Genomic DNA, 72,089 nt, shown 5'->3' with positions numbered 1-72,089 from the left:
AGGACGCTCACTTCTCAGACGGGGTGGCTGCCGGGCGGAGGGGCTCCTCACTTCTCAGACGGGGCGGTTGCCAGGCAGAGGGTCTCCTCACTTCTCAGACAGGGCGGCCGGGCAGAGACGCTCCTCACATCCCGGACGGGGCGGCAGGGCAGAGGTGCTCCCCACATCTCAGACAATGGGCGGCCGGGCAGAGACACTCCTCACTTCCCAGATGTGATGGTGGCCGGGAAGAGGCGCTCCTCACTTCCTAGATGGGATGGCGGCCGGGCAGAGACGCTCCTCACTTTCCAGACTGGGCAGCCAGGCAGAGGGGCTCCTCACATCCCAGACGATGGGCGGTCAGGCGGAGACGCTCCTCACTTCCCAGACGGGGTGGCTGCCAGGCAGAGGCTGCAATCTCGGCACTTAGGGAGGCCAAGGCAGGCGGCTGGGAGGTGGTTGTAGCGAGCCGAGATCACGCCAGGGCACTCCAGCCTGGGCGCCATTGAGCACTGAGTTAACGAGACTCCGTCTGCAATCCCGGCACCTCGGGAGGCCGAGGCTGGCGGATCACTGGCGGTTAGGAGCTGGAGACCAGCCCAGCCGACACATCGAAACCCCGTCTCCACCAAAAAAATACGAAAACCAGTCAGGCGTGGCGGCGCGCGCCTGCAATCGCAGGCACTCGGCAGGCTGAGGCAGGAGAATCGGTCAGGGAGGTTGCAGTGAGCTGAGATGGCAGCAGTACCGTCCAGCTTCGGCTCGGCATCAGAGTGAGACCGTGGAAAGAGGGGAGAGGGGAGAGGGGGGAGGGGAGAGGGGAGAGGGGAGAGGGGAGAGGGAGCTCTATCTACCACACAGTCTTGGGTGCAAAGTCCTCGCTGAATCCTGAGTTCTATCACAAACAAGGTTTTTTAGATGTTTAGAATAGAGATTGTGAAGAAATAAATCAAAATGCTGACAGCGTTGTCTTTGGGTGGTACATTAAGGGCTACTAATTTTCTTTTACTTCTTTCTACTTTTCCACATTTTTAAATTTTCTATCATGAATATGTGTTACTCTTATAATAAGATATAAAAATGACTGTATTTTAAGAAAAGCTAACTGTAACTGCATAGTACTCTCACAATGACAAAGAAGTAGGCATTTTCACTGATTTTTATCCATTTTAAAGCAATAGTTTACAAAATGAAAACATAAGCCATCATTGTTGTTTACATTGCCAAGCTGATGAGGGAAATTTTCTCCTTATAGTAATGTTTCAGTCAATAAACAAAAAATGAATAACAGAATATCACCATTTTTCAAGTCCTAGTAATGGATCTAAGACAATGATCATCACTGGCGACCAGTCATTATGTGTTTCCTAATGAGAAAACACAACATAACCTGCAAGTTGTCTTAGCAAAAATATAACTTAAATTTGATCTGGAGCTTCTGGATCAAGCTACTTGTTCACAGGAAACACAGGAACTAGAAGAACACAGTAAATGATAGTACAGGAATGCAAAATCCAGAATGTGGAAAACTCTAGGACAAACAAAACAGTTCGCTAACAAATAAATAAAAGGGGAAAAAAAAGAGTAGGGAGGTAAGGAAGAATCCTATAGATTAAAATAAACATGAAACACATAGATTAATTGCAACAAATAGGCCTGCACTGTCCAACTCAGTAGCCACTACCCACATGTGGCTAGTCCAAATTGAAGTGTGCAAAATACACACCAGATTTCAAAGACTTAGTATGAAAAAATATATATAAAATATCTTATTAGAATATTTTAACTGATGTGTTGACATAATAATGATAATATTTTGGTACATTGGCTTAAAACAACAAATTAATTTCACTTTTACTTTTTAAATTAAAACTAAAAATTCACATGTGGCTTACATTGCATCTCTATGACAGTATTGCTATTAATATTATTTGGATTCTGATTTAAATACACAAATAATATATATATAAAATAGTTAATTACTTTAGGTTTGATAATGATATTCTGATTATGCTTTTAAAAAATTTTTAAATAGTCCTTATCTTTTATAGCTACATATGAAATATGTAGGGATGGAATGATATTATGAACAGGATTTGCTTTAAAATAATGTGATGGGGAAAAGTGGATAAGCATATAGATAAATAAGAGTGGTCATGAGGTGGTCATGTGGAAATAAATAGGAAATTCATTGTATTAGTCTCTCCACTTTTGCGTATGTTTGACATTTTCCATGATAAAAAGTTAGAAGGGAGTGGGTGAGGCTACAACTGTGGGCATACTTTTAAGAACCAGGAGCAAGACGGTAAGTAGTCTGCCACAGCAACAGACCCCAGACCTGGTATGCTTCACTGTAGACTCCTTATAGGCTACCCTATCCTTGATCTCAAACCCTTCTTCTGTGCTCAACCTCCTTTCTGTTATTTAGCTTTTACTTTGGAAATGCATCCTTGACTTAATTATCTTACCCCAGACCTTCTTTCTGGCTGATGGACCTTAACTCTGTGTGTATTATTTCTGGTAACAAATTCCCCCAAAACGTGGTGAATGAAAACAACAATCATTTTATTATTATTTCTTCTGATCCTGGGGGTTGACTAGGTTGAGCTGGGCAGTTCTCACTAGGAGTTTGTCATGTAGTTACAATCAGGAGGTGATTGAGGCTAGAGCCATCCAAAAGCTTCCTCACTCATAAGTCTGTCAGTTAATGCCAGCTGTTGGTTGGGATGTCAGTTCAGGCTGTCAGCCAGAACACCTATACATGGGTTTTCCGTGTGACACGGGCCTCCTCACCATATGGTGGCTAGGTTTCAAGAGCTCGCATCCCAATAGTAACCCAGGTAATAAGTCTATCACCTTTATGCCATAGTCTAGAAAACATCACTTCAACCATAGTCACCAACCCACCAACATTCAAGGGTAGAAAACATAGGTCCCACCTTTTGATGGAAGGAGTGCCAATATCACATTGGAGATGAGCGTGTGGAACAGAAATCTTGCTGCAGCCATCGTGGAAAATTCTGTCTGCCATACTTTGGATCCCCCTTGGTCTACACATTTATTTCTCTGGTTCTGACTAGTTTCCAATTATTAGGAAGCCAAACAGCACTTTTTCTGCTTAGGACTATCATCTATCTGATCCTGCTCAGCTTGCACATCATTCTAGCCACTGGTACTGCTTGCTCACAGACTTCTGCCTTTACCTCTTAACCCCCTCTATTCCTCCTTCATAATGTCTTGTCTGCTCCAAAATGTATAAGGACATAACATTAGAAAATAACATTGGCCATATACTCTTGAAAATACCCTACTTCTACAAACCTGACCCAAGAAATACAAACAGGCTGATATGAAATACAGTGAAAATAAACATGCTTAATTAAATTTTAAAACTAGTCAATGACTGTGCATTCTTAATGTTTGGTTTATGTCATTTATTATATAATGAACAATAAAAGTGTTCAATGTCAGTGCCCTGGATAAGGTCTTACTTTTAAGTACCAGGTAGAAAAAAAAATCATTCTACATAGAAGATCCCTATCACCAGAAACATTATGGCACCCTCTGCTGTCAGGAAACAACAGTTAAAGGTACCCTGTGTTCATTTTCCCTGCAGGATTCTCCAGCATCCTGTTCCCATAGGCTGCCAATCATCTTATCCAGATGTAAAAGCATAATTTGGAGAAGTACAGAAAAGAAGGGGCTTAATGCAGGCAAGATATTAAAGGTAAAGGTAAAAAATAAAAACACATCAGTGTATGTAGTTCAATGTAAATAAGTCTGAAAGAGGAAAAGAAGCTTTGTATAGAACCTCAAGAGGTAGCCCATCAAAAACATAATACAGCTATCCTTGTCTAAGCCCTTTATATAAGTAGTTAATCTTGACAAATTGCCCATGAAACATAGAAAGGTTAAATATAGCCCAAAGTCACACAGCAAGTAAATGGCAGAACCAAGATACAAACCCCAGAAATCTGTCTCTAGAGCCTGTATCTTTAACCACTCTGCTCTACTGCCTAATAAATAGCTATGACTACTAATGGGAAAAAAACTTCCTTAAGTATATCAAGAACTACTATTATCAAGAACTACTATTAGGTATTATTGCCATTACCTAAAATTGGCTGTCAGGAAAATTTTTTGCCCCGCGTAAAGCAGAGAAAAAGTAATCCAAGTCTCCCATCCACAATTAAGCCATTCTGAAGTTTAAGATTACTTTCCCTTCTAAATTTAGAAACAAATTTGTTCTTTGGAGAAATCAAAATGTATTACACTAACCTCAAAAGTAATTTCTCTCATCACAACCTCACTAAAATCTGTCAGCTGCTTTTACAGAGAATGGATTCCTCCTATAGCAGACTCAAAGCTTGCGCAAGCTGATTGTTTAATCCACCAACCAACTAGTCAACTGAGCAGTCACTCAGGATGTTCCAAATCCAAAGACTGGTTCACTAACCCAGTGAAACCTATAGTGGAGTAGGGAGCCTTTCCTAATGAAGGACAGAGCAACTAGTTATCTTCCTCCATAGAATAATGAGCCAAATAGTTCTGCACCAGAATGAGAGGGATGCTCAAAAGGTTGGAGAGCTCTGGGCTGCAGACTGAATGAAGCAGGACAAACTTCCTGGTATGGTGGTAGAAGAACATCACATTAGTGAGACTCTGTAGGCAGAGTAAGGATCAAGGCCATATCCACTCAAGGCCTTCTGTCCCTGGTCAGACTTCCAAGTCCCCCTTGCTCAGAAACCAGGTGATAACAGTAGGGCCTAGACTCTGTTCCAGTCACAGGAGACATGATGGAATTGGTACAGTACACTAGGAGCACACGTTGGAAACCACCTCAATGCTACAAACAGGAAGGGCATGAACCCTAATATCTATTGATGGTCCAGTCACTGTGCCACTGCAGGCACAGTCACTAGTGCTTCAGACTTTCCCTTATTTAAACCTCACAATTAAAAACCCCATGAGGCTGTGACCAATATCCCTATTTCACACAGAGGAAAGTGTCTAAGAAATTAAGAACTGACCCAAGGTTACACAGCAGTATGGACAGAATTTGAACTTCTGTCTCTTTCCATAGTCCAAGCCATTTCTATTATATCAAGCTGCCCATGCAACAATTAATGACATTGGGCAACTATGATAGTTGTTTCTGACTCCTCCCCTGAAATTTTAGACCGGCCTACAAGCCAAATGTTTGGACATAAAAATACACCTAGATTGTGATGCTATTGTAACACTAGGAAGTACAGCTTGGGAAGGATACCTCTCCTACTTACTCCAAGTTTTCTATTCTTCTCTCATATTCCTGTTTCCTGTTCCAATCCCAGATCATCTCTCTTGAGCTGTATGATTTGGGTAGGTGTTTCTCAAAGAAGACCACCCTACTTATGCCAGCCTCCAAGGTATTCATATACAGAACCTTAAAGGATAATGATACAGAAAATAAAGAGAAACTCTTCCTTTGCAGACCTTCTAAGAAAACTTGGACAAGTAAATTGAAGTTTGCTGGGCTTCAATTTGGCCAAGCAAAACCAGAGTGAGTTGGACTATATGATCTCTAATTCCCTTCCAGCTTTAGAGTCTGTAATTCTATTATTTTTAATTAAATCCACTAATCTTCACAATAAAATAACCACAAAGAAATATATCAACTTATAAAGAGGTCAAAAGAGACAGATTAATTCTGACAAATACTGCTTTGTGCCTAGGACATCAATGTGATTTTTTTTTAAGTGCACAGATTTACATTGGCTGGTATTATTTCATTCTTGAGATGACAGAGTGGAAGGCAGGCCTTGCCTGATGCCACAGCCAACTATCTCTGGAGGTCAGGTCAGTTTTAGAATCTATACCAGAAAGAGGTTATTTATCTCATGCTCCACAAGTTACCTTTGGCCCACAGGCTCTGATTACCTTCTATCCATAGGATGTCAGGGCAATACTAGGGCTGTCTCAGGGTCTTTGGAGTGAGGGATTTCTCCATTTTCTTGACTCAGCTAATTGAACAGAAAAGTCTTCCCCCTTTAGAAGTATTGGAAAGAAAGCCTCCCTCTTTCAGGGCTCCACCATTCATCCCACCCCATCAGACAAGAGAGTAACTTGGCAAGATTTGGGAGAAAAGGCATTGCATATGCATGGTCTAGGCCCCTTTCTAGGATCTAGCCTTTCCCCAGGCAGCTGCAGTGCTTAGACTCACTCCTCCCTTCCCCAGGGTAGATCCTACCCTGTGGGGAGGAAGGTCTTCAGTCAGCGACTATGTGGGTATGTTCAATTTAGAGCAAGGAAGAACAAACTCAGTTTGGCCTTGGTTCCAAGCCACAATCTCTTTTCCAGCTTTATCATCAATATCTGACTCTCATATCTACTTCACAATTGATTCAGAACTTGATTCAAAACTCCAGAAGAGGATTATACCCCTTTAAAACTTTAAGAGAAGGCACTGATCATATTGAGTTCAATTATCAGGCACTGTACTAAGTGCTCTAAAGTAATTCAGAATTCAACAAAGGAGATTAGTGTGTAAATAATCTAAGCAAGGCAGAATGTAATAAATCCCATCATAGATTCAAGCAGATGCTGCTGGGATGCCAAGTAGGAGGTGGGGAGAGAGGATGGGGAACAATAGTCCAGGACAATCAGGATAGGTTTCCAAAAGAAATTTTTTGATGTTGTAACCAGGCCCCGAGAGAAGACCCAGAACCGTACCTGCGTGTCAAGATTCTGCAGGCTCAGGCAGGCTCAGCTCCTCAGTGTCCCCATACATTTGTAAAATATGAAGTCAATGGCCAAGTCCCACCTAAGCCCATTCTACTGGCAATGGTTGGAATTACAGCAGCCTCTAGACAGGCTAAACTGTTTTTTGCCATTCTTAGCTCGTTCTGAATTCTCTGACTCTAGAAAAATAGAATATGTAAGATGAGGAAAAGGACAGAGTGAAAATGGGACAGAATAGTTGGAAGGAGGTGGGTGATTACAAGAAGTTTTGACTCCAATTTGAACATATGTTGTTTGCCTCAGGAAAAATAAAAGTGCAACCAGCCTGACACTTTGATTCTGATCAGAGGCTTACAAGATTAAACACTTGGCATGCCTAAAGGACAAAATCTGGTCAAGAACGATTGTATCACATATCACAGACTGGGCCTCTTTGCTAATTGACATCTACAGAAATTTAAGCTTGACCACTTATTCTAAAATACAGAATACATAAGTCACAGGTTTACACACCTCCCAAAGACTATACCTTTGCGGTAACTATGTGGCAGAACCAAGGCAAAAAGTTATCAACAGTCTATTTCTAAAAACCCCTTACTTATTGAGCCACTTAACATGGATGTTAGAAATCAGTCAATGCACTCCTCTAGCACTTTCTATCAGACACATCCACTTCTCCTAGTGCAGGAACAACTTGAGGTCACTCTATGTCTCATTTTTTAATTACCCAGCTCTGTACATAATTGGTGCAAAATAAATGTTTGTTAAATGAAATAAGGGAATCAAACAACCAGATTCCAGCATGACCTAATTAATCCCTGTGTGTCCTAGTTTTAGAAAGTGTGATACCATCACATTTCAATCAATATGTTCTAGATTAAACATTTCTGAATTTTTGTGCATGTGTGTACATACACTCACCCTTCTAATCACATCCTTACATATGGTGAAAACGTGGAACACATTATGCTTTATATCTCACTAGAAATTCAACAAATTCTTATTAGTATCTATAAAGCAAGGTACTACAAGAGATGAAGGCTCCATCACTGTCCTCAAAAAGTAATAGGCTCTTTTTCTCATCCCCACTCCCACTGGGTTAGTGTCCTTCCACAGCCCACCTTAGCTCTCATCACGCTGTTATCTCCTATGTTTGTCCTCCACAAGCCAACTGCCAGAGGGCTTTCAGGGTCACAACTGTAGCTCTGCCCTGCAGTTTTATCCAACGGTAAGCTTTATATAAATTGTTTTTATACATTGTTGAAATGAGGAGGGGAATGGCAAAAATTCAACCACAATAAAGGAAATGGTTAAGTCCTTTAAGACTGGTACAAAGTACTATAGAGTTTAGAAGAAAGAGAGGTTACAAAAGAATCTGGATATTAATTAACATTCATTATATAACATTCATTAACATTAACATTCCAAGCCACAGTCTCCTTTCACAATCAGGGATATAGGCCTGTAATTTTCTTTTCTTATAGTGTCCTTGTCTGGCTTCGGTATCAGGGTAATGTTGGCTTCATAAAATGAGTTTGGAAGTATTTCCTGTTCAACTTTTTGGAAGAGTTTGAGGATTGTTATTAGCTCTTCTTTAAATGTTTGGTAGAATTCCACTATGAAGTCATCTGTTCCTGGCTTTTCTTTGATGGGAGACTAATTAGATTCTATGTCCTTACTTGTTGGTCTGCTCAGATTTTCTATTTCTTCCTGATTCAGTCTTGAATCAAGACTTGGTAGGTTGTATGTTTCTAGGAATTTATCCATTCCTTCTAAGTTATCCAATTTGTAGGCACAGTTAGTAGTAGTTGATAGTAAAGAAAGTAAACCCTGAGCTGGTCCATGAAGAATAGGCAGGTTTCTGGCCAGGTGCGGTGGCTCATGCCTGTAATTCCAGCACTTTGGGAGGCTGAGGTGGGTGGATCACCTGAGGTCAGGAGTTCGAGACCAGCCTGGCCAACATGGTGAAACCCTGTCAAAAATACAAAAGTTAACCTGGTGTGGTGGCAGGTGCCTGTAATCTCAGCTACTCGCGAGTCTGAGACAGGACAATCACTTGAAATCGGAAGGCGGAGGTTGCAGTGAGCCGAGATTGCGCCACTGCACTCTAGCCTGTGCAATAGAGCAAAACTCTGTCTCAAAAAAAAAAAACACACACACACAAAGAATAGGCAGGTTTCTGACAACCTTTCCTTAAGAAAGGTTGCTCCATGAGGGAAACATATGTACCAAGGCAAGGTGCAAAAATTAAGAAGAGGCATGTTTAAGAAATATACACAAGGAAATAATGAAAAATAAAACTGAAAAGTTTGGAACAATATTTGTAAAAACTTAAAAATGAGGAATCTAGGCTTAGTCAGATACACAGCAGGGAAACTGTACATTATTTTGACCAAAACTGTAACACATTTAAGCTTAGGAAAAGTAATTTGGCAGGATGGATAATAAGGGAGAAAGTGAAGCTGAATGTAGGAAGACTAGGTTGGTATGAGAAAAAAAACAGATGTATAAGAACAAACAAAGGACAAAAGGCAGACCTGTCAATGTATTAACTGAACGTGAAGAAAACTTCACATGAAAATTACCATAGGAAAAAAGTTCACTTAGTAAGAAATAAATTCAGATGAATACAATGCAAACAGTAAACATTTTAAATACATTTAAACAGAGTTGATTACAGTAGCCCCTCTGTATCCATGGGTTCCGCATGTATGGATTCAACCAATCATGGATTAAAAAAAAACAACAACAAATCTACAAAGTTTCAAAAAGCAAAGCTTGAATTTACCATGTGCTAATACTATGTTAAATCCACACAAATGAAGTTATGTGTAGGCACTGTATTAGGTATTATAAGTAATCTAGAAATTATTTCAAGTATGCAGGAGGATGTCCATAGGTTATAGGCAAACACTACACCATTTTATATAAGAGACTTGAGCATTCACAGGTTTTGGTAACCTCAGAGGGTCCTGGAACCAATCCCCACAGATACCACAGGTCGACTGCATTTAAAGTGGCATAGGGTACTTTGAAAAATAAACAAAATTGATAAACCTTTATCCAGACTAAGAAAAAAAGAATGTTAAAATAAGTAAACTCAGAAATGAAAGTGGAGCCACTACAACTGATACTACAAAATGCCAAGGATCATAAGAGACTATTATTAAAAATTATACATCTACAAGTTGGATAACTCAGGAGAAACGGATAAATTCCTAGAAACAAACAATCTAGCAAGACTGAATCCAGAAGAAAACAGAAAACCTGAACAAAGAAGAAGATTGAATGAATAATAAAAATATCTCCCATCAAAGAGAAGCCCAAGATCAGATGGCTGCATGGCAGAATTCTACCAAACATTTAAAGAGGAACTAATACCAATCCTCAAACTCTTCCAAAATTTTGAAGGAGGAATACTTCCAAACTCACTTTATGAGACCAGAATTACCCTGAGATGAAAACCTAACAAGGACATTACAAAAAAAGAAAAATTACAGGCCAATATCCCTCATAAACATCAATGCAAAAATCTTCAACAAAATACCAGCAAACTAAATTCAACAGCATATTAAACAGATCATTCACCATGATCAAGTGGGATTTATCCCTGGGATGCAAGAATGGGCCAACATATGCAAATCAATAAATATAACATACCATATTAACAAGAGTGCAGCACAAAAACCATTTGATCATTTCAATAGATGCAGAAAAAGCATTTGAAAAATTCAACAGCATTTCACGGTAAAAACACTCAACAAATTAGGCATAGAGGGAACGTACCTCAACACAATTAAGGCCATATATGAAATGCCCACAGCTAACCTCATACTTAATAGTGAAAACCTGAAAGCTTATTTTTTTTTTTTGAGATGGAGTCTCGCTCTGTCACCCGGGCTAGAGTGCAATGGAGCAATCTTGGCTCACTGCAAGCTCCACCTCCCAGGTTCCGGCGATTCTCCTGCCTCAGCCTCCTGAGTAGCTGGGATTACAGGCGCCTGCCACCACGCCAGGCTAATTTTCGTATTTTTAGTAGAGACAGGGTTTCACCAAGTTGGCCAGGATGGTCTCGATCTCCTGACCTCATGATCCGCCCACCTCGGCCTCCCAAAGTGCTGGGATTACAGGCATGAGCCACAATGTCTGGCCCTAAAATTAGTAGCATTTATTTACACTGACAATGAACTATTGAAAAAGTAAGAAATCAATCTAATTCTCAATAGCATCAAAAAATACTTAGGAGTAAATTGAATCAAATAAGTGAAAGATCTGTATACTGAAAACTATAAAACACTGATGAAAGAAATAGTAGACAACACAAATAGATGTAAAGGTATCCTGTGTTCCTGGATTGGAAGAATATTGTTGTATTAGTCCTTTCTTGCATTGCTATAAAGAAATACCTGAAAATGGTTAATTTATAAAGAAAAAAGGTTTAATTGTCTCATGGTTCTGCAGGTTGTACAGGAAATATGATGCTGGCATCTGCTTCTTGGGAGACCTCAGGAAACTTTCAATCACAGCAGGAAGTGAAGGGGAGGCAAGCACATCTTACGTGGCTAGCACAGAAGGAGGGTGGGGAGGTGCCACACACTTTTAAATGACCAGATCTCGTGAGAGCTCTATCACAAGCACCAAAAGGGGAAATCCACCCCCATGATCCAATCACCTCCCACCAGGCCCAACCTCCACATTGAGGATTACAATAGAACATGAGATTTTGGTGGGGACACAGATCCGAACCATAGCCATTGTTAAAATGTCCATACTAGCCAAAACAATCTACAGGTTCAATCCAATCCCTGTAGTATGACAGGTCCCCCACAAGGTTGCTTAAGGGTGTATGTCCACTGCCCAAATCCTGAAGGCTGGGCGATGAGTCAACACCATGGTGTGGAGGCGAGGAGCACGTGTCCCTGAGAATCTAAATATTCTAGAGAGTATCTGAGAATGTACCAAGAAAAACAGTCTTATTGCTCAAACACAATAGGCAAAGAGCCAGGAAATTAGCTTAAAAGCAGTTTAGAGATGGGAGGTGGCACAGAGCTCTAGTGGTGTCCTGTTGCCATCCAAGACTCTCCTGTAATTAAGTCCTAATAAACTCATCTGCTCCTCAAGCTGGACTTGTCCCAGTCATTCTTTGGTCTCTCGGCTCCTTCCCACTTTGAGTTGGAACATTATAGTCCCAGGTTTTTCTCATAACAACCCCTATCAAAATTCCAACGTCATTTTTCACAAAAATAGAAATAACAATACCATAATTTGTATGGTACCAGAGAAGACCTGAATAGCCAAAGCAATCTTAAACATAAAGAACAAAGTTGGAGGCATCACACTACCTGACTTCAAAATCTATTATAAAACGATAGTAATCAAAACAGCATGATACTGGCATAAGAACAGATATGTTGACTAGTGGAACAGGAGAGCCCAGAAATAAACCAACACACCTATAGTCAATTGGCTTTCAATACATATGCCAACACTACACAATGAAGCCAGTCTCTTCAATAAATGGTGTTGGTAACACTGAATATACACATGCAGAAGAATGAAACTGGATCCTTATCTCACACCACATATAAAAATCAACTCAAAATGGTTTAAAGACTTAAACATAAGACCTGAAACTATAAAACTACATGAACAAAACATAGGGGAAATGCTCCATAACACTGGTATGGGCAAAGATTTCTCGGATATAACCCCAAGAACACAGACAACAAAAAATACATGGCGCTGCGTCAAACTAAAAAGCTTCTGCATAGTGAAGCGAATGATAGAATGAAGAGACAACCCATGAATTCGAAGAAAATATTTATAAATCATACATCTGTAAGGGGCTAATATCCAAAATACATAAGGTACTCAAGCCACTAATAAGAAAATGAACTCAATTAAAACATGGGCAAAGGATGTAAACAGATATTCCTAAAAAAGATACAAATGGCCAACAAATATATGAAAAGATGCTCATCATCACTAATCAGAAAAATGCAAATTAACACAAGGTATCACCTTACACCTGTTAGAATTACTATTATCAAAATGATAAAAGTGTTGACAGGGTGTGGAGAAAAGGGAACACTTGTGCACTGACATTGGGAATGTAAATTAAAACAGCCAGTATTAAAATCAGCATGGAGACAGAAAACTAAAAATAGAATTACCATATGATCCAGCAATCCCACTTCTGGACATATAGCTAAAGGAACTGAAGTCAGTGTGTCAAAGAGGTATCTGTACCACCACGTTCACTGCAGCATTATTCACAACAGCTAAGATATGGAAGCAATCTTAATGTCCATCATCATATGAATGAAAACAAAATGTGGCATATATACTCAATGGAATACTATTCAGCCCTATAAAAGAAAGAAATCCTGTCACTTGTGACAGGAACCTGGAAGACATTATACTAAATGAAATAACCCAGGCACAAAAAGGTAAATACTATGTGATCTCAGCTATCTGTGCAATCTAAAAAAAGGTGAATTCATAGAAGTAGAATGGTGGTTACCAGAGGCTGGGAGAGAGAAGTGGATGGGAAAAGGGGAGATGCTGATCAAAGGGTACAAAATATCAGTCAGACAAGAGGAATAAACTTTACTGATCTATTACACAGAATGGTGAGTATAATAAATAATGCATTGTACATTTCAAAAATATTAAGAGAGTAGATTTTAAGTGGTTTTTTAACCACAAAAAATGGTATGAGGCAATAAATTTATTACATTGATTTAATCATTCTACACTGTAAACATATATCAAAACATCACATTGTACTCCATATATATAATATACACAATCATCAATTAAAATTTTAATAACACAAAGGACAAAAGAAAAATAAAGTGGCATAGTTTTGAACAACTCCCATTTAAAATTAATTCATTTCAAATTAAACTATTCAACTAGTGAATACCTATTGCCAGGCACTTATAAAATAATGTTGGCTCTTTAGTACTTAGTAAATTTATTTTGATGCATAACCAAAATAAAAGGGAAATTTAACATGTATATCATATGAAAATAGGTTTTAGTGAAGAAATAAAAACTGAGTTTGATTTTAAAATCCATGACACTATAAACAAACTACTACTTCAAACATAAGCTAAAGTTAATTCATACAGAGTTCTATGTACTGGTTAAGAAGACCCCAGAAACTAAGAAATGAACAACTTGATATACACTCATTTTTTTTTGATACATACATCTTTAATGATAAAAGAAGCTGAGATGCTATGCACCAAAAAATTCATAAGAGTATTGTTATTTTACTTTTTTCAAAAATAATACAAATAAACTATAGACACAAATTCTGCGGCAGGGCAACCTAACTTATTTCAGGGACAGATAATTCTAGTGTACTTAAGATCTGTCTAAGTATTTAACATTCCTGTAAGCATTATAAAAAAGAATAGGAAAAGAATGAAGTTGTCTGTTAAAATGTTAACAGTAGTTCTCTCTGAAAGAAGGGATTGTTCAGAGTTTTTTACCTTCTTTCTTATAGAGGTATAACCTATACTTATGAAGTCAGAGAAAGAAAAAATATTTAAGGGTAAAGTTATGTATTTTAAGTTTTGCATACTGAATGGTAAGGGATGTGGATTTTATTCTGATTGTGAATGAGAATTGTTGAAGGATTTTAATCATCAAGTTGACGTGTCATGAACAAATACTTGAAGCAACCCTGGGTACCGAAGCCTAGAGACTTTAAGTACATTTGAAAATTGCTTTAAGTGCATGACTGGACAGCATAAACGAGTGATTGCATATGTACTCTGCATTATTTTGGACATGTTTGGATCCTAAGTTAAAGAAACAATCAGATTGTGAAATAAGACTTTCTAACTAGAGTCACCTAAAAAATGAAAGGTTAATCTATCAAATCATGAGCTCTTCAATGATATAGATGACTAGCTGTGAGGGGTATTTTAGCAAAATGGAAGTTTAGGTCAAAAGCAATGTGGTAAAAGTGGGTTTGGAGTCAGACTTGGATCTGATTCCCAACTCCAACATATAGTGTCTGTTATTTACCCCCAATGTGTCATTTTAACCTCTAAACCTCAGCTTTCTTGTCTATGAGGACAACACTTACCCCACAGAATCATTATAGTAATTAATGCTAATGCATGACCCAGCACAGATGTTGAAAACAGAAGAGCCTTATTATTATATACTCACTCCTATTTAAAGATCCAATGATTCAATGATTAAAAACAATAACATGATTGGTTTGGCAGAATAATACCAAACATAAAAAGTAATACATCTGGACCAAGCACAGTGGCTCATGCCTGTAATCCTAGCCCTTGGAAGGCTGAGGTAGGAGAAATGCTTGAGCCCAGGAGTTCAAGACCAGCCTGGACTTTGTTTCTACAAAACAATTAAAAATTAGCTGGGCATGGTGGCACACACCTGTAGTCCCAGCTACTCAGGAGGCTGAGGTGGAAGGATCAGTTCAGCCCAGGAAGTCAAGGCTGCAGTGAGCTACGATCACTTCACTACACTCTAGCCTAAATGACAGAGCAAAACCACTTCAAAAAAAAAGTATTAGATCTGGAAAACTAGTCTTTCCTTATCTGTATACTAATTGGTAATACCCAGGAACATCCTTTCCCAAATGAAGATCAGCACTGCTGCTCTGGCCAGGCCAAGGAAACAGATGAAGGGAAAGAACATAAGAAGAGTGGAATACAGAAGACAAGAAGGTGGGATAAAATAAAGATCTGAGTCCCAAACTGCTGCCTTTATCTAGGTGAATAAATTTCAACAAAAGAAGAAATAAATGTGCCAGAACTCTTAGGTTTTCTAGTTAAAAGGCTAACTTCCTTATTCAAAGAAGATTCAAATAGCTCAAAGTTGGAAATACAACTGGTGCTCAATAGGTACTTATCAACTGATAAATGTACATTTTACATCCTAGCCTAATGGTAAAGCTATTATGGAGATAATAGTGTCAAAGTCGGCTGGATCATCAAACATATTTGTTAACTTTGTTCCTGAAGTAAGAGGTATATTTAATTCCACTACATGAGCCCAAAAAAGTATTATGAAATCAGAGCTCTTGCCAGGAATATCCCATGCCCTTCCCACTCATCCATCCCCTATTTTCACACGCTTAGGGAAGAAATATTCTATTCATTTACAATAAGACATCCACTCCTTGCATAAAGAAAAATGAGGACATTGATCAAATATGATGAACACTAGAATGTACTGCTGTGAGGACAAGGACTTTTATCTTTATTGTTCACTGTTGTCTCTACAGCATCTAGAAACATATCTGCCACATAGCAGTTGCTCAATAAATACTTGCTAAATGAAGGAATGAATGACTCTTTGAAGAAATAATTTTGGGCAACCTAAAAAAAACTGTTTTCAATGTTGATGTTTTTATTAAGGCTTTGGAAGAGTCTTATTATTTTACATAATAATTTTCCCAACTACTTTTACGGAATACCTCAAAAGAAAGAAAATTTCTTTTACATTATAGAACTGATGATACTGCCCTAATTGAGCCAAACATAGAAAACTTTGGAAAAAACTTTCTATAAAACACTGTTTCAATATAATTTTATTAGCAGTTATTACATCAAAATTCACATTTAGAGGATCCAGAGGACTGTCTTAGAAAATTCTAAAGCATATTTAATTAGGTTTTAACAGTAAGGGAGAACTTAATATAACACAGCCCTTAAAAAGTCAAGACTACTACTGAAAATTAAGTGCAGTTCTATCAAGAACTAGAAATGAACTGCGTGCGTAGTGTCACTTAAAGCAAAGTTTCATGAAAATATAATACACTTCTATGAATGTATCAGTGGCAAACATCATTGGCTTCCAAAATACTGACACTAAAGGTATTTCCAATCAAAACACAAGCACAGTGGCTTTCATTCAATATAGAGCTATGATAAGTCTATCAAGAGACCCTGAATCCTTACGTACTTGCACTATGATTTTATGCTGTGACACTAGTACAAAACACATCAACTCTAATGCATAGATGACAACACATGATAACACGATACCAAGGAAAGCCTTTTTCTATATCAGAAAATGCCAAGTTCTCCAGTACTGCGTAGGCTCGTCATTGCTGATCCAGTGAAATTCTACGTCCTCCAGCTTGAGCAGTATTATAGGATTCACAAATCTTACATTTCATGCCTAATATATGAAACTGAACAGTGGATCGTCCATTACAGTCATTGCAGAGAATCTGAAAAGAGATTAATTCAAATTAAGTATTTTAAACCTTATAAATACAAGTAGCATTGTCTGCTCATAATCCCTTGAAAATCATATTAAAGATGTGAAAATACATACACAAGTCTAAAAATTTCCAAAAGTAGAAATTTCTTCTTATTTTTTCACTGAAAACTCTAAAAAGCTATTAAGGTGGCTCTGAATTCAGAAAATGAAAAGGCAGATTTGAGCAAAAAAAAAGCTTATTTTAAAATAGTTTCCAAATATTAAATAGTATAAATAGTACAAGCAAGAAAATTAACCTAGGCATAATCAGATGAATACCTGATACTTATAATTCAAAATAACAACATGATTTCATTATTTTTCAGTCAGAAATGTATCTCAATAAAACCAAAATTTTTACACAAATAATATTTTTGCTTATTTTTTAGGTTTAGTATACTGTTCCCTGTCTTCTCTGCCTTAGGAATGAATTAAATTCCAAAAAGAGTGTTCCTAAAATTGAGTAAACAGAGAGGCTCTTCGCTCATCCCTACAATAACAATAAGATGCCGTTTAAGAATTAATTTCTTCTAGTGCTAAGTAAGAACCTGAAAAATAACAAAGGTGTTAACCTGAAAATCAATAGATTACTATGCAAGAAAAGCACTAGTTTTTGAATAGTCACACTATAATAAGCAGAAAATTTCCAAATGTGCTCTACATTATAATTTGGAAAATAATTATTTAAAAAATATGATCTAAATGGAGAAAGTGGATTAGTGGTTGCCTAGGCCTGGGCGTTAGGGAATGACTGCTAATGGGTACGAGCGTTTCCTTTTTGGGATGATAAAAATGTTCTAAAATTGTGGTGATGTTTGCATAACTACATGAATATTTTAAAAAGCACCAAATTGTACAATTTAAATGAATGAACTGTATAATACGTGAATTGTATCTTAATGAAGCCATTATTTCAAAAAATTATCTACATGGAACATAGCACACTTCGGCCTCTAGTCAATCACATGATTATCGGTTAGTATTCCAAAAGTGATTTTTCATTGCCCTAACAATTATCCACATGAATTATGAAACACTCCAGTGTAAATAAAACAAAAAATAATTTTCATTTGGCTTTGCTACGTGGTTTTTATCCTCGTATGCTGAAGTATCTGAAGATGTTCAGAAAATGTGTAATATAACCAAAAATTATCTAGCCAGAAAACTAGGCTTTCCCATTCTAATCTAAAACTCAATACCATGTATGGCTGAGAAGAGACAGCAACACATCTTAATTAAAGGAAAAAAGATGATCACTCTTCATCAGCCAAAAGGCACAGAAACAACCTTTTATGCTTTAGGTTGCAAGCTAATTGCAACCAAATAAAGAAAGTCAAGACCCTCTGAATCTATTCTGGTTCAGGGCTGCCTGATTCACAAACTGTTTTATCAATTAAGTTCTGTTAAATTTAATTTGTGTAAGGTTTTGCTTCAAACAGCTGGCATCAGAAGTGGGATTTGAAGTACAGCTTTCAGTGACCACCAGGAGCACCAAGGGGACCCAGTAAGGTACCGTTAGGCCCTTTGTGTCCACTGCTCTCTTGCAGCCATTAGGAATCATGGTAAGTTCTCAGATTCTAAAGCTCTGCGTGTTTGTGTTTTGAGCTATCCAAGTTTCTTTGAACACATTTTCTATCTGAACTGAATTCAGAAGTTGCAACAAAAACTGGACTGGGTCCAGGATCCAACTGCCTTGGATCTAGCTGAAGACCTCTTATGCCTGACTGGGTCGGGCAGAAGCACAGTAAATGGCAAAACAGCAGGGGGTGGGGGTGCAAATTTTGGCTTTTGGAAATTCACAGGGTTTTTTGTGTCCTGCCCTCTTCAATTCTTCTTCTTGCACGTTTAAGTAGGGGAAAATCACTGGTTAAGTTTACCAAGGAAATATGAGAGCCAAAGCCAAGATTCAAGGTGAAAATGGGATCCTTAATTTCTGAAGAACTGAGCAATCTACCTTCTGGCTCTGCCTACATTTACAAGTGTAAGTATTAGGCCCCAGAAGCGGCACTTTTTAAACATTTTATAGAAGGATAAAATGCCATTTGCTTATAGAAATGGCAAAACCTTACTAAAGGTAATTTAAAATTATAATGGAACGTCCCAAATGAACACTTAAAACTACACTTTAAGAAGTGCATTTGATGATGGCCATAAGCTGTTAAAAACCAAACCAAAAAAAAAAGTGCATTTGAAAATGAGGGCTCCCAAATTAGACTCATCTAAGAATGCCTATTGAGTGAAGCTTCTAAAAATATTTCAATATTTTTATTGCCTTAAAAAAAAGATGTTTTAAAAGGCAAATAAAAAGCTTAACTAACTGATAAGAGAAATTAAATCTACTAGCCTTTTGGCTTAGTTACTATACTGCCCGGAAGGCTAAAAGAAAGCTAGCCTGGATAAAATGTTTATAAAATATAGGCCCTTAGGTAAAGCTGACTTGCCTCTTTTTCAGATCTATCCATACTGTGCCCAGGCATGGACGTGGACACTAAGATACTTCTGTTTAATTTCTGAGTAAACTGCAAACAATAAAAAAGAACGCTTTCTTTCCCCTACTGTCTTAGTGGGCTCCACCCTGAACTCAGTAATTTTAGCTAAGAAACAGTAGTTAAATTTTTAAAAACCATCTATGGAACTAAAGTATACCTTTCTGGCATTCAACTGGCTATATTGAAGGCTATCCTGAAACCCTTTTGGTAAAATCAATTTATATCTATAAAGGAAATTTCCATTTGTAAAGGTGTCTGTGTACATTAGGAACTCTTATCACTATTTTAAATTTATATAGTAAGTCATACCTTTGTTTAAGGTGACTGGCCATCTTGTCTTAACTTTTACTCACACCATTTTTTCCTTGGTTTGAGCAAATGATGGTACAATATTTATGTCTAAAGTCTTAGCTGTGTGCTTTTGAGATATACATTTTCTACCTTGTTTGACCTAAGAATTGGCCCTTTAGAAATGCATATTTAGGGCTGCCTAGCTAACAATTGCTTAGGGCAATGAAACAGGTTAATTGGTAAACTGATAGTCTGAATGGTGAATAGAAAAACTATTTAAAAGCCAGCAAATGAGAATCCTTTAGGAAAGCTCTAAGATCTGCTTCTGTCTGTGTCTGTATTCCTATAGGTGTTACGTGTATGTGATAACATTTGGTAAATAAAGCCAGTTTTTATATTGTTAGTAAATAGGAATGGCTTCAGAGGTGTCTGTTGAATATAATTCAACACTTGCTTGATTTGACTGTGAGCTTGTTTTGGGTTTTGAACCTCTAGATTCTCAAGTCTGGCTAGGTGAGACCTGGGTACATGTTCTCAGTGCCTAGACCTGTAGCTACAAAGCAGAATCAAGCCCACTAGAGCTTCTTCTTCCCTGTCTTAGCTTTGCCTCCTGGCTATTCTAGGAGGGGTTCCATCCTCCAAGCATCATCTTTACAGCTCTGTCTTCTGTTCAAAGCTCTGTAAGTGGTACGTAAATTCAGGACTCAGACAGGCTCTGCCCTTCATAGCCCTCCTGGTTGATAATGACTACTTGAGACTCAAGATGACTGAGAAAACATTCAGGAGGGTACATCTGTGTCCTAATTTCAAATTTTTTTTCAGCAATTTAAAACCTTATAGTCATATGTTTAAGTAAACAATCATAAAACTTTTAAGTCATTTATAAGTTAAAATGCTAAAACATTAATTATAAGTTTAAGTTTATATACTTTGGCATCTTATTTTTATATAGTATAGAAAAGCTAAATATATTTAGATATCTTAATAAATAATGATTTAAGGAAACATCCTTCCAAAAAATTAAAATGGCTTCCATCTATAAATACTGATACAAAACAGTTCAAAATTACTTCCTAGGGTTTTCACTGGAAATTAGGATTACTAAGAGTTAAAACTGTAGTTAATATATGTAATTAAAACTACTAGATGTAAGAAAAACAATTCCCTATATGGAGTGTAAAAACAAGCAAGATATACTTTTGGTAAGACAAGTTGCAAAGGCATGTGTTTAAAAAAATTCAGCTTTAGGAGGCCAAGGCGGATAGATCACAAGGTCAGGAGTTTGAGACCAGCCTGGCCAACACAGTGAAACCCCGTCTCTACTAAAAGTACAAAAATTAGCCAGGCGTAGTGGTGTGCGCTTGTAGTCCCAGCTACTCGGGAGGCTGAGGCAGAAGAATTGCTTAAACCCTGGAGGCAGAGGTTGCAGTGAGCCAAGATTGCTCCACTGCACTCCAGCCTGGGTGACAGAGAAAGACTCCGTCTAAAAAAAAAAAATTTTGGTCTAGTTTGAAGTTACTTAACGGTTGTTTCAAATTGAAGGAATAAAAAAGTGTAGATTAAAATACAGAACGTTCAAAAGAAAGAATTTTAAAAGTTTATAAGGGAATATAAAAGATTTATGGAAATCTTACGTGGTAAAAAACTGACAGATTGGATGGATTTGTTTACAAGGTCTTATTAAAATTAGCTTTAGTCCTAACAATACAAAAGTAAAATCTGGTTTTCTCTCTCGAACAAAGATTTCATGTAGTATTAATAGGACAGTTAAATATTTTTGTTTACTTTTTGGGTAAATTTCAAACAATAAAAAGAGGAGACAAGGGGAAACAGATTTTGTCTCACACTCTCTCAGGACTTTTGATTGTTTAGAAAACTGAGTTTCAAAGAGTAAAGGTTTTTGCTTTTTAAAACCTGTTAATTCTCATATTGGCTATATAAATGACTATATATAAAAATATATATATTTATATATATTTACATATATTTATATATATTTATATATAATTATATATTAATATGCGTATGTTAATATATAAATATATATATTAATATACGCATATTAATATATATGAATATATATTATATATTCATATATATAAATGTGATCCTATTTTGGTCAAGTATTTTAAATCTTCGACACACTTGACAAGCTTCCCAAAATCAAATTTCAACTTCAAAATTAAGTCTTTTTTTTTTACCTCTAACTTTGGCATGCTACAAAGGGCCCCTGCGATATTCAAAAGAGAAAAAAAGGATTATTTGATCTGTTAAATTACATAGGAAGCACTGTCAAATAAGAAATGATATTTAACCTTTGTGTTATATTTTTATTAAGATTTATTCCAAAATTATATGAGATTCTAAAATTCTTTATGTCGGGGTATGTGCTATCAGTCTTAATTATGGTTACTGTGTTATTGCAGGCCACAGAAATAACCAAATTTCCTTGTCAATCATGTCTTTAACTATAACCATTTTAAGTTGTTTCCACAGTTAACTGCTTAATTCTGATGCAGTTTCTCTGAAAACTAGACAAGCAAGCAAATTCCTACAGTACTGTGTCTTCAAGGAGGTTCATGAAAGGATGAAAAGGACCCTGACAAACTCTCTTAAATACAGACTTCTGACAACTTTAGGACTTGGACTGGATAACAATTCCTAGAACTCTAATGGAGAGACTGACTGGTTTATAAAACTGCCAACCCAAGCAGGATAAAAATTGATTGAATACCAAGAAAATACTTTGCCAGATTTTCACACTAAAGCAGCCAGTACTGAAATTGTTTAGATTTCAATCAACTCCACAATCCAACTCAAATTACCTATAATAACCCTTCAGTTATCAGTGGTAGGCACCTAACCTGGTATTTAAGAGGACACAAATCCAGTGTTAAGCATGGACTCATGGAGAACCTGGACAGCCACCTGACCCTTCCTAAATCCTTAAAGTTTCCATTATTAAAAGTTCTGCATTCCAGCCAGGCAAGGTGGCTCACACCTATAATCCCAGCACTTTGGGAGACCGAGGCGGGTGGATCACGAGGTCAGGAGTTCGAGACCAGCCTGGCCAACATGGCGAAACACCGACTCTACTAAAAATACAAGAATTAGCCAGGCGTGGTGGCGGGCACCTGTAATCCCAGCTACTCGGGAGGTTGAGGCAGGAGAATCGCTTGAACCCTGAAGGCAGAGGTTGCAGTGAGCCAAGATTGTGCCACTGCACTCCAGCCTGCACAACAAGAGCAAGACTCTGTCTAAAACAAACAAACAAAAAAAAGTCTGCATTCCATGGCTCATCATGGAAAAGATAAAATATTCCAAATTTTACATGTATATATAAAATTTATATATATTGCTAAATTGCTAAAATAATTTATGACCAATGTTTGCTTTGTCGAAACCATAATCCTGGGAAGACAATCAAAACTTCAAGTACATTTCTGCTACCTGATGGGCCATTTAAGTATTTATAGAGGGATTACATTCAATTGTCATTTTGAGTGCATGTTTTCTGGTTGTATAGAAGTATCCCATGCAAGAGGGTTAACTCTATTACAGTACCTAAAAGGTTATTATAAAATGTGTTTCTCTCATGGGACATTCCTAGAGAAATCTCCAGTGACAGAGGTACTTATTTCACTGGACAAGTTGTAAAATAGTTAAATAAGATATTACAGATACAATAGCATTAGGCAAAACTAACTGAATTGACTGGATTGCCTTGGTCAAAGATATTGCAGATTGATATTGAGGATTGATGGTAATCAGATCCCCTTGGAGTGGAAAACGTAAGTTGACCCCTTACGAAATAATCACTGGAAGGCCTGTATACCTAATAATAAATAGAACCTCATGTATCTTCCACTACCAAACTCTGATATGACTAAATGCCGCAAGGCTTTTATGCATTATGCCAAAGTATATTTTCACCAAGTAAAGAAAATTTTGATGGTCCAATGACTAAGAACAATCAAACCCTTCACAATCTAGAATCTGGAGATTGGGTCTCTGAGAACAACATCAGAGAAAGACTGCCTTTCCCACCTACACTAAAGCTTCTGGACTTTGAACTTTAGGTTCATTATCTCACAATTCAGAAGGGACCCTCCACACTCTTGGAAGTGGACACCCATGAGAGACCTTAAGACAAAGCTAACCAGGAAAGTTTCTCCCCAGAAGCAAGCAGCATTTTAGTGTGGACAGTTTTTTCCCAAGATCATGAATCAAGACTTCTCTGTAATTATGACTCTTATCTCTCAATTTGTTCCTTGCTTATGATTCTGTGAACAACAGAAGTGAAAAAGGGGTCTCCTGTGTGCACTCCATAAAAATAAGTCTAAGATGGAATAAAAAGGGTAATAAACACTAAAAACCAAAACGTAATCTCAAAAATCAGCAAATATGTTCTCCTGAAATAAAATGTAAAATAATTTAAAATAAAATGTACTTAAAAAGTCCCACCAGTGATCCAACCCTAGTCAGTTATATTACTGACTGACTCTGGCAAGTAATATGTAAACAATTCAGAATAAAGTTTTTGCCTGCCATCTAGTGTTGGGAAAAACTACATAAAGGTATTCTTAAGACTTTTTTTTTCCTGATCTGAGCTACTTAACTAAAATTTAAAAATCATTTTGTGCTTTCCATTAATCACCACATTAGCATCTGTGTCAAACCAGTATATGTATTTTTTTTTTGGCAAATTCAAGCAGGAGGGCAAAAATAAGAGTGCCAACAAGGAATCTACAAAGTTTTAAGTCTTGATTCTACTCACATCCACAGTCATGTTCTGATATTCTGATGGCATAGGAGTCTGTGCTACTTCATCATCCAGCTGTCTCCAATACCTGGTCATATCTAAAGCAGAGTGCATACATAATGGACATCTGTAGCCTCTGAAAGAGATAGAAAGGTTATTTTCCAAATATTAAACAAAGAATATATTAATTCAGGTATACAAGAAGATGCAAGCTAACTGCCACATGAACCATTCAAAACAGGCATTTTCCTCTATTTCAAGATAATCTCTTAGGAACCTGGGAACTTTCACACTATAAAACTTTTAAATTAATTCCTGTATACTTATTTAAAACTAAGTCTTTTTCCTCAGTACTCTAAAATGGAGAGGAATTAGTCCATATTCTTTGTAGAATACACTTCATATATTTTTATAAACTAATTAAGCTACTCCTTATCTAAACAACCTTAATTTCTTAATACACTCATGTAAAGAGACTGTATTTGTTTAAAATTATTCAGATATTATTTCCTTTCTAAAAATTTGAAAAAAAGAATGCTCTCTCTAGCTCTTCACATTTTTGCTCATCAATATGTAGGACCAAAATACAGTCTTCTCTTTTCAATTATTTTCATCTAATTTTAATATCTTTTCCATTAATAAAGTCTTAGCTTTAATGATCACTTCACCTACTTTCTTTTAGTTTACTATACTTGGCCAATATAACAACCTAACAAATTTTTGGCAATATTTTTCAGCATTTTTACAACACTATAACTGCATCTGGCAAAAACTGCACTTCCTGGTATATATGGCCAGAAAAAAAAGAGGTAACTACCTCAAATTGTGGGAGGAGACAAGATTTAAGAGAAACATATGGCAAAAGTGTAGTTCTATATCCAAGACACTTTGTCCTGTTTTAACAATATTCATCTACCCTACCCATTTCAATATAAATATTGCCATGCCCAATATGGTATAAGTAACAATGTTTGTCCACCTCCCCACACCACACACACAAAAAAATCAAACATCTTACAATTATTTTTAAAATCCCAAACACTCACTCTTTCAACATTTCTTCATAACACGTTCTGAAAGAAAATATAAGATTATTTTAGTAAAACAAAAACTGTCTCCACTATTTTCAAACATCATTGAGAAAAAGATGTTACTTTACCTATGTAAAAGATGTCCACATGGCAAGACATGAGCAACAACACGGGATGTGTGAATGTCCTGTAAATGAAATAAATGTTAGTGCTTGTATGAAGACAATATAAACATCCAAGTATTTTAAATTCAAGAGCTGAGACTTCCAAAGTAAAAAATATTTTAAGCCTACCTCCAAACATATTGGACAATTCTGTCGAGACACATTTTCAATACACTGTTTAAAAGAGAAATTCACATTAACAAAAGCTTAACTAGATTAAAATGTCAGGTATAACAATATTAATAAAAATTAACAAAACCAACTTACTAAAAATAATAGCTAACATTAATATATGCTTTTTATATGTCAGAAGAGTTTTTTAATAGTTATTTAAATCTCACACTATTTCAGGCTTGGCATATTATCTGATACAATGAAAATGTCAATAAACATTATTGAGATTACCTTCATTTCACAAATAAGGAAAGTGACTTAGGAATTCAAGACACTTACCCAAGATCCAAAGATAATAAGATTTGGAACCTTTGCATATTATGTATGTTTTACTCCAAAGCCAGTGACCTAAATTAGTAAGCTCAACTTACTAATAATATTGGTAATAATAGTTCATATTATTGAAATTTACTACATGCCATGTTCAGCACAGTACCTGTATAAGATCAATTAAATCTCACAATCCTAGATGAAATAGGCTATGATTGTTATACCATTTTACAGTTAAAGCAGTGGAGGCCTAGAGAAGCTAAGTAACTTCCAAAGTCACACATTAATAAGAGGCAGAATTAAACTGGAGCTCCAGCAGGCTAACTTCAGAGCCAGAGTTCTTAATTTGACAAGATGTAATGTCTGATTAAATCCAAGGAGGTAAGGGAAAGCATTGTGCCATGGAAGACTCCCAGGTTTTTAACGGAAGCACTTAATAGATGGCAGGATCACTTAGTAATATAGACAATAAAAGATAACTGAAAAACAACATAACAAAAAAACCGTAACAAAAAAATAGATGTAAGTTTTTGAAAGATGACAGTATAGTGGGGAGAAAAACCCTCAAAATAATAAGCTTAATAGTAAGTTTAAAAATCTAGACTGTAATCCTAGCTCTGCTATTTACCAGCCCTTGAGATTTTGGACTAGCCACCACTTTAGTCTTAACGTTTCTTATTTATAAAATAAAATTAATACATATTTCATTTGATTCTAAAGTGCACCTCACACATACATTTTAACATCCCCACAATTACAACATATCTGATCATCAATGGCATCTCTGAGTTGATGGAATGTAAATGCTGAGGTGAGGATGCAATGAATTAGTGTGTGCACACACACTACACATGCTTTGGAAACCAGAACATCATAGAAATGTAATCTATAAGATACTATTGACTCCTGGCTGTCTCCATTAGCATAGCTTGCCATCACCCCAAACTCAAGTTTAAAAACCAAACTCAATCTTTTATCTTCAAAAAATTTACTATCTACTAATCAAGTACCTTAAGCTGGGGCTGAAAATCTTCAGAGTCATCTTTACTCTGCCTCATTCTTTTTGCTTAATACCATTACCACATCATATATGTTCATTATTCATCTCAATTTTCCTCACCACTTTACTATTTAGGCCAAGTTCTAGCTAATATTATATTTCTGCAATAACTTCTTATTCTTATCTTCTATTGAACCTACTATACTGCTAAGTAAATGATTTCAAACAGTCTCTTTCCAATTAATGTCTGTCTCTCTCTCTCTCAACAGCTACAATGTTGCTACTTACACTTATCTGGAATTTCCTATACTTGAACAAGTACGATTTACACTTCACTTTACACCAATCCTCCATTCTCTTAATTAAATTCTTACAGTAGATAGAATCAGTACTATAATGTAATACTTTATTAGATTTTTTTTTAAATAATGAAAAAGGGCCTGGGATTGTGACATAATTCCTACATCCAGATTTAAAATATGTATGTCTTAATTACAAAAAGAAATAGTAAAATATTTTCTGAATTTTCTTAGAATGTTGTATTGTGCTAATTAGGTTACACCATTCAGTATTTCTCCTGTTTTAAAGTTATTCTTAAAAGCAGTACCAATGGTAAGAATCCATAAACTAACTTGGAAGTTGCCAACATTATGCTAGTAAGTGATATAAGCATTCTTACACTACAGAGAAGAAAAGGAACTGTAGGTCAGATATTCTGAGGTACATATTTTAAAATATCTACTTGTTAATACTGCTTTTCAAAAAAGCAATATAGTTGCACTTGGAAATACATGAAAATTAGCATGCTTCCAAAACATATTAGAAGTTAAGCTTGTTACAAAAACACTGTAATATTTTAAAAATTATACAAACTAAATTATATACCTTGTGTCTTCCTTGAAGATTCATAGCTAGGCATAAGTTACATTTCAAACAATGGAAAAAATCTTCCTTTGGACCAATCCTAGCAAAACACATGAAAGCCAAAAGATTAGATTATTTTTTACTACAGTCATGATTTGTTCATTATGTAAAACACAAGTTTAGTCTCTGTAAAAAAAATTGCCAGCCACAATGGAGAATATGGGATAAATCCCTATCTCCCCAACATCCCTCTCCAAATGTAAGCACTATACACAGAGTGGTATCTACCCTTCTAGGGCTTTTTTTTCTTTTTCTATAAAATTGCAAAAAGAGAGAAACACAGACACACACACACACTTCGGGTTTGATTTCTTATATTAATGGATTCTTTCTACAGATGCCATTCTGCAACTTTTTTTCACTTGATATATTCTGAGGATTTTATGTCTGTCTACACAGAACCACTTCATTCTTCTTAATAGCTACATTAATGGCATGGATGTATAATAATTTTTTTAAATATTCCCTCAGAAAGATCATAATTTATGATCTTTAGTTGCTACAATGATACAGTAAACATCCTTGTCCAGACATCACTTAGTTCACATGTTGATTATTTTTTACGAGATTCCTAGAAGTGAAACTACTGAGTCAGAAGATGTTGCAACATTAATTGCGATACTGCCAAACTGACCTCCAAATAGACAGTACCAATTTATACTTCCACCAACACTGCATGAGAGTAACCATGTTCCCCACACTTTGGGTAACATGGTTACTTGTATTATAGACAAACAAAAGATGTCATTTTAATTTGCATTTCACAAATAATGAGACAGGGACTGTACATTAATGTTTATGAACTACTTGGATTTCTCTGTGGATTGTCTGTTCATATGTTCTGTCCATTTTTCTACTGAAGTATTTGTTTTTAATCAATTTACTGGTAAAAATATATCATGAATATTAGTTTTTTATTTATATAATGAATATCAATGTTTTCATTCGCATGTATTATATTTATATATCACCAATATCAATTTTTTATTTGCATATTTTATATTTACTTTTCTGGTCTGTGATTTCTCTTAACTTTGTCATATAGCCATTTTTAATTACTATGTAGTAAAAAGTCATCAATATTTTCCTGTATAGCTTATGCTTTCTGCCTCTTGTTTAGGAAACTTTTGTAACCTATAGATCATAAACAGACTCTCCTATGTATACTTCTAGTACTTACAGCTTTTCATTTTTATATTTTTCTTTAATCCATTTGAAATTTGCTATATATGGCAAAGGTTAGATTGCTACTTGTCCCTAAATTTCTATTCTCCACTTCTTCTACAATGATAGGGTATTTAGCTAGGCACTGAGCTATTCAGAACTGTCCTGAATAAAGACTATTTTCCAACATACCTGGATGTCTGGAACAGAAGAGATACATGAAAATTCTGCATTGTGCCCTCAAGAGGAAAAATATGCCTTCCCTTCACCTAACTGTAGCCTTTCTACAGACCAGAATATGAGGCATTTTAGACTACAGAGACAAGAAAATATCTTATGGGTGACAAGGCAAAAAACAAGAAGAGCCTGAGTTCCTGTTTAGCTACACAACTCAGATTTATTTCCATGAGAAATGAACTTCTGCCTTTCTTGAACCACCATTACTTTGGGTTTCTGTCACAAGATGCTAAATCCATACTCTAATGAATACAGTTTGAAGAGTCAATTTTTGGTTTCCGAATGGATAATCAATTATCTTAATACTACCCTTTCCTGATTTGAAATGTCACTTTTGCCATAAATTCATATGTATAAATATTTGTCTGTGTATATACACACACACATATTTATCTATTCGTCTATTCCTGCACAAACAGCAAACTATTTGAATTACTATAGCTTTATCATGTTTTGATATGTGGAATGGCAATCCACTCTTCGTTGTCCTTCCTTCAAAATTTACTCAGCTATTGTGAATTTTCTCTTACAAATAAACTTTAGAATAGGCTGTCAAACTCCATAAGTAAAATTCTGCAGGGACGTTTCCACTACTGCCAAAGATAGAATAACGGAGATCAGACCTACCCTCCCATCTGAAAAAATAATGACAAAAGACAGAATATATGAAACAGCAGTTTCACTGAACATCAGGCAACAACACAGAGTGATCTGTGAGAGACAAGAAACAAAGTAAGTGAGCCCTAAAATTGCTCATTTATTGCCTAGAGAGTTTTGAGGCCAGGACAGGTTAGAAGAACTAAGGGTGAGCTAGGAAGACATCATGATTGAAATGATGAGCTGAGACAGTCTAGAGAAACCAACACAGATTCATAGGACAGAGCATCAGATAGGAGAGAGCTGCACAGAGAAACCTCTGAAATATTTAGTAGGATACCCATCAGCACATGGATGTAAGAAAACTACCCAAAGCCAGGGAAACAACCTTCTAAAGAATGAGAAGAACAGTACTACTCACACATGGCTAGGAACAGTGCCTGATCCCATCAAACAGACTGGGGAAACTCATAATTCACAGGCTCCGGGTGGAGTATTCAGAAGGATATTGCCTCAACAGTGGAGAATAGCCCTGGGATAAGCCCTTCTGTAGATCTACCTAACAAATTAGAAAAGTAAATCCCAGAAAGTCTAAACTGTTTCCAAGTAACTTAACTGCATCCCAAAACAAAGCTCAAGAAGATTTATAGGAATACAAAAATACCCAGCACTAAACATGATAAAAAGAAAAATCACATCTGATATCCAACCCACAATAACCAGGCAACAAAGAGGCAGAAAAACACAACCTAAAATGAGAAGAATAATCAATCAATCAACCCAGAACAGACACAGATGTTAGAATTAATACAGGGCATTAAAAGTTATTATAACTGTATACCATTACATTAAAAAAGTATTAAATATGAAAAATATGTTTAAAGACCCAGATCAAACTTCTAGACATAAAAACTACAATGTCTGAGATTTAAAAATACACTGATGAAACTAATGGCAAGTTTGATATTGCTAACAAAAAGGTTAGTCAACTTGAAGGCACAGTAACAGAAACTATCTGAAATGAAATAGGAAGAAAAGCGAATTTTTTTAAAACGACAGAGCATGAGTAAGCTGTGAGACAACTTCAAGCAACCTAACATACATGTGTTCAGTTGAGCCTAACGCTGCCTCCTACATATTTTAAGATCGTCCTAAAAGGCTTTGCTGTACATAGTTAACTGTAACCTAACTGGATGTGTTTACCTACAGTAACCTACTCTAGTACCAATCAATCACCAAGTTTCATCCAATCACAGGCAGTCCTCTGTTCAAACTGTGTTTAAATAAGGCAAATGCTGAGCTGTAACCAATCCAGCTGTTTCCATACCTTACTCATTTTCTGTCTGTCACTTTCCTTTGTCTGTCCATAAATCCTCTCTGACCACATGGCAGAGCCAAGGTTGGTCTGAACCTATTATCATTTTGGAGCTACCCACCTTGCAAATCATTCTTTGCTCAATTAAACTCTGTTAAGTTTAATTTAAACTCTGTTAAGTTTAATTTGTCTTAAGTTTTTCTTTTAACACATGCAATTGGAGATCCCTAAGGTAGGAAGCAGGGGAAGAAGAGGACCGAAAAAACATCTGAAATAGTAATAGCCAAAACTTTCCTGAAATTAATGAAAAAAACTATAAACCAATGGATTCAAAAAGCTCAACAAACCCTAAGCACAAGCAACATGAAGAAAACTATACAATGGAACGTCATAATCTAATTATCAAAACCAGAGACAAAGAAAAAAAATCTTAAAAGCAGCCATTTTGAAAGAAAGAAAAGAAAACGTGCACAGAAGAAAAATAAAGATGACTGGATTACCCCCGGGACAGACTTCACAAACTCAAAATTGGTAAAAGGAAAGAAATAATAAAGAGCAGAGCAGAAAAAAATGAGAGACTAAAAACACAATACAAAAGACCAATAAAACAAAAGCTGGTGTTTTTGAAAAGATAAAATCAAAAAAAATGTAATAGACTACAAAAAAAAAACCAGAAACAAAAGAGAAGACATAAGAACTCAGACCACAGAAATACGAAGATAGATACTATTACGAACAACTATTTAACTACAAATTGGAAAACCTAGAATAGATAAATTCCTGGACACATCCAACCTTCTGAGATTGAACCACGAAAAAACCTCAATAAGCCAGTAACAAGTAATGAGACTGAAGCCATGACAAAAAGTTTCACATCGAAGAAAAGCCCACAATCTGATGGCTTCACTGCTGAATTATAGCAAACATTTAAAGAAAGGAAGGAAGGAAGAGAAAGAAAATAAATCCTAAAATTTATATGGAGCCACAAAAGACCCTGAATAGTCAAAGCAATCCTGAGCAGAAAAAAAAAAAAACATAACTGGAGAGGCTTCACACTACCTAACTTCAAAATATACTACAAAGCTACTGTAATCAAATCAGCATGGTACTGGCATAAAAAGAGACAAATAGACCAATTATGCAGAACAGAGAACCCACATATAAATGTATGCATTTACGGCTAACTCATATTCAAGAAAGGTGCTAAAAATGTACAAAAGAAAAAGGACAATCTCTTCAATAAATGGTGCAGAAAAAAACAGGATACCATATGCAGAAGCATGAAACTAGATGCTTATCTCTCACCATACACAGAAATCAAATCAAAATGGATTAAAGACTTAAACCTAAGACCTGAAACTATAAAACTAATGAAAGAAAACACTGGGGAAACTCTCCAGGACACTGATCTTGGCAAAGATTTTTTTGTGTAAGATCTCAAAAGCACACACAACTGAAACAAAAACAGACGGAATTACATCAAGCTAAAAAGCTTCTGCACAGCACAGGGAAACAAACAAGTGAAGAGACAACCCACAGAATGAGAGAAACTATTTGCAAACTATCCACCTGACAAGGAATTAATAACCAAAATATATAAAGAGCTCAGACAACTTAATAACAAAAAAAAATGATTTAAAAATAGTCCAAAGACCTGTACAGTAATTTCTCAAAAGACAAACAAATGGCCAACAGGTATGTGAGAAAACACTCAACATCACTAATCATCAGACAAACAAATCAAAACCACAATGAGGTATCATCACATCCCAGTTAGAATGGCTTATATCATAAAAGACAGGGAATAACAGATGCTGGTGAGGATATAGAGAAAGTGGAACCCTTGTATACTACTTGTAGAAATATAAATTAATACAGCCACTGTGGCAATCTGTATGGAGAGTCCTCAAAAAGACTAAACATAGAGCTACCGTATGATCCAGCAAGTCCACTAAAAGTACATATCTAAGGGGAAATCAGTACATCAAAGGGTATCTGCACTCCCATGTTTACTGCAGCACTATTCACAATAGCCGAAATATGGAATCAACCTTAGTGTCCATCAGTGGATGAATGGATAAAGAAAATATGGTATATGTACACTACAGAGTATTACTCAGCCATTAAAAAGAATGAAATCCTGTAATTTACAGCAACATGGATAGGATGGAGGTCATTATGTTAAGCGAAACAAGCCAACCACAGAAAGACAAATATCACATGTTCTCAATCATATGTGGGAGCTAAAAACAGGATGTCATGAAGATAGAGAGTAGGCTGGAAGACACCAGAAGCCTACAAGGGTAGGGAGGATGGGGCAGGGGAGGGGATGAAGAAAAGTTGATTAATGGATACAAATATACACTTAGAAGAAATAAGCCCTGGTGTTTGAAAGATCAGTAGGGTGACTACGGTTTACATTAATTGATTATACATTTCAAACTAGCTAAAAGAGAATTAATTCAAATGTTTCTAGCATAAATATTTAAGCCTGGGCAACATGGGGAAACCCCATCTCCACAAAAAAATTAGCTGGGCATGGTGGCACATTCCTATAGTCCCAGCTACCCAGGAGGCTGAGGTGGGAGGATCACACAAACCTGGGAGGTCAAGGCTGCAGTGAGTCGTGATTGTGCGATTGCACTCCAGCCTGGGCAACAGAGCAAGACCCTTTCTCAAAAAACAACAAATATTTAAGGTAATGGATAACCCAATTAGCCTGATTTGATTATATGAATGCACTGAATTACCACATGTAGTCCAAAAATATGTACATCTAATACATGTCAATACAAATAAGGATAATCAGAACACAGCAACCACTTCTGCTATGCGACTCTGTCTTATAATAAGCTCTGGTGCTTATTTAATAACAATGAGAAACTGGTTACTTCCTCACTTTTTAAAAAGCTTATTCTTGTACATTACAGTAAGGATATATGTTCATTACCAAAAAATTAAGACCAGATGTTTGCCCTATTTACCGAAAACTGAAACCCCATCTTTAGGGCACATCAGTCTTTGAGAAATATAGCCACAGTCCAAAGATTATCTATAACTATAATGAAGCTATTTTAAAACATAAATCAGGAATAATACACTATTAAACTCTGTAAGAAGCACTTGATTTGCTTACAGTGATTCTTGCCTAAGGATGAACAGCAATTTTTCAAGCCCACACCTCCATATGAGAGTCAGATATATCTTAGATGAAGCAATCGCATCAAGAGTAGAAATTTCAGTAGGAGAGCTATACCAAGAAGACCTGTTCATCCTTGCCTTATAGATTTATTTAATGAACTAAAAGCAATGACAAACTTTCATGATATACCTAAGACAAAAATGTTTAATTCCCAAAAAAGACTTGGTGCAAAAGACTATCAAGAATGTGCAGCTCCAAAAAGACTGATTTTCAAACAAAAATACAGGAATTAATACATTCAAATAACATGATTTTTTTTAAAGTTATCATGAAAGGATAGTTTTCAACTCTAACCAGTTTCTCAAATATATATTTATAATTTTTATACATACTATATACAATAAAATATGTATATATTTTTAGACAGAGTTTTGCTCTTGTTGCCCAGGCTGGAGTGCAATGGCACGATTTTGGCTCACTGCAACCTCCGCCCACAGGTTCAAGCAATTCTCCTGCCTCAGCCCCCCGAATAGCTGGGATTACAGACATATACCACCACGCCTGGCTAATTTTGTATTTTTAGTAGAGACAGGGTTTCTCCATGTTGGTCAGGCTGGTCTCAAACTCCCAACCTCAGGTGATCTGCCCGCCTTGGCCTCCCAAAGTGCTAGGATTAGAGGCGTGAGCCACTGCACCCAGCTCTTTTAATATTTTTATTATCTAAAAAACAAGTCATTATTGATGATCATATGTCATTTGACTAAAGACAGTATTTGTCAAACTTAATAGATTTTGCTTCCAATATCTTTTGGCAGATTTTTTAAAAATCAAAAGAACTCAAAAATCCTCGAGGGTAGTTTTTCAGTATGCCATATGCACTCATTAAAAGCAACTGCAGAAAATAAACATTTCAAATATTTTTGAACAACGACAAAAGATAAAATGCCTCCTAAAATGCCTACTTGAAGTGAACATAATTATTTGTCTATAACGTGAGTCACATAATATTACAATACCCAATAACATAAAACAACTTTTCTATTTGAAAATTCTGTTATTCTATACATTAAACATCTCCTAATTATGTTCCACTGAACATGAAAAGGATTCTATAATCAAATACTGTTATTAGAAACTCAATATACTTGGATATTTGCACTGTACAATTAACAAGTTAAAAGTTCTGAAAAGGCTCGGTGCGGTGGCTCACGCCTATAATCCCAGCACTTTGGGAGGCCAAGGTGGGAGGATCACCTGAGGTAGGGAGTTCGAGACCAGCCTGACCAATATGGAGAAACCCCATCTCTACTAAAAATACAAAATTAGCCGGGCATGGTGGCCCATGCCTGTAATGCCAGCTACTCGGGAGGCTGAGGCAGGACTTGAACCCAGGAGGCAGAGGTTGCGGTGAGCCAAGACAGTGCCATTGTACTCCAGCCTGGGCAACAAGAGCGAAACTCTGTCTCAAAAAAAAAAAGTTCTGAGAAGGGATTTTGATTAAATTCAGCATTTAACAAAGCTTTTATGACTGCAAAAGCCTTTTTATACAATATTCACTCTGTACCCAGGTCTAGTTCTTTTTTTAATCAATTCTGTTTTAAAGATGAATATTTTGTGACATTTATTCTTTCTTTAGAAATCTTCCAAAGAAGGCCAGCTGCGGTGGCTCACACCTGTAATCCCAGCACTTTGGGAGGCCAAGGCGGGCGGATCACGAGGTCAGGAGATTGAGACCATGCTGGCTAACATGGTGAAACCCCGTCTCTACTAAAAATACAAAAAATTAGCCAGGCGTGGTGGCGGGCGCCTGTAGTCCCAGTTACTTGGGAGGCTGAGGCAGGAGAATGGCATGAACCCAGGAGGCAGAGCTTGCAGTGAGCCAAGATCGCGCCACTGCACTCCAGCCTGGGCGCCAGAGTGAGATTCCGTCTCAAAAAAAAAGAGAAAAGAAATCTTCTAAAGAAGAAAATCTACTTTTTCTTTAATAGAATAAACTCATTCTATTCTGTTTGCAATTATCATATGGGTCCATTGAACCCTTTCATAAATCTGATACATTATGGAATCTTAATCTCATTTTTCCTAATTTTGGTATTTCAGCATCCTAGGAATCCTTTCACATTAATTATCAATCATTCCCAACTATCCTAACAAAAAGACTAAAATGCAAAGCATGGAGAAAGACCTTTCATGTAGAAACATGAAAGAATGACATGAAATAATCACTAATGCATAATCCTTCGGTTTTCTTTCTGTACTGCTCAAAGTATTACATCATCTTTCCAGAAGGCATTAAAGAGTCCGCAGATACCTTCTTTGTAGTTTTCCTTGAACACAGTTGAGAAATCAGAATTTTTCATTTTTCACAAATACAAAAAAAAAAAGACAGGAAAATTTAGACAAAGTAGAAAATAAATGCAAAAAGGCAGATAACCATTCTAGACTGAAGGTTCTCCACCTAGGCAATATTTACATTTTGAACCAGATAATACTTTGTAGCAGGAAAGCGTCTTGCACATTATAGGATGTTTAGTAGCATCCCTGGTCTCTATCCAGTAGATGTCATTAGCATCCGCTACCCCTCACTCCCTGGTTACAACAGCTGAAAATGTCTCCAGGCATTGCCAAATATCACCTGGGAAAAAACTCTCCCCAGTTGAGAACCAGTGCTCTGGACTCTAATTATAATGATGGTGACATCAATCCTATAAGCAATAAATCAGATTATGATTTTCAGATGATGTACCATATGAATGGTCTCACTGAAAAAAAGGAATGAACAATATATTTCTAAGGACAAAAAGAAAATATGGTGGCCGGGCACAGTGGCTCACACCTGTAACTCCAGCATTTTGGGAGGCTGAGGTGGGCAGATCACGAGGTCAGGAGATCAAGACCATCCTGGCTAACAAAGTGAAACCTCATCTCTACTAAAAATACAAAAATTAGCCAGCTGTGGTGGCGAGTGCCTGTAATCCCAGCTACTAGGGAGGCTGAGGCAGAATTGCTTGAACCCAGGAGGCGGAGGTTGCAGTGAGCCGAGATCACGCCACTGCACTCCAGCCTGGGTGACAGAGCGGGACTCCGTCTCAAAAAAAAATTAATTTAAAAAAAAAGAAAATATGGTATCCTCACTTAGTCATTTATTAGGAAGGACTTCAAATTACATTATTTCACGACAAAAACCTGGACATCCTTAAAGAATGTGTGATAATATTCTTCCATCTTTTATGACGTTTGTACACCAAAATTTACTTAATATGGTTCATAAGTGGACAAACGTTGAAGGCAGGTACATATGTTAAAGTACTTAGAAGGAAACAGATGATGTAAAAATGAAAAAAATTCATTAAAATGTTTTGCAATTACAGAGCATGCAATTACGAAGAAAGGTCGTCTTTTCTTCAACCAAATTACGACTCTCAAAGTTCTCAAATGTATTTGAATTTGGTAATATGTGTACAGAAGTAATGATAAGCCAAGACTTATCAGTGGTGTATTTGAGATCTGGAATTAGTATTGCATTTTGATGATACAAATACAAAAAGAACCAGAAGTAATTACAAACTAGAACCTATTAGAAATGTATCTAAAATCTAGTATCAGTTATTTACACGATGCACATGTGCCAGATTCAAGCATGACAACTGACAAGTAAATACAGTTGACCCTTGAACAACATAAATTTGAAGTACACAGGTCTACTTATAAGCAGATTTTCTTCTACCTCTGCCACCCCTGAGATAGCAAAGCCAATCTCTCTTCTTCCTCCCTCTTTTCAGCCTACTCAACATGAAGAAGGATGAAGACCTCTATGATGATCCATTTCCACTTAATGAACAGTTAACATATTTTCTCCTTATGATTGTCCTAATATTTTTCTCTAGTTTATCCTAAGAATATAGTATATAATACATATAACATACAAAATATGTATTAATTGGCTATTTGTGTTATTGATAAGACTTCCAGTCAGTAGCAGGCTATTAAGTAGTTAAGTTGTGGGGAGTTGAAAGTTATACTCAGATTTTCAACTGAGCTGGCAGTTGGTGCCCTTAACCCCCAACATTGTTCAAGGGTCAAAAGCAGTTACAAAGGACACTGATATATTTGAGCACACATTATCTTCAACTTGGAATACATGGAATTAAAATTTGGGTTTGCAGTGTTCAAATTCTTAGTAAAATTTCCAGTGAAGTTAATTTTCACTATCCTTTATTCTTTCGTCTGCACATTATTCACAAAAGGGCTTTAAAATATTTTTTAAAGTAAAAAGAATCCATTATACTTAAATGGTAAATGGTAATGACTAATTTTTCTAGTATATTCAGGGTTATTATAATACTGAAAACACTGCCAAAGATATACTGCCTACACATTACTGTGCACCTACTGTATATATGGCAGTGGTCACCAACCTTTCTGGCACCAGGGACTGGTTTCATGGAAGACAATTTTTCCATGGACCGAGGTTGGGGGATGGTTTCGGGATGAAACTGTTCCACCTCAGATAATCAGGTATTAGATTCTCATAAGGAGTTCACAACCTAGATCCCTTGAATGCACAGTTCACAATAGGGTTTGTGCTCCTATGAGAATCTAATGCTACTACTGATGTGACAGGAGGCAGAGCTTAGACAGTAATGGTCGATCACCCACCACTCACCCTGCACTGGGCAGCTCAGTTCCTAACAGGCCATGCACCAGAATCCGCACCCCAAGCACTGGGGACCCTGATATAAGGCACTCCCAGGTATAGAAATTTAAAATATGAAAATACCGTGATCTCATGAAGTTTAATATTTACCATGTAGCATGAGATGTGTACTTTGCAGTAACAATAACTTGAATGTCAATAAATCAACCAATAAAAGAGGGTATGATTTTCTTGGTTGTGTGTGGTAATTAGAAGCTATGTGTAGATATGATATACAAAATAACACTACAAAAGTGAAAATGAATTAGAGTTAATCAAATAGGATGAATCTTAGAAACAGAGCTCAGTAAAAAAACAAAAAGAAAAAAAGGCCATATATATGATTTTTAAAATAAGCAAAATGAAACATATATTGTAACTTCTACTTCCACAATGACGAAATAGCTTCTATAGGACTAAAACTCCTACTGAGAACTAGAAAAACTCAATTTAAAGAAAACAAACAAGCTGTTTAAAAGTAGTAAAGAGCAACTGAGTGCTTGAAGGGCAAAGATCTCAGAGAGAAAGGAAATATACTGAGGCAAAGTCAATAGTCTCTACTTCTTTCTTCCTTGAGAGATTTTTAGACCCTAAACTGTGCTGTGACAAGCTAAGAAACTAAACAGAGAGCAACAGGTAAGAGCCTAAGAAACTAAGTAAACCCTCTGAAAGTACTCCTATGCTAGGGGACCAAAATTTGGAGTCCAGATTCCACCACGAAAGAGATGGGCCTGGTAAACAACCCTAGCTTTAAGTCAAGATCTCCAAGGGACTATGTCCTAGGAGCATAAGAATAAAGGGAGGAAAAAAAAAAATAGAACAGGACATACAAAAAAAAAACAAAAATTAGACTCTAATCATATCAATGCTAAATTGGATTAAGGTTATCCATCCCTACATTAACTGCCTTCTGAAAGAAAATTAAATTCTCTCTGAAAAAAAAATAGCATCGAGAGCTTAATAAATTTTTACATATTATGTCCAACAATCAACTAAAAAAAAAAATCAAGCACGTCAAAAGGCAGAACCAAACACCAAGGGAGAAAAAACAGAAAACAAAACTTACCCATAGATAATCAAGATATTGGAGTTATTAGGCACAGTCCTTTAAATTATCTGTGATCAATACATTCAAAGAAAAAAAAGGTAAAGAATTTCACCTGACAACTAGAAAATAACAAGAATGAAGATAAAATATAAATTTTATAACTTAAATAAATAGATAACTTGGTAGGCTTAAAAGCAAATTCAACGCAGCAGAAGAGAGACCTGGAAGTTAATCTGTGGAAAGTATCCAATTTAAGCATAAAGAAAATCAAAGTAGGAGAAATACAGGAAAAAAAAAAGAGATATGGGATGTAGTAAAAAGATCTATGGGATAGAGTCTCAGAAGAGGTGGGAAAACGGTACAGAAACATTATCTGAAGAGAAACTGGCCAAAAATATTTCAAAATTGACAGAAGACATCAAGCCACAGATTCAAGAAATGCTACAAACCCCAAGCCAGATAAATATTACACTCAATCAAACCTGGACACATGGAAAAAATACTAACAACCAATGACTTAAAAAACAGCGAGAGGAGGATAAAAGACATTTTAACTTCAAAGAAGCAATAATAATCCTGAGAAGTGATATTTTTAAACAGAAACCATGGAATCAGAATATCTTTAAAGTGTTGGGAGGTCAGGGGAACCAATACCTGCAAACTTAGAATTCTACACCCAGCAAAAATATTCAAAAATGGAGGCAAAAAAAGACATTTTTCAGAGACAAAAAAAAAACAAAAAAAAAAAACTGAGAGAATGTATCATCAGCAGGACCTCACTAAAAGAAACACTAAAGATAATTCTTTAAGCAGAAGAAAAGTAACTCCAAAGATAATGCTGGAGACCTACAGGAAAGAAGGGCAATAGAAACAGTAAATATATAACAACAATAGCATATAAAGACTCTTAGTGTTTAAGGTCCTAATATTGTCCAAGAAGTGATAAACGTATTATTCTAGTAAGTCAATGATGTATGTTATAATTTCTAGGATAACCACTAAGAAAATAATTGAAAAATGTATAACTAACAAGCCTATAGAGAATAAAAGCAAATAGGAAAGCAACAGATTAATCCAAAGAAGACAAGAAAGGAGAGGAAAAAAGACAAATACTAAGGCAATAGAAACTACCAAAACTGTAGATTGAAACACGAACATATCCTAACTACCTTAATAAAAAACGAACTACATACTCCAATTAAAAGACAGTTTTATCAAACTGGATTGAAAAATTAAAACTCAACTATATGCTGTTTTACAAGACACATGACTTAAATATAAGTATACAAAAATGTCTAAATGGAAAAGGATATACATGCAAAAACTCATCGAAAGAAAGCTGATATAGATATAGTAGAGCCTAAGGCAGGAAACATTACTAAAGATAAAAAGACACATTATATAATAATAAATGGGTCAATCATACAGGAAAATGTAATAATTTTAAGTATGTGACCGCTGAAAGACATGGCCTTAAAACATACAAAACAAAACACAAAAGAGCATATACTATATGATTCCATTTATTAAAAACTTCCAAAAGTCAGCATACTGGTTACCTTTGGGGAAGTGTATTAATATGGAGGGGGCACACAGGAAGCTATGAAGGTGCTATGAATGTTGTGTTTCTTGATCTGGGTAGTGGTTACAAAGGCATGTTCATTTGTTAAAATTCATAAAATCATTTGCTTATAATTTCTGTATCTTTTGGTAGGTTGGTTATCCTTCCTTAAAAACAAACTATATTTTAAAAAAACAAAAAAACAAAAAAAAAGCAAGAAAGTGATTTAAAATATTCAAGACAGTGATTACCTCCAGCAGGGACAAGAAGAAAGGACTGAATACGGAACACCTTGGGCTTTGACAGTATTGGTAACATTCCTTTCCTAAACTCGGTGGCTTATTCACTGTACTGTACTTTAGACACACTTTACATACATGCTTTAATATACATCTAAAATACTCGAGATTTTTAAGAAAGAAAATAATTCCTTATACACCGACATGTCAACAGTAGCTTGTCTGTGGTTAGGCTCTGGTTATTTTATTTTTATTATTTCTACTTTTCTGTTTTTTCCAATTTTTATAAAATCACCTGTATTTCTTGATAATTTTTTAAATACTAATTTTTACAAAGGAAAAATTTATCCCAATTCTCTACCTCAGTTGCCCATAAAACACTTTATATAAAACATATTTTATATTCCAAAGGTAAAATTCTAAATAGCTATACAATAATTGATGGGTAAATTAAATTATTAACAAATTATGAATAAACTTTTTAGAATGGATATGTTCTATAGCTTGATTGTGCTGATAGTAAAAGAGATATCGGTATTTATCAAAACTCACTGAATTGGACACTTAAAATGAATGTATCTTATCAGATGTAAATTATATCTTAATAAAGTTGATTTTAAAAACTATTATTGCATATACATTAGAAGCAATTAGATAAGAACACTTTACATACAGTACCTACAAATTCCACAGTTTTCACAGTGATACTGCTTCTTATCTTTGTCAAACAAATGGCATATATCGCAATAATATTCTCCAAACAATGTGCTACATTCTTCACAAGTCTGTTGGGCCTAAAAAAGACACATAATTAAAAACTGCAATAAACTAAACATTTTGAGTTACCATTTGAATATCTAGAACTTATGTTCAACTATATGCAGTTTATTTTTATAAGTTTTGAAACACCTAAACCAAAGATATTGCTTATTCTAGAAGTTAAAGAAATCTTATTTATGATACTTTTGATTAAATTTTTTCAAACCACCTTAATACAGCTTTTAAAAAGAAAATAGAAATGTCATAAAATCTTACATGTTGAATTTTTTCACAGTTTATGCACTGCACTTCCTTCACTTTAAAGCGATCTAGTTGATGATCTTCATTGTTATCATGACACAAGCGGCAAGTATAAAGCTTGTCACAGCAAGGTGCCTAACCCCCATGGAGAAAAAAGAGATATAGTAAGAAGCAAAAGAAACTAAGTGTGCAATACAAAAAGAAAATTTCTTCCTCCTCCTCCTGGATGGAACTGAAAGATTACACCCAACAGATCAGTTGCTAAACTGATCCTAAACATAACATTTCACTAGTTTCTTGGCATATTTTATGTTAATTCTTCCCTTCAACATCACTACGTCTGTATGAAGTTGAACACAACTTTAAAACAAAAGAATTATGAAGGAAATCCCTAGATTAGTATAATCCCACAACACCTGATATGCTTTGGCTGTGTTCCCACCCCAATCTCAACTTGAAATGTATCTCCCAGAATTCCCACGTGTTGTGGGAGGGACTCAGAAGGAGGTAACTGAATCATGGGGGCCAGACTCTCCCGTGCCATTCTCGTGGTAATGAATAAAATCTCATGAGATCTGATGAGTTTATCAGGAGTTTCCACTTTTGCTTCTTCCTCATTTTCTATTGCCACCACCATGTAAGAAGTGCCTTTTGTCTCCCGCCATGATTCTCAGGCCTCCCCAGCCATGTGGAACTGTAAGTCCAATTAAACCTCTTTTTCTTCCCAGTCTTGGGTATGTCTTTATCAGCAGTGTGAAAACAGACTAATATAACACCCCAATTTCATTCTGAGCCTAAACAGCAAACAGGCAACCTCTTCTTAGACATTTCCAGATAAATTCATTTACATTAAAAATAATAAAGATTATATTCTTATTTTACTAGCTTTTATTAATCATCAACCTCATATCTAATATTGCACAAAATGCAACAAATGTAAGAGACAGCCCTTGTTTTGAAGCACGGCAAAGACTGCCAGTTGTCCACCAAAATCTATCCTCTCCTTCCTGGGCACAATTGTTCAGCTATATCAGACAGATGGCCATATGCCCTAAAACATGACAAAATGATACAACAGAAAAATCTCATCCCTGGAGTGACCATGTGGAGCAAAGCCTCATCACCAACCTGCATCACTCGCCTTGGAATTGTTAAATGGAAAGAAATAAAACCTTTATTCTTTAATCTACATCACTGTTGGGTTTTTTCATTACAGCAACTTTACCACTACAAGTATATCAAGAGATTTCCAGGCCAGTGACTTTCCAATACACTGTGACCTTACAGATCCACTCATTTCTGAAGGCTTCCTATGCCTTGACTTACCATAACGTAGTTCATTCCTTAAAGATTTTAACACTGAACTGGCTTCCTTTTTCTGCAACTCTCAGTTCCTTGACTTTGTCATTTCCAATAACCTTGTCCTCCAACCCACTATTCTCATAGTTATACCGCAGAACAGTAGTTCTCAAATGGTTTGGTCTCAGGATCCCTTCACACTTTTTAAAATTACTGAGAATCCCAAAGAGCTTTGGTTTATGTGGATTTTATCTATTGACATATACCACATCATAAATTAAAAAGGATAGGTTTTTAAAATATTACTTCTTTTTAAAAGTAACAAACTCATTACTTGTTAACATAAATAACATGTTTTAATGAAAAATAACTATATTTTTCCCCCCAAACAGCTGAATTCTTCTATCTGCTTATGCATTCAAACAGTTGTGGCTGAAGTACAAAAAGAAACTCTGGCCTCACACAAATATGCACACTGGAAAAGAAAGGAGTATTTTAATAGCCTTTTTGGAGAATTATGGATATCATTCTCTGATATTACACTAGAACAACAACTCAAAGGGTAGTTGCAACATGAAATCTGAAATCGTATCAAGGAATACGATTGATACGATGCCTCTTTTCTTCCTTGGTTACATTAAAATCTATTGCTCTATCTTGCACTTCAAATGGATGTTTTACTCATGCATTGGTCATTTGGAGAATACCAGTTCAGTGAGTTATTTACATCTTCTAAATGTTCACACATTTAACATGCAATATCAAAAAATCATATTCGTTAAAAGTCTTTAGGTATTGAAGAAAATCTCACCAAAAAAAGTCTTTTAAAAAGCTTCCAACCTCACAAAAGCTAATAAAAGTTTTCCAAAATTCTAATTTTTGTGTGAAAGCTTGAATTTTATCACTGGCAACAAATACTGTCATTTTCATTTGTAGTGAGTCTCACTTTTCTCCTTTTTGAGAAAATGTCTGCCAACTACCCAAATGTGAATGACTACAATTTTTTCAAGTAAAAAATGCTGTTCCATGAAAAAAAGCAACTAGTTCACTTTACAATCCAATTGCACAAGAGCTTTTCCTCAAGACAACCCTCTAATTTCAGTTTGCAGAAGTGTTTGATCAAAACTTCCCATGTCATTGAACAGCATATTAAAAGATATATTCAAGGGTTGAGATTTGGTTAAAATTAACGATTTTACTGCTTTATCAACATTTTTAAGTGAAGCTGGCTTTTTAAAAAAACTATAGGTGTAATATAGTTCAGTGCCACTGTCTTGATTCAAGCTAAGATACTAGCAATACTAAACAGTGCTTTTCCACCATCAATGCGTGTGTCAACAGACTGAAAAAAAAAAAAAATCTTAGTGTTCATAGAAAGTAGTTTTGGCCTTGCAGAGCCCCTGAAAGGACTTCAGGAATCCCCAGGGTTCCATTCACCACACTTTGAAAACCAATGCTACAGAACAACGGCACCCTCTTTGCATCTCAATTCCAAGGATGAAATTCTCTAACCATTACCTCCTCCCTAACTTACTCCAAGTCTCCCCTTGCAACACCCTAGTTCCCTTCTCAGTTCCTCTACACTCATGGATAACAATCCCAATCCTGGTTGAATCCTATTTGACTTCTATCAGAAGCAGCTGAATATGGCTAGAGAAAAAGCATCACCGTCCTTGCTGGTTCATATGAAGTGGACACTTACTACCACGTTTCCCTAGTCAATTCTCTCATTCTTCCAGAGTCTAAGACCTAAGATTTAGATGATCATTTCACTTCTTCTCCTCTGGCTTTAAAACTCTAACAACTCTTCCTCCTTAACACTCTGCTGATGACCTTATTTCACTATAAAAACAGTAAACATACTTCCTGCTGACAGGCCTGAAAAGAACATCCTCCTATTATCTCTATTAACTTACTTGCAAATATACCTCATTCTCTGCCTTCCCTTAGGCAGAACTGACAGTCTGTGTTTCTAAGGCCAACTCCTTCACTTGTGCACTGGATTTCATCCCCTTTGGCTACTCAGGGACAATGCCCTTACAGTTTTCTCACTCTCTCCTGCATTATAAAACGTTCTCACTCTATTGTATCATTTCCTAGAATATACAAACATGCTGTAATACTTCCTCTCTTAAAGAGGAAAAAATATGGTGCCAGATCTCCCAGCAACCACATCTTTTTTTTTGCTCCCCTTTACAGCTAAACCCCAAGAATAGCCTGTAAGTGCTATTTTCAATTCCACTCCTCCCATTCTTTCCTAAATTCACTCTAATCCTGATCTCTCCACTAAAACTCCTCTTGTCAAGATCACCAGTGACCTCTTCCTTGCCAAATCCAAAGGGCAATTATCAGTTATCTTACTCAAACAGCTGCATTCGACCCAGCTGACCACATCCTCCTTGAAATACTTCACTTGGCCTCTGGTATTTAAGAGAGGGGGGTGGGGAAGGCAAAAACTGTTTGACACCTAGGGCGAAGTATCTTAGTGCTATGATACACAGATCTAATTGTGTGGTTTATGGGGGGCGCCAAGATGTTAAATTCCGTTTTAGACCTCAAGTTTGAAAGAATAATAATACATCTCAGTAGAAATTGAATCATAAGGATAGCATTCAATTTCCTTACACAACACTTGGTGGATGACCAACATTTTTAAGGAGCTTCATCCAGTTCAGTGGAGCAATGTTCGTTAAGCCATGACCTATAGGAAAGAGTTTAGGATGCAAGTACAGGCCTGAGACTTGAACTTGCTTCTAATAATGAGGCAGTGACCAGCAAGGCTGACTTGTGAAGTGAAAGAACAAAAAATAATAATACTCAGATTGACGATGATAGTAATAGTCATGGTGGTATATATTTACTACTCATTTACTTCAGGGAATGCACCCTGTTAAACACTATAGACGCCCTTTAGTATATAATCCTCATACACTTTTATGAAACAGGCGCTATCATCTCCATTTTACATACGGGGTAGAGAGGAGCTAGCTAAAATCAGTTATTAAAGAGGAGAGCTAAGATTTGGGGATAGGGTGGTTGAGGTTCCAAAGCTCAAGTTTTCTAAGCAAAATTTTTGTACTGTTTCTTGCAAGGAAAATCAGGAAACTTCAATTGAATACGTGCCAATTTAAAAAAAATACAGATTAAGAAGTTTTCTCAAAGTAACAATACATGCTTATTAGGCACTTTCCTATATATAATTTCCTATTTAATGGCAATTACATGATTGTCTTCTTTTTTGGGACACACGTTTTCTCCTACGTCTGAACATATGCACTGCCTTTAAAATGAAGCTGGCAGGCTATAAAACTTTACCACAGGAGCTGAAATCGTATTCGGGTTCTCCACTTGCTTATTTCCATTATCTCCACTTCCATTATTTCATCACACACCTGAACGGAAAACCCCAGTACAGGCCCGGGGCTGCCTCAGTCTACTTCGGCAGCAAAAGACGAATAAGCCCACTGGCAAAGAGACCACTGTGCAAGCCTAATCACTTCCCAAGAAGGGTTTTGCTTTAAAGGTACGAAGCAGGTAGGAAAGGTGGGGCTTATCGCCTTGCCAAAAACGTTTTCCTCAAGAAGAACCCAGTTCCAGGTGGAAAAGGTATCCTGAAAATCAGGTTAACCTCAAACTTAAATCCAAGCCTAACCGCCTGCCCAGCCCGCCCCAGCCCAACCTGACGGAAGCTTGTCAGGGAAGAGTCCATAGAAGGCGTCACCTTTAGGAGACATCCTCTGTCATAGTGCTCGCAGCCCCGCTGACCTCGCTCTTGACCGCCGGCGCCATCTTCCCGGGCCGTCGCCGCCATCTCCTCCACCTCCCCTCACATTCCACCGATCCTTCCCCCAGGATAAAAACCACGCCCAGAGAAGCTGCGCCTCTCTAGCACACCCCTCCCAGCCCCAGCGGCCACCAGCGACAATATGGCTCCTAAGCACGTGACCCGGGGCAGACGGATTTCCGGTTCCCGGGGCTACGAGGCGGAAGCGAAGGCAGACGCAGTCTCCGTTGTTGACGTTAGTCGCAGTCTTCGCTGCTAACGGTAATAACTCTTAGGTTGCCTGTTTTCCCCCAATCGCTACCCGCCCAAATCTCAGGGCGTAGTTCGGCGCGAGGTTGGCGGCAGCGGCGCGGAGACGCTGGTTGGCCCCAGAGGAAAGGACGCTCACTGGGCGCATCGTTACCTGTGACGGGTCCTCCCTCTCTCCCTCCGGTGGCGGGGAGCCTGGAGAAAGGGGCGGAGCTCGGCCCGGGCCCAGGGCTCAGCGGGTCCCGCGCGCTGCTCTTGGACGCCAGGGCACTCGCTGGCACCTCGAAGTGCTTCTTGCTTCCTCCCTTTCCCGTTTACTTGCTGTTCTTTCAAAATATATACTGACATTCACTATTGCCAGTCACCAGCTAAACCGTGAGGGCAAAAAGTAAGGAAAAATAGACACACTCCACCATGACCTCATGGAACTAACAAGACTGGTGGAGGAGGAAGACATTAATAAGAGCAATCACTGCAATAAATGTAAGATTACAACCTGGAGAAGTGCTAGGAAGAAGTGTGTGTCCTGTGAGAGCTAATATTAGAGCAGCTCTGACAATCTGAGTGTCAGTCAGGGAAGGCTTCCCTGGGGAAGCGATGCAAGCCGAGGGCTGAAAGATGGGTAGGAGTTAGTGTGCAAAAGGCTTTGTGGCACAAAGAACATGGTACCTGTCAGAAGGTGGAAGGGAAATGTACAAACCAACAAAATTGAAATCAGACTCGGGGTACATAGCTAAATGTGTTTCTCCTTATTAAAGAGTCAAGGCCCTGGAAAATGATGTAAGCAAAGCTGCAGGTGTTAGAAGAAGATATTTGTCTTTAGCTTTCTATCCTGATTTTGTGTTTCCTAAAACACCGGGAAAGGGAAAATATTCCTTCAGCTTTCCGGTTACTAACTCTTAACATTCTAATTTTCTTTCAGTTTTGTTATGAGTTGCTAAAATGGTGAAATGCTGCTCCGCCATTGGATGTGCTTCTCGCTGCTTGCCAAATTCGAAGTTAAAAGGACTGACATTTCACGTGTAAGATTTTGCGGTAGTTAAGCCAAATACTTTGGCCATGTTATAAAAAGCAAAAGACAGTTCTACTTAAGTCTTCAATTTTGAACTTTAGTTCCCGAGTCCTTTTTAAATAACCTTTTTGTTAAATTTGAAGTGACAATGTGATACCTTTACATGTTTATAATTTAGTTTAAAAGTTTTAAGATATCAGAGACTTTAAGATATCAGAGACTGGTTTACAAAAAATACCATAAGGCTAACTTTTGCTAATATTATTACTTTGTATTTTATCACACCGCCAAAGAAATTCAATGTTGTTTACATGTAGTTTACAATCTGAATGAAGGAGCTTTGCTCGAATATATTGCCCTCTCTATTTAGAAGTAGATCAAGCATAGGTTATAGAGAAAAAATACAAATTACAAGTTAAGACCAAGGGATCTTTAGCTGTGTTGCAAATAAATCAAAATGAGTTTAGTTTCATATTTTAGCCATTCTCTTGACAGCCATGAAGGAGTAAGTGAAGGAGTAATAAGATTTAATAGTTGTTCACTTGTTAAAGGTTTATTTTGCTGCTTTTGTGCCAGGCACTGTCCTATGTGTTAGAGAAAGATCTCCTAGCTATTTTGTTAGATATAATAAATCAAAACTGAGCATATATATCCTACCTTATTTTAGAAAAATTTGAACCAGCTTGAAAATTGAGTAAGATATGGCTATTAGGCCTTCATATCTCTCAAAATAGCTCTGATCTCCAGAACTCCACACTGCAGCTATTCTCTGCATTCATTCACTAAGCATCTGTAGACCTGCTATGTATTAAATGCTGTACTAAGCAATTTTCTGGTGCTGACAGAAGAATGGAATTACAAGGGGCCCTTTTTATCGAGGATAAATTCTGGATATCATTTCAGATAGGAAAAGGCCCAAGTGATAATTCTTTTATCATCTATAGATGAATAAATACCTTCAATTGTGGATCTTACTATAAGATGCTAAATATCCATTGAAACTTTTCTTCCTTATAATGTGAGAAAAATTGAAATGAGGGCCATATATCTGCAGCATGATTGGCAGAAAATCTGAATATTAAAACGGAAAGTAACAAAAGCATGAATTATGGTTTCCTAAATATTATAATTCTCAAGACTAATAAACTAGTTAACGAATCAATTTAGTCACAGTTGTATAAGGCAGCTTTAATTCAATTATATAGCAATAGTATTTGATTTTAAAATATTTTTTGTATTTTTTTTCTAGATTCCCCACAGATGAAAACATCAAAAGGAAATGGGTATTAGCAATGAAAAGACTTGATGTGAATGCAGCCGGCATTTGGGAGCCTAAAAAAGGAGATGTGTTGTGTTCGAGGCACTTTAAGAAGACAGATTTTGACAGAAGTGCTCCAAATATTAAACTGAAACCTGGAGTCATACCTTCTATCTTTGATTCTCCATATCACCTACAGGTTTGTTTATGAGATACTGTTTACCATCATTGCTCACTTTTTTTTTTTTTTTTTTTTTTGAGATAGAGTCTCGCTCTGTCACCAAGGCTGGAGTGCAGTGGCACGATCTCAGCTCACTGCAATCTCTGCCTCCAGGGTTTAAGCAATTCTCTGCCTCAGCCTCCCGAGAAGCTGGGATTACAGGCGCCTGCCACCACACCTGGCTAATTTTTGTATTTTTAGGAGAGATGGGGTTTCACCATCTTGGCCAGGCTGGTCTTGAACTCCTGACCTCGTGATCCACCCTCCTCGGTGTCCCAAAGTGCTGGGATTACAGGCATGAGCCACCGTGCCTGGCCATTGCTCACTTTTTATGATACTATTGAAGAACCTTCACCACTCTTGCTAACATTTTTATTGTTTGCTTATTCATTTGAAGTCTGTTCTTGAAGTTTTAAATTTGTAGACTGCATCTTCAACTTTTGTGTAGGAGTATTTTACCAGTAACCACTCATAAATATTTGTATATTACTAAGGTTTGATGAAGTGGGCTGACTTTAGGAATTAGCATAACTGAAGATTTTTGTCTAAAAATGGAAGTTAACATAAGAAGGTTGAACTGATGTTCCAAGTTGGCAGTCCTTAACACTGGGGCAGAAGTCAGGAGTAGAACCACTAACAGGACTAAAGTACTTGTAAGAGCCACATACATGCAAGCATAAAGTCTAGGTAGGATCAAAAGGAAGAAAACCAAAAAAGAGATCTAAGAACAGGAGAAGAAAAGGTCAGGAAAAGAAAGAACAGTCAAATGAGTAAACGCTAATTGAATTCCATGTTTTTTCTGGGTAATATTCCCATGGGTTGGCTGCCTCACCCTCAGTATCTCTCTTGACTTTGTATACCTGAAAGTGAATTTCTAGAACCTATAGACATTGATTGATTGATTCCAGTGTGGAAAATTCAGGGAGAGCCTCCATTGAAAGGGATCTCCTTCCTGGCAGCTAAAAACAAGAGAAGTAGCCAAAAGCGTACCCGCTCCCGTGCAGTCCTGGTCACTTTCTGCAGTTGGTCATATTGTAGAACCTGAGTGATCAGGTAGAGAATGCCTCACTTTCTTCGGTGCTAATAAATATACAGTATCTTGGGAAAGTTGGTCTAGGGCTTTTGGTTTTTTTCCTACCACCAAGGTGTCATCTAGCCGTAATGTTAAGGGGACCTTAAGAAATATGGGCATAATAAATCAAATAAACCATAAGTTACTAACTTTCAAAAACTATTGATTTTCTTATAACAAATAAATTTTTCATTTTAGAAAATAAGATTATAGGAGCAAAAATAAAATAATCACATAATCCATAGATAATACTGTGAACACTTTGATCTGTATCTTTGTAATTATCCGTAAATATGCATCTATACTTATATAGATAATCTTCTGGAAATAGAATTATACTGTATACCTTTTCCTTTATTTGCTTTATTGGGTTTTTTTAAATAGTGTGTACTATGTGCCAGGCACTATTCCAAGTACTTTACATGTCTATTAACTCAGTCCTTGAAAGAACCATGTCAGGTAAATACTATTATTATTTTCATTTTATCACTTGAGAAAACTGAGGCCCAGAGAACTAGAATGCCCTTCCCAGGGTCACACCTGTATTAAATGGCAGAGGCTAGATTTGATCCCAGGCATTTTGACTTCAGAGTCTACTATTAACTACTACTCTCCATGACATTAAATATTTTCCTACACCGTAGCTTTCAAACTTTAGTCTACATAAGGATTATCCAGTGAGTTTCTTTAAAATACAGAATCCTACATCTTCCAGAGAATTAGATTCAGTAAATTGGAGTGTACTTTCTAAAAAAGCATCCCAATCTGTTTGTGCTGCAGATCTATGGATCACATGTTTAAGAGAAACCTATGTAGAACATCACTTTTTTTTAACTAAACTTTATGTTGAAGTAAAATATATTTGTGGAAGACTGCTTGTAAGTGTACAAATCAATGAGTTTTCACAAAGTGGGTACACTCATGTCACTCCCCTCAGACCAAGATATAAAACATTGCAAGTGACCCAGAAGCCTCCCTCACATGCTTTCCCAGTCACTACTGTCTTGACTTTATCACTGTCAATTATATACATGGAGTCCTGTCTACAGTATGTACTCTGGCTTCTTTAGCTCAACATCTTGTATGATTCATCCACATTGTAGCATGAGATACTGGTCCATTAATTTTCTTTGCTGTATAGTATTGCATTGTACAATTTCTTCATTCTACTATTGATAAATGTTTGGGTGGTTTTTCACACTGGGGTTATTATAAATTGTGCAGCTCTGAACATTTTGGGGCACGTCTTTTTTTTTTTTTTAAATTATGCTTTAAGTTTTAGGGTACATGTGCACATTGTGCAGGTTAGTTACATATGTATACATGTGCCATGCTGGTGCGCTGCACCCAGTAACTCATCATCTAGCATTAGGTATATCTCCCAATGCTATCCCTCCCCCCTTCCCCCACCCCACCACAGTCCCCAGAGTGTGATATTCCCCTTCCTGTGTCCATGTGATCTCATTGTTCATTTCCCACCTGTGAGTGAGAATATGCGGTGTTTGGTTTTTTGTTCTTGCAATAGTTTACTGAGAATGATGATTTCCAATTTCATCCATGTCCCTACAAAGGACATGAACTCATCGTTTTTTATGGCTGCATAGTATTCCATGGTGTATATGTGCCACATTTTCTTAATCCAGTCTATCATTGTTGGACATTTGGCTTGGTTCCAAGTCTTTGCTATTGTGAATAATGCCGCAATAAACATACGTGTGCATGTGTCTTTATAGCAGCATGATTTATAGTCCTTTGGGTATATACCCAGTAATGGGATGGCTGGGTCAAATGGTATTTCTAGTTCTAGATCCCTGAGGAATCGCCACACTGACTTCCACAATGGTTGAACTAGTTTACAGTCCACCAACAGTGTCAAAGTGTTCCTATTTCTCCACATCCTCTCCAGCACCTGTTGTTTCCTGACTTTTTAATGATTGCCATTCTAACTGGTGTGAGAGGGTATCTCATTGTGGTTTTGATTTGCATTTCTCTGATGGCCAGTGATGATGAGCATTTTTTCATGTGTTTTTTGGCTGCATAAATGTCTTCTTTTGAGAAGTGTCTGTTCATGTCCTTTGCCCACTTTTTGATGGGGTTGTTTGTTTTTTTCTTGTAAATTTGTTTGAGTTCATTGTAGATTCTGGATATTAGCCCTTTGTCAGATGAGTAGGTTGCGAAAATTTTCTCCCATTTTGTAGGTTGCCGGGGCACATCTTTTGGTCCATTTATGTACACATTTCTATAGGGTATATATACGCTTCAATTAGAAGTGGGAATTACTGGTGATGTGGATGTTCAGCTTGGATACATATTGCCATAGCTTTCCAAAGTACTTTTGCAAATTTATAGTCTTACCATCAGCATATAAGAATTCCTTTGGTTCCATATCCTTGATAGTAGTTGGTGGTGTCAATTATATAGACGATTTTTTACTGACCATATAGTAGTTGATCCTACATATGAACAATAGTATGTGTAATCAGTCTTCAATATTGTGTATAGGCTGTCATCTTTCCTTATTTTAAACAGGACTAAAATGAACATTATTGTAGCTGGCTTATATCCTTATTTCCTTGAACTAAATTCTGCAAATAAAATTGTTGGATCAAAGACTATATACACTTTTTAAAGATTTGCTTTCGATAAAGATCATCCAAAGCCTCATTAGAAGGCTTGCACCAATCTATCCCCCTACTAGCTATGTGTAAGAATGTCTACCTACCCGAATCCTTGGTATAAGTTGTGTTTGTAAACTTTGCTAAAATTGATAGGCAAAATGTTATCTTATTGTTTTAATGTATCTATGAACACTCGTGCGTGTCTATGTTTTTTCATGTGTTTATTGGATATTTGTATTCTTTTGTGAGTTACTTATTCAGGTCCTCTTCTATTATCTTTTTCTATACTGTTTTGTAAAAACACTGGATATCGAGGATAGGAATCATTTAACTGCCATCTACATTGCAGTTCCTTTTTTTTCTCCCCTTTCTCCCACATTCCTTCCCAGTTACTTTTTATTGTTTGTCTTCAGTTCTAGTTACGGCATGGGTTTTTTTTGAAATTCAGGCTTTTTTCAATGTAGTCAATTCTATATTTTCTTGTGTTATATGACGTTAGCCTTCCTCACTTTAAGATTATATAAATATTCTTTATATTTTTTCCACCTCCTCATGGTTTTCTTTTTTATATAAAATTTCAGTACATGGAATTTCATTGTGGTTTATTATGTATAAAGGATACAACTGCTTTTCTTAATTAGTTGATTTTTACATGGTTTGTCGCCTTACTCTACTTATTTAGAATGCCACCTTTATCCTAAAGGCATCTATCTACTTGATGATCTATTTCTAGGTTTTTCTGTCTAGTCCTAACAAAAGAACACACTGTTTTAATTATTGTTATTGTATATTATATTTTTAATAGCTTGTAGGGTGTTTCCTTTTTAGGAAAATTTGTGTTTTCAGATAACCTTAGAGTTGATTTCAGAAAGTTCTTTTAAAATTATCTGGGTGGAATTTGCTGACTTTTAAAAGCAATTTCCATGAAAAGAAATGTGGTATTAACTTCACTATACAAAGTTAAGAAGGAATAAAAATTTAAGAAAGAATAAAAGTATCTCACTTGATGATTATTATTAACTACTCTTAACAGGGGAAAAGAGAAAAACTTCATTGTAGAAAAAACTTCACCCTCAAAACCGTTCCAGCCACTAACTACAATCACCATCTTGTTGGTGCTTCCTCATGTATTGAAGAATTCCAATCCCAGTTCATTTTTGTAAGTAAATTACTTGCTGAGCTCATGTTAATTCTTTTAAGATGAATATGTCCTCTCCATTACAATCAAATTTTTCAGAATCCTAGCAAAATCTAGGGGTTAATATGTAATATCTACAAATAATATTGCTTCCTAGAGTCATTGTAATTTATATATATGCAACAGCAAAATAGAGGTAGTTAATCCTTTGGTTACATATGTAGTTCACTGAAGAAAGCTTTTGCAAGGATATTTCTACCAAGGAAATAATTCTTCCCTCTAACTGCTATAATTTCCGTATGAAATATGTAATAAAAAATAGCTATTTAAGTTTTCTCAGTCATACACATACAGAGTATTCAAGCTTGCATTTATTTATTCATCTCATTGCTTATTCATGTTAGAGGCAGGCATGGAATCTAGATCTCTTTTACTATCTTGATTAATACAGGTTTATAATAATTTTTTCTATTTTTGTGGGTACATAGTAGGTATGTATATTTATAGGATACATGAGATTTATTTAGGTATACAATGCATGATAATCACATTAGGGTAAATAGGGTATCCATCACATTAAGCATTTATCTTTTATGTTACAAAAAATCCAATTATACTTTTAGTTATTTTTAAATATACAATAAATTATTGTTGGCTATCGTCACCCCATTGTACTATCAAATACTAGATCTTAGTCTGTCTAACTATATTTCTGTACCCATTAACCATCCCCACCTCCCCCCCATCCTGCTACCTTTCCCAACCTCTCGTAACCATCATTTTACTGTCCTATCCCTGTGGGTTCAATTGTTTTGATTTTTAGATCCTGCAAATAAGTGAGAATATGTAATGTTTGTCTTTCTTTGCCTGGCTTATTTCACTTAACATAATGTTCTCCATTTCTATCTGTGTTGTTACAAATGTCTAAATCTCATTTTTTTAATGGCTTAATAGTACTCCATGGTGTTTAAGCACCACATTTTCTTTATCCATTCATCTGTTGATGGACACTTAGGTTTTTTCCAAATATCGGCTATTGTGAACAGTCTGCAACAAACATGGGAGTGCAGATATCCCTTCGATGTACTGGTTTCCTTTCTTTGGAAAGGAAAGGGTGTATACCACACCCAGCAGTGGGATTGCTGGATCATACAGTAGCTCTATTTTAGTTTTTTAAGGAACTTCCAAACTGTTCTCCATAGCGGTTGTACTAATTTCCCCCGACAGTGTACAGGGTTCCTTTTTCTCCACATCCTTGCCAGCATTTGTTGTTGCCTGTTTTAGGTATAAAAGCCATTTTAACTGGCATGAGATATTTTCTTATTGTAGATTTGATTTGCATTTCTCTGATGATCAGTGATAATGCGTACCTTTTCATATGCCTGTTTGCCATTCCTATGTCTTCTTTTGAAAAAATGTGTATTCAGATGTTTTGCCCAGTATTTAATCGAATTTTTAGATTTCTTTCCTGTTGAGTTTTTTGAGCCCCTTATATATTCTGGTTATCAATCCCTTGTCAGATGGATAGTTTGCAAACATTTTGTCCCATTCTGTGGGTTGTCTCTTCACTTTGTTGATTGTTTCCTTTGCTGTGCAGAAGCTTTTTAACTTGATGTGATCCCATTTGTCCGTTTTGCTTTGGTTGCCTGTGCTTGTGGGATATTACTCAAGAAATCTTTAGGCCGGGTGTGATGGCTCATGCCTGTAATCCCAGCACTTTGGGAGGCCAAGGTGGATAGATTGCTTAAGCTCAGGAGTTCGAGACCAGCCTGGGAAACATGGTGAAACCCCATCTTTACCAAAAATACAAAAAGATTAGCTGGGGGTGGCGGTATATGCCTACCCAGCTGCTCAGGAGGCTGAGTGGGAGGATCGCTTGAGCCCTGGAGATCAAGGCTGCAGTGAGCTTGATCGCATTCACTGTACTCCAGCCTGGGCAACAAAGTGAGAACCTGTCTCAAAAAAAAAAAAAAAAGAAAAGAAAAGAAATCTTAGCCCAGACCAATGTCCTGGAGAGTTTCCCCAATGTTTTCTTGTAGTCGTTTCATAGTTTGAGGTCTTAGATTTAATTCTTTAATCCATTTTGATTTGATTTTTGTATATTGTAAGAAGTAGGGATCTAGTTTAGTTTTTCTGCATATGGATATCCAGTTTTACCAGCACCGTTTATTGAAGAGACTGTCTTTTCCCCAGTTTATGTTCTTGGCACCTTTGTCAAAAGTGAGTTCGCTGTAGGTGTGTGGATTTGTTTCTGAGTTCTCTTTTCTGTTCCATTGGTCTGTGTGTTTGTGTTTAAGTATATGGCATCTTTAACTTATCACAGGCTATGTTAAAGTGGTATTATTCCCCTTTATATACAAAAATCTTATAGTCGTATACTTTCGTTTTTCCTTTCTCAATCTTTGTGCTATTGCTGTCATGCATTTCACTTTTACATATGCTATAGACTCCACACCATTATTGTTATTATTTTTGTTTAAACAGTAAATTATTCTTTAAAGAGATTTAGATGATAAGAAAAAAATTGATATTATCCATATAGGTGCCATTTCCAGGGCTTTTCATTCCTTTGTGTCAGTCCATATTTCCACCTGTTATCATTTTGCCTACAGGACTTACTTTAACATTTCCTATAGTGCAACTATGCTGGTGATGAATTCTTTCAGTATTTCTGTTGCTTAAAAAGTTTAATCTTCACTTTTGAAAGATATTTTCACTAGGTAATCAAATTCTAGGTTAACAGTTTTGGGGGCGGGGGCAGTTGTTTTTGGTACTTTTTAAGACGTTGCCCTGCTGTATTCTTACATGCACCATTTCTAATGAAAAATTTAATTAATGTCATACTCACCTTTATTCTCTGTACCTAATACTTCTTTTTTTCTTTGCTTTTAAGAATTTTTCTCTTCTTTTAAATTTTTTATTTATTTATTTATTTTTGGAGACAGGGTTTCCCTCTGTCACCCATGCTAGAGTGCAGTGGCACACTCACAACTCACTGCAGCGTCAACCTCCCAGGCTCAAGCAATCCCTCCACCTCAGCCTCCTGAGTAGCTGGGACTTACAGACATGTGCCACCATGCCAAGCTAATTTTTGTTTGTTTTTGTAGAGACCAGATTTCTCCATGTTGCCCAGGCTGGTCTCAAACTCCTAAGCTCAGGCGATCCCCCTGCCTCGGCCTCCCTAAGTGCTGGGCCAGGCTTGAGCCACCGTGCTGGACAATAATTTTTGTTTTTTTCTACTGCTTTTGCCTAATCTGATGATGATATGCCTTGGTTTCATTTTCTTCATATTTCTTGTAATTAAGATTTGTTGAGCTTTTTTATTTAGCAGTTTATACTTTTTATCAAACTTGGAAAAATTTTGGCCATGATTTCTTCAAATATTTCTTTCTATCCCAATTTTTCCCCTCCTTCAGGAATTCTAATTATGTGTATATTAGGCTGTCTGAAATTGTGCAACGTGTTGCTGATGCTTTATTTTTTTTCTATCTCCTTTTCTCTCTGTAGTCCCTACTGGATAGTTCCTGTTGCTGTAACTTTACATTCACGAAATCTTTTCTTCTTCAAAAAATACACTGCCATTCTCTCCAGTGTATTTTTTTACCTCACACATCAGTTATCTGTAGATATTCTATTAGAGTCTTTTTTATATATTTTATGTGCTTAACTTTTTGAATATATAGAATACAATTTTAATAACTTTCTTAATTGTCTGCTAATTCTAACATTTGTGTCAGTTCCGGCTTGGTTTCCATTGATTGATTTATCTCTTATTATGACTAATGTTTTCCTGCTTATTTGCATGCCTGGTAAATTTTGCATGCCATGAATTTTGGGTTTTAATTTGCCAGATGCTAGATATTTTTGTATCATGTTTTCTTGAGCATTGTTCTGGAGTACAGTTAGTTAGAAACTGTTTGACCCTTTCAGATTTTACTTTGTTTGACAAGACTGTTTTGCATACTTAGTGTCCATGAATCTTGACATTTTCAAGTCTGGCTAGTGGGAATAGTGGCTATGCCCTGTGGGCACAGGGCACTCCTAATCTCTGGTTGTTCTTTCCTCAGCCTTGAGTAGTTTCCTCATGTGCATGTGCTGATCTTACTCCATGGAATACTCAAAGGGGAGCCTCTGAAGATCTTGAGTTTTTTCTGTGCAGCTCTCACCTGTCTAGTACTTTGTCCTGTGAACTGTAGCTACTTTGGTCTCCCTGGATGTTTTGCACTACCTCCTCAGCTCAGTCTGCTAAGCTCTGCCTGGGTTTCCCTTCCTTGCCCTGAGGCCGAGAAACTCTCAGGCAGTTAGCAGGAGCAGTCTTAGGTCTCACCTCTTTGTTTCCCATCTGTCCACAATAGCTGCTGTCCTTGCCAAATATCCATTATCTTAAGAGCTATTTTTTTCTGTCTTTTAGCCTTATGTTGGTTCTTGGAGGTAGGGGTCAATCCAGTCTCTGTTACTTCATCTTGGCTGGAAATAAAAGTCTTCTTTACTAATTTTAATATTAAATAATAGCTTTTCAAAATTATTTTATAGTACCTTTATAAGCTATGTCAGTGTTATTTTCCCTATTCCCAAATGAAAAAGGAATAAAAGCATACCCAGCAAATTTAAGCATAACCACAATAAACACCAAGAGGAGTTGTCTCTTGAAAATTCCAAGACCAGAGTCCTCTCTAAATCCCCAACACCGAGCCTGAGAACCTGCTGCAGTACTCCTTTCCTGTCATACCTTATCAAATGCAATAGCCATCCAATAAAGTAACCCAGTTAAAAACTTAATTTAAATTTGTTTGATAGGTAAAAATTAAACTTAGCAGCACCACACTGAATGAACAAAAGCTGTAGAGTCAATTCAAGTGTCATGCTATTCATAGAGATAAGTGCTTCCCATCCATAATATTCTGCAGTCTTTGTGTATGCCTGGCCTTAGTAAAAGGAGGGATGCCCTTAGCACCCTAAATATTGCTTCTACCCCCATCTTCTTCCTGTGTTCCTTAAACCTCTATCACCAACTTAAAAATGTTCTCCAGGCATTGTAAATGAAGAAACAGCTTAGACCTAGTTATAAGCTTTTATCCAACTACATATCTATCTGATTTAATAACTTGGTGTTTATGTTTTTAGGAACATAGCTACAGTGTAATGGACAGTCCAAAGAAACTTAAGCATAAATTAGATCATGTGATCGGCGAGCTAGAGGATACAAAGGAAAGTCTACGGAATGTTTTAGACCGAGAAAAACGTTTTCAGAAATCATTGAGGAAGACAATCAGGGAATTAAAGGATGAATGTCTGATCAGCCAAGAAACAGCAAATAGACTGGACGCTTTCTGTTGGGACTGTTGTCAGGAGAGCATAGAACAGGACTATATTTCATGAAATAATTTCATGTTACATTCCACCTAAAATTGTCATTGGTACAAATTTTTATAAAATCTCATTTACCATCACTAAATAATATCCATCATTTAAAGTGCTGCTTTGGATTCTCTGGAGCATTATGCATTATAGTTGTTATCCAAAGACTTTTTTGAAAATATGCAGAAATTTGTGGTAATTATGTATTTGTGTGACTTGTGACAATTATGTTTTATAGACCTACACTAGTGCCAGGTCACTATTGTAAGATGTTAAAATCTCAAGAAAATTTCACAGAGCTAAAGAAATGATGTCAAATTAGTCACATTAAGCTATAGTAGAAGGAATTGGACACTTCTCCAGATATTTGGCTTCAAAGGAGTACCTTTACTTACATGTGCTTTATGGTAAGTACATTGAATTTTACTTTAAATGCATTTTACTACAAAGCACAATTCAATTGTAATACATATCCATCTTGGATTCAATCCAAGGTGCTTTAGCTATCAGTAGTACCAAAGGATCTTTTTACAAGGCTTCCTGTGGTATTGACTCTGAGAATAACACATAGTGAAGATCTGTGGGCTTTTAAAATTGTTCACAGCCAATTTAAGAAGACCCCTCATGAAGTCTCAGTTTTCAGTACAGTACATCATTCCTCCTCACTAGGAGCACTTTGATGTAAACCAGGATAGCTTTAAAAAGACAAAAAGGATCATAGATCTGATTTTTAAATGGTTGGTTGCTCTGACAGATCTGAACACTTTGCTTCATGACTATTTTGTCATAAAGGTATATGTTTAAAATCTGAATGCCAGTACTAGCTCTATACTTTTAATACTGCTTTGTATTTTATATGTAAAGTAGTATTGCTGACATTTTAAAAAAATACAAAATACAAAAGAAACCATTAGAAATTAATAACTGTGGCTCTTCCAGTTGAAATAGGAATTGGAGAGAAAGGATTAGAATATTTTAATTAGGGGAGTAGATTATTGTCCAAAGGCTTTTATTTAGAGAAATGGGTAATTAAAACAGCAGCTTTAGAATAGCTTCTTACTGAATATGCAAAAGAATAATTCCTTGTTATTTCCTAATTGATCCAAGTCTCATAAATTTAGCTTTTGTCATAATTCCTTACCGAAAACAACTGAAATTGAGAGTCATAAATACTGTGGGTTAGAATAAAAACCATTTGCCAAAGCAACAGTCTACTTAGAAGCACATGTACATACATGGACCTCATTCAGAAGTCCATGTTGTAGCAGTTAGAATTTGAGTATCAGCCATTTCATTGTAGTAACAAAAATTGAATTGCATTCTGTGCTCAGTTGTTTATTGTAATTTTATTTTTGTTACATTAATATTAGTTAAGATATGGTCACTTGAATTTTTTGTATTTAAGAATTTTCTGTTTTAATGCATGTTACACTTTTATGTAGGATTCCAAACCTTCCCTCTAAATGGGATTTAACCCACATCTGCGAGATCAGCGTTATGCTAAGAGGAAATCACTGAGGCCATATCTTTTTACAATCTGAAAAAAAAGTAGTAAAAAGGTAGTTAAAAAAAAAAAAAAGGCCGGGTGGTGGCTCATACCTGTAATCCTAGCACTTTGGGAGGCCAAGGCAGGCAGATCACTTGAGGTCAGGGGTTCAAAACCAGCCTGGCCAAGATGGTGAAACCCCATCTCTGCTAAAAATACAAAAAAAAATTAGCCGGGCATGGTGGCACATGCCTGTAATCCCAGCTACTTGGGAGACTGAGGCAGGAGAATTGCTTGAACCCGGGAGGCGGAGATTGCAGTGAGCCAAGATCATGCCGTTGCACTCCAGCCTGAGCAACAGAGCAAGACTCCATCTCAAAAAAAAAAAAAAAACTACTTTCATTAATTACCCATTATTTATTTTAGTTACTTAATTTTGAGTTCATAAATGGCCACCCTAATGGAAAGTTTGGGTATGATCTTAGGTTTTATGGAGATGTTTTCAATAGAGATGATTTTTCCCTCACCCTATTTGTGAATATATAAATTAAAGTAAGACAATGGAGTAAGTAAGAGGGTAGATCCAAACACAGTATGTCTAAATTCTAGCACTCTACTGGCTGCTTAGAATACACCAAACCTGGAAGACCTTTACAAGAGTAAAATCCCAGTCTGCCACTATCAAAATTGCCACAGTCACTTTTACTACTTGTGTTCATAGTAGACTCAGCACTTCTTTTTCACTGGACCTAGTATAACTGAGAAATAAATAACTGTGTGCAAAATATTGGTATCATTAAGGACCCAGAGCTGCCCATTTTCTCTTTGTTCTGATAGGGAAGCAATTACTGATAGAAATGTGAGATTGAAAATAGGGTCCTCCCTGCTGCTCCAAACAAATGCCTAAACACACAGTATGTATCTCAGTCCTCTGTTCCCAGAGATTCCACCCTAGCCCAGGAAAGAACTGTCCTGTGTAAAGCAAAACCCAAGTCATCCGCCTCCAGAAATTTCTCTGGCCGCCAAGCCTGACCCTAAGGGTTCCACTTTGCTTTAAAAGCTAGGAGTGGCCTCTAGAGCCAGGAACACATTAATTCAACAGTTCAACCTCAGCACCAAGTCAGGTACGAAGCGCTTGATACGTGGAATTTTTCTCTATATCAAGTTTAAATTTCTGGAAATAGACTTTGGTTGCTAATGACAATTACAGTTATACCATAGTCTGTAATTTGAGAAAAGGTGAAATGTATTAAATATATATTTAGTTTTAATAAAAAGATAAAATTATTACAGAAATAATTGAGAGAGAGAAAATCTATTATTTATTTGAAAAATAAAACATTTTATCCGGTAATGTGTTATGTGGTTTTATACATTGAGTTATTCAATAAAATGGGCAGAGAAAAATGAAGAGTACGTACGTAGAGGTTTTGCTTTAATTTCTCCTCCACCAATAACTCTAATATGGGGTCTGCAAGGTTAGATGACCCACGTAGCAGGCCAGCTTTCAGCACAATATGGACCTATCATAGAGCCCTTTTCTGCATTGGCCCTCACTCAAAACTGTCAGATGTGATGTCACCCAGTATATAAAGGAGAGCAGCATTCCTAGGTGTGAAATATGCTGCCTTTAGAACCCAAAGAGGCCTGTCAGGCATTGTGCTTTCTTCTTCATAGTGGAACATACAGGTTGTAAATAACTTGTCTCTTACTTTAGAGGGGATGTCTTAGCATGCCGCAGATCACTGGATACTTCTCCCCCAAAATTTTACTGATGTTATAGGCCCCTGAATTTCATAAGTTTTATCTCACCATCTGGAGCACATGTGCTTTATCAAGGCCTCCAATTAACTAGTCCTCCCATTGGATTAACATAATCCATCAGTAGAGTGAACTAAGTGATTTTCCATAGAATGTCTGTCTGGTCTAGACTTCTTTCAATTATAACAGAAGCAAGATCATTAACATAACCTTGGGGACAAGACCATATATGTATACTGTGGTTTTTTCCATGTGAATGTGAGCTGTTTCTGATCCTTTAATAGGGATGGAAAACCATGCACCCAATGGTTGTATGGCATCTACCCATAGACATGTTAATCTGCTCTAACAAAGATGCCACATCTGGCACAGCAGCTGTAATCAGGGCTACTCGTTGGTTGAATTGTCCTTAGTCCAACTGTCATCTTGCAGGGTCTGTCTAAATTTTGCAGGGGACAGAATGGTGAATTAAATGAAGAGAGATGGTGGAGGCCACCATTCATGTCTATCTTGTATGTCTGTAAAGGTAGCACCTCAGTGAGCCCCACAGAAAACTCTGAAACTGGGGTCATACACAAAAATGAGTTAACATAGGCATGAAACTGCTATCCTTGGAAAGGCCTGCAAAGTTGCAAGGTTAGTTCTTGAGTGGCATCTGGAAATTTGGATTTGGGGAGGGCTTCCACCATTCCCTAACTGATAAGAGTAGCTCACTGTGCCAGACTGTTTGTACAGACAAGGTGGTTTATGCAGAACACCCAGTTTCCTTCTGGGAGTCTGGATTTGAGAATCTGTTAGGTAAAGGGGGGCTGTATGACCAGCCCCAAATAAAACCTTGAACATTGAATCTTTAATGAGCTTCCCTGGTAGACAACGTGTATTGTCACAGTTCAGCACTATAAGACTTAAATGTGTCCTGTGTGATTACACTGAGGAAGGACTCAGAAGCTACACCTGGTTTCCTCTAGACTTTGTACCATGTGCCTTTTCCCTTAGCTGATTGTGCTTCTTCTTTGTATCCTTTTGCTATAATCATAGCCGTGAGTACAACTATATGCCGAATTCTGTGAGTCCTTCTAGTGAATCATGAAACTTGTGTGTGTGCTCTTGGGGACCTCAACACAGATGACCTTCCAAACTTGTCCTGCGTTAGGGCAAAGAAGCTATATTAATCCGTTTTCACACTGCTGATAAAGACATACCGGAGACTGAGCACTTCATAAAAGAAAGAAGTTTAATGGACTTATAGTTCCACATGGCTGGGGAGGCCTCATAATCATGGCAGAAGGCAAGGAGGAGCAAGTCACATCTTACATGGATGACAGCAGGCAAAAAGAGCTTCTGCAGAGAAACTCCCCCCTTTTTTTTTTTTTTTTTCAAATCATTGGATCTCATGAGACCCATTCACTATTACCAGAATGGCATAGGAAAGACCCGCCCCCATGATTCAGTCATCTCCCACCGGGTCCCTCCCACAACACATGGGAATTATGGGAGCTACAAGATGAGATTTGGGTGGGGACACAGAGCCAAACCGTGTCATTCTGCCCCAGCCCCTCCCAAATCTCATATCTTCACATTTCAAAACCAATCATGCCTTTCCAACAGTCGCCCAAAGTCTCAATTCATTTCAGCATTAACTCTAAAGTCCACAGCCCAAAGTCTCATCTGAAACAGGGCAATTCCCTTCCGTCTATGAGCCTGTAAAATCAAAAGCAAGTTAGTTACTTCCTAGATACAATGAGGTATAGGCATTAGGTAAATACAGCCATTCAAAGGGGAGAAATTGGCCAAAACAAAGAGGCTACAGGCCCCATGCAAGTCTGAAGTCCAGCAGGGCAGGCAAATCTTAAGCTTCAAAATTATCTCCTTTGACTCCATGTCTCACATTCAGGTCATGCTAATGCAAGGCATAGGCTTCTATAGTCTTGGGCAGCTCCGTCCCTGTGGCTTTGCAGGGTACAGCCTCCCTCCTGGCTGCCTTTATGGGCTGGCATTGAATGTCTGTGACTTTTCCAGGCTCACAGTGCAAGCTGTTGGTGGATCTACCATTCTAGGGTCTGGAGGACGGTGGTCCTCTTCTCACAGCTCCACTAGGCAGTGCCCAGTAGGGACTCTGTGTGGGGGTTCCAACCCCACATTTGCCTTCTGCACTGCCCTAGCAGAGGTTCTCCATGAGGACCCTGGCCCTACAACAAACTTCTGCCTGGGCATCCAGGCATTTCCATACATCTGAAATCTAGGCGGAGATGCCCAAACCTCAGTTCTTGACTTCTGTGCACTCAAAGGCTCAACATCATATGGAAGCTGCCAAGGCTTGAGACTTGCACCCTCTGAAGCCACGCCCCAAGGTGTATGTTGGCTCCTTTCAGCCATGGCTGGAGTGGCTGGGACACAGGGCACCAAGTCCCTGGGCTGCACACAACACGGGGACCCTGGGCCTGGCCCACAAAACCATACTTTCTTCCTAGGCCTCCAGACCTGTGATGGAAGGGGCTGCCTTGAAGATCGCTGACATGCCCTGGAGACATTTTCCCCATTGTCTTGGGGATTAACATTCAGCTCCTCATTACTTACGCAAGTTTCTGCAGCTGGCTTGAATTTCTCTTCAGAAAATGGGATTTTCTTTTTATTGCAAGTTGGGCTGCAAATTTTCTGAACTTTTATGCTCTCCTTTCCTTATAAAACTGAATGCCTTTAACAGTCCCCAAGTCACCTCTTGAATGCTTTGCTGCTTAGAAATTGCTTCCACCAGATACCCTAAATCATCTCTCTCTCAAGTACAAAGTTCCACAGATCTCTAGGGCAGGGGCAAAATGCTGCCAGTTTCTTTACTTTTAAACATATTAAGAGTCACCTTTGGTCCAGTTCCCAACAAGTTCCTCATCTCCATCTGAGACCACCTCAGCCTGGATTTCATTGTCCATATTGTTATCAGCATTTTAGTCAAAGCCATTCAACAAGTCTCTAGGGAGTTCCAAACTTTCCCACATTTTCCTAACTTCTTCTGAGCCCTCTAAACTGTTCCAACCTCTGCCTGTTACCCAGTTCCAAAGTTGCTTCCACATTTTCAGGTATCTTTCCATCAGCACCCCACTCTCGGTACCAATTTGCTGTATTAGTCCATTTTCACAATGCTGATAAAGACATACCCGAGACTGGGCAATTTACAAAAGAAAGAAGTTAAATGGATTTACAGTTCCACATGGCTGGGGAGGCCTCACAATCATGGTGGAAGGCAAGGAGGAGCAAGTCACCTCTTACATGGATGGCAGCAGGCAAAAAGAGCTCGTGCAGAGAAACTCCTGTTGTTGTTTCTTTCCTTTTTTTCAAATTTTTTTTTTATTATACTTTAAGTTCTAGGGTACATGTGCACAACATGCAGGTTCCTTACATATGTATACATGTGCCATGTTGGTGTGCTGCATCCATTAACTCGTCATTTACATTATGTATATATCCTAATGCTATCCCTCCCCCTCCCCCCACCGCACAACAGGCCCCAGTGTGTGATGTTCCCCTTCCTGTGTCCAGGTGTTCTCATTGTTCAATTCCCACCTATGAGTGAGAACATGCAGTGTTTGGTTTTTTGTCCTTGCAATAGTTTGCTGAGAATGATGGGTTCCAGCTTCATCCATGTCCCTACAAAGGACATGAACTCATCCTTTTTCATGGCTGCATAGTATTCCATGGTGTATATGTGCCACATTTTCTTAATCCAGTCTATCATTGTTGGACATTTGGGTTGGTTCCAAGTCTTTGCTATTGTGAATAGTGCTGCAATAAACATACAATGGAACAGAACAGAGCCCTCAGAAATAATACCACACATCTACAACCATCTGATCTTTGACAAACCTGACAAAAACAAGAAATGGGGAAAGGTTTCCCTATTTAACAAATGGTGCTGGGAAAACTGGCTAGTCATATGTAGAAAGCTGAAACTGGATCCCTTCCTGACACCTTATACAAAAATTCATTCAAGATGGATTAAAGAGTTACATGTTAGACCTAAAACCATAAAAACCCTAGAAGAAAACCTAGGCAATACCATTCAGGACATAGGCATGGGTAGGGACTTCATGTCTAAAGCACCAAAAGCAATGGCAACAAAAACCAAAATTGACAAATGGGATCTAATGAAACTAAAGAGCTTCTGCACAGCAAAAGAAACTACCATCAGAGTGAACAGGCAACCTACAGAATGGGAGAAAATTTTTGCAATCTACTCATCTGACAAAGGGCTAATATCCAGAATCTACAAAGAACTCAAATAAATTTACAAGAAAAAAACAACCCCATCAACAAGTGGGCAAAGGATATGAACAGACACTTCTCAAAAGAAGACATTTATGCAGCCAACAGACACATGAAAAAAATGCTTATCATCACTGGCCATCAGAGAAATGCAAATCAAAACCACAATGAGATACCATCTCACACCAGTTAGAAGGGCGATCATTAAAAAGTCAGGAAACGACAGGTGCTGGAGAGGTTGTGGAGAAATAGGAACACTGTTGGTGGGACTGTCAACTAGTTCAACCATTGTGGAAGTCAGTGTGGTGATTCCTCAGGGATCTAGAACTAGAAATACCATTTGACCCAGCCATCCCATTACTGGGTATATACCCAAAGGATTATAAATCAGGCTGCTATAAAGACACATGCACACGTATGAGAAACTCCTGTTTTTTAAGAAACTATCAGATCTCATGAGACCCATTCACTATCATGAGAATAGCACAGGAAAGACCTGCCCCCATGGTTCATTCATCTCCAACTGGGTCCCTCCCACAACACATGGGGAACTACAAGATGAAATTTAGCTGGGGACACAGAGCCAAACCATATCAGAAGCTATGCCTTTATACACTTGTATCACCAGTTATTTGATGAGGGCTGCCCCATGAAGAGGGCATGCCATCCAGCAAGGCAGTTCAACTGAAGCAATTTCTGAAGAAGGCTGAGGTCTGTCTTCAGGAGCACTCCCAGCAGCTGGAGGAATAAGTCCTTTGTTCCTGAAGGGAGTTCTGTACCTCAGAGTTCATCATCTTTTTGAACTCCCTAGCATTCACTTCTTTCTATTCTGCTCTAACCCAGAGTTACTCTGTAATCTAATGCTCTCAGTAATGAAGAATTAGTGATATGTCAACCAACTTCAGAGTAAAACTGCTCTAGCAGGTCCCTCTAGTTATGAAAAGATGCATTTCCCAAAGATCTGTTGTATGTTGGAGACTTACTGTGGTATTAACCATAGTTAATATAATATGTTAACTTACTATGGTGCTTACTTAGTACTAAGTACTAAGGTACTTTTTGTACCTTTTGCATTAGATTCAGCATAAACTGGGTAAAGATGGAAAATCAGACATGAGCTGGTATAATACCAGGCAGTCTGCAAAACTATCCAGACATCTAAAACAATGCCTTTCTGTACATTGCAATCTACCTGGGTACCTACATCATAACTGACAAATTTCTCTGTCAGTTATTGATTGTATACCCTTAACATCTCTCAGATACAGCCCCTTTCCCACTCAATCTCTAGGACCATTTCCTTGGTTTAAGCTGTTATTTGTTAACTTGATTACTGCAAGAAAGTCTTTGGTCTCCCTGTTTCCAGTCTATCTCCAGAGGGGTTTTTCTAAAATGCATATATCAATAATTATATTAAACACAAGTGATGTAAAAATCCCAATTAAAAGGCAGGGATTGTGAGACTGGATTAAAAAGTAAAACCCAGACTGGGCACAGTGGTTCACGCCTGTAATCCCAGCACTTTGGGAGGCCGAGGCAGGCAGATCACCTGAGGTCGGGAGTTCAAGACCAGCCTGACCAACATGGAGAAACCCCATCTCTACTAAAAATACAAAATTAGCCAGGTGTGGTGGTGCATGCCTGTAATCCCAGCTACTCAGGAGGCTGAGGCAGGAAAATTGCTTGAACCTGGGAGGCGGAGGTTGCGGTGAGCTGAGATCACGCCATTGCACTGCAGCCTGGGCAACAAGAGCAAAACTCCATCTAAAAAAAAAGAGAGAGAGAAGCCCAATCATATGCTGGATACAGACAGTTACTTCATTTTTTAATTTATTTTATTTAGTTAGTTATTGAAACAGGGTCTCACTCTGTCTCCCAGACTGGTGCAGCGGCATGATCACGTCTCACTGCAACCTCCACCTACTGGGCTCAAGCGATCCTCCCACCTCAGCCTGCCGAGTACCTGGGACTACAGGTGTGCACCACTGTGCCTAGCTAATTTTTGTATTTTTTGTAGAGACAAGGTTTCACCATGTTGCCCAGGCTGGTCTTGAACTCCTGGGCTCACGCAGTCTGCCCACCTCAGCCTCCCGCAATCTGCCCACCTCGGCCTCCCAAAGTGCTGGGATTACAGGTGTGAGCCACTGCGCCTGGCCACAGCTAGTTTAAATACAAAGAATCCAGTAGGTTAAAGGATAGAAAAAGATATCCCTGTGATAACACTAATCAAAAGAAAGTTGGGGTAATAATAGACAAAATTGATTTCAGAGCAAAGTATATAAACAGGGAAAACGAGGGTTATTTCACAATGATGAAAGGGTCAATTAAGAGGATATACAGTCCTAATATTTATGCACCTAATTAGAAAGCTTAAAATTCATATGCAAAAACTTGCAGAACTGCAAGAAGAAATAGATAAATTTATACAAGAGTTGTCAAAAAAAAAAATATGAGTATGGGCAGAGCTGAAAACAGTCCTGGAGGGAGAAGAACGTGGTCTCAGAAGTCTAGGGGGGCACCAAAATTAACGGGGACTGTGAAAGAATAATGCCCCCTGCAAAGATGTCCAGGTCCTAATCCCTAGAACATGTGAATATCACTAATATGGTTTGGCTCAGTGTCCCCACCCAAATCTCATATTGAATTGTACTCCCATAATTCCCATGTGTTGTGGGAGGGGCCCGGTGGGAGATAATTGAATCATGAGAGTGGTTTCCCCCATACTGTTCTCATGGTAGTGAATAAGTCTCAAAAGATCTGATGGTTTGATAAGGGGAAATCCATTTTGCTTGGCTCTCATTCTCTCTCTTTGCCTGCCACCATCCTCTTAAGATGCGACTTTCTTCTCCTTGCATTCTGCCATGATTGTGAGGCCTCCCCCGCCACGTGGAACTGTGAGTCCAATTAAACTACTTTCTTTGGTAAATTGCCCAGTCTCAGGTATGTCTCTATCAGCAGTGTGAAAATGGACTAATACGATCACGTTTCTTACATGGTGAAAGAGAGCTTGCAGATTTGATTAAATTAAGGATCTAAAATATGGAAAGATTATCCTGGATTCTCCACCTGAGTCCTTACAAGAGACAGGCAGGAGAATCAGAGTCCGAGGAGATGTGACTATGGAAGCAAAGGTTGTGGTAATGAATAGCCATGAGCTAAGGAATGTGGACAGCCTCTAGAAGCTGGAAAAGGGAAGGAAATGAATTCTCCCAGAGAGCATCCAGAGGGAATGCAGCCCTGCTGTCCCATTTTAGATTTTGGACCTCCAGAACAACTGTAAGATAATTTGTGTTGTGTTTTACTCCACTAAGTTTGTGGTAATTTGTTACAATGGCAATAGGAAACTAATACTGGGCTAAGACAATATCAGAGAACCAAGCCAAGAAGTGGGAGCAACTGCAAAGTTAGTCAAATATAACAAGAGGCAAAGAGAGAATCTAAAGGAAAGACTGGTTCTAGCTTGTTATCATGAGCCAGGTAGGGCATGGCACATG

The 72,089-nt window shown here is 37.2% G+C and overlaps 2 protein-coding genes across 11 annotated transcripts; one reads left to right on the top strand and one right to left on the bottom strand.

Moving 5' to 3' along the window:
- Positions 1 to 13,428: 13,428 nt before the first annotated feature.
- On the bottom strand, positions 13,429 to 48,663 carry RCHY1 (ring finger and CHY zinc finger domain containing 1). 6 transcript variants are annotated; one of them, XM_063809547.1, is made up of 9 exons: positions 48,570 to 48,663; positions 43,099 to 43,218; positions 42,742 to 42,857; positions 28,026 to 28,104; positions 25,826 to 25,870; positions 25,661 to 25,719; positions 25,548 to 25,574; positions 24,517 to 24,637; positions 13,429 to 16,927 (listed from the first exon to the last, which is right to left on the bottom strand). In XM_063809547.1, the coding sequence occupies exons 4-9, from the start codon at positions 28,047 to 28,049 to the stop codon at positions 16,799 to 16,801; spliced, it is 405 nt and encodes a 134-aa protein (XP_063665617.1). In that variant the 5' UTR covers positions 28,050 to 28,104; positions 42,742 to 42,857; positions 43,099 to 43,218; positions 48,570 to 48,663; the 3' UTR covers positions 13,429 to 16,798. The 6 variants fall into 6 exon arrangements, with proteins under 6 accessions (XP_063665617.1, XP_517222.1, XP_016807072.1 ...); XM_517222.6 differs by lacking the exon at positions 48,570 to 48,663 and adding an exon at positions 48,104 to 48,335; XM_016951583.3 differs by lacking the exon at positions 48,570 to 48,663 and adding an exon at positions 48,062 to 48,193.
- On the top strand, positions 47,791 to 63,873 carry THAP6 (THAP domain containing 6). Of its 5 annotated transcripts, none has more exons than XM_016951587.3 (5): positions 47,791 to 47,905; positions 49,338 to 49,437; positions 50,677 to 50,884; positions 55,629 to 55,754; positions 60,858 to 63,873. In XM_016951587.3, exons 2-5 carry the CDS (start codon positions 49,358 to 49,360, stop codon positions 61,110 to 61,112), a joined length of 669 nt encoding a protein of 222 aa, XP_016807076.1. In that variant the 5' UTR covers positions 47,791 to 47,905; positions 49,338 to 49,357; the 3' UTR covers positions 61,113 to 63,873. The 5 variants fall into 5 exon arrangements, with proteins under 5 accessions (XP_016807076.1, XP_016807077.1, XP_001154851.1 ...); XM_016951588.3 differs by having other exon boundaries at positions 47,813 to 47,916; XM_001154851.7 differs by lacking the exon at positions 47,791 to 47,905 and adding an exon at positions 48,339 to 48,427.
- The last annotated feature ends 8,216 nt before the right edge of the window (positions 63,874 to 72,089 follow it).

The sequence above is a fragment of the Pan troglodytes genome, chromosome 3, assembly GCF_028858775.2.
Source record: "Pan troglodytes isolate AG18354 chromosome 3, NHGRI_mPanTro3-v2.0_pri, whole genome shotgun sequence".
Classification (NCBI taxonomy): Eukaryota; Metazoa; Chordata; class Mammalia; order Primates; family Hominidae; genus Pan; species Pan troglodytes.
The sequence above is the reverse complement of the archived record's forward strand: the minus strand, read 5'-3'. Positions and strand labels throughout refer to the sequence as shown.

Coding starts and splice junctions, on each gene's coding strand:
- THAP6 (XM_016951587.3), top strand. CDS start 49,358: ATGGTGAAATGCTGCTCCGCCATTGGATGTGCTTCTCGCTGCTTGCCA. Junction 49,438..50,676: donor AAAGGACTGACATTTCACGT/GTAAGATTTTGC, acceptor TTTTTTTTCTAG/ATTCCCCACAGATGAAAACA. Junction 50,885..55,628: donor ATTCTCCATATCACCTACAG/GTTTGTTTATGA, acceptor TACTCTTAACAG/GGGAAAAGAGAAAAACTTCA.
- RCHY1 (XM_016951583.3), bottom strand. CDS start 48,193: ATGGCGGCGACGGCCCGGGAAGATGGCGCCGGCGGTCAAGAGCGAGGT. Junction 25,871..28,025: donor ATCTTCAAGGAAGACACAAG/GTATATAATTTA, acceptor TCTTTTAAACAG/TGTATTGAAAATGTGTCTCG. Junction 25,575..25,660: donor TGTGGACATCTTTTACATAG/GTAAAGTAACAT, acceptor ATTTTCTTTCAG/AACGTGTTATGAAGAAATGT.